The sequence below is a fragment of the Amblyomma maculatum genome, chromosome 2, assembly GCF_055883805.1.
Source record: "Amblyomma maculatum isolate TAMU_Amacu chromosome 2, ASM5588380v1, whole genome shotgun sequence".
NCBI lineage: Eukaryota > Metazoa > Arthropoda > Arachnida > Ixodida > Ixodidae > Amblyomma > Amblyomma maculatum.
In genome coordinates this window covers 188,459,044-188,531,132 of record NC_139345.1, presented here as the reverse complement: position 1 = coordinate 188,531,132, position 72,089 = coordinate 188,459,044, and the positions used below count along the sequence as shown (strand labels likewise).

Sequence of the window (72,089 nt, the reverse complement as noted above, 5' to 3'; positions counted from 1 at the left end):
CAGGCATAGAACCACCAAGTGGTCAAGAATTTTCCGCCGCTTCCATTTGAAGCCTGTCTCTGAGTCCACAGCTTTGCATAAGTGCGTAAAACACACCACTAATTGGAAAGTTCATTCTGCAGCCTCCGGACAATCTTCTTTATAGTGTACTGCTAAGTGCTTTATTTTATGGAACAGGCACATCGTACTCAATTACATCATGCTGTTGGCGTGGTACGTGATTGCTCCGCTGCTGCCCGACGCTTACCTGAAAACCACACCACGCCTGCCCAACGACCACTACATGTCGATCGGAAATGAAAAGTTTCTTCCTTCTTGCGTAAAGCTGGCCGAGAAGTTTTGCCCAACAGGGATGACTGTCGCATTGCTGTGAGTAGAGAGCCATTCTTGCACTCAGCCGTTTCCAGAAGTTCACACTGTTTAAACAATGAACACTTTTTGTGTAAGAACTGTGACTCTGCAACTTATGTTTTGGCTGACTCAATTGATTAGTATAATTCACTATGTTACCTTTGTCGAATTGATGGTAGCATTATCTCGCCACTGCCTAACAGTACAACAAGACAAAAGTGCTACGCTAGGGCGTGACTGCTCCTATCGTGCATGTAGAGCTGTGAAAAGAACCATGTGAGCATATTCCGCTACATAAAACGCACAAACTGTGTTTATTATTTACAGTATCAAACATCCGGTCATCCGCCCCGTTAAACGTGCATATAGCTTTGAGGTCAAGCCAATTTAATATCCATAAAATGATCCACCGAACGTGTCTGCACCACTGGGTGTGCTCGAACTCAAGGCTTCCTTGAACTTTGTCAGAGATTTTAAATGTTGTTTTAGACGAAAACATTAATAGGCTATGTTTTCTTGTCTAAAACTGAGCCAAAAATGTCTAGGTAAAAACTTAAGCCAATATATGTTTGTGGTACTTGTTGTGATAACATAATGATGAAAATGAAACACAAGTAGTGAAAACATTATTTGTTATAATGAATTACTGAAATGAATCCGTGATACGGAACATAGTGATAAGGATCTTATGCATAATTAAATCAGTGACAAGAAAACTAGGGATGAGAAAATCAGGAATAAAGAAATCAGTGACAAGAGAATGACAACAAATTTAGTTAAAAGAAAAACAATGATAAAAAATTAGTGATGAGTAAATTAATGGCAACAAAATTAGGGATAAGGGTGACACGGAAATTATTGATAAAAATTCTTCGGCATTTTTGTAATGCGCGTTAGCGCAGTGATGTTTTTTCCCTTTTCAGCTTATTTCAAGCAGGCCATTTGTTTACCAAGCGTTACGTGCATAATTCTAAATAGTATTATCAAATATTCTGGAAATACCTCTTCATTAAACGTGCATCCAAGCCCCGCAGAAAAACAATTCGAGATTGATGTTCGCATGCAGTCGCATGATTTACAGAAATCATACAGGGAATCTTTTATATTAGTCATACAAAACACTCGGGGGGGGGGGGGGGGGGGGAGGGAATTTGCAGAGCCATCCACTACGGACCCTCATAGCCTGAGTCGCTTTGGGACGCCAAATCCCCATAACCGAAACCTAACAGCCATGTGCAACAAGTCATAAGATTGAAAAGCGGAAATAATGAAACTTAATAAAATATTAAACGATGCGCTGCTGCGTGTGGACAAGATTACTGGAAAAAGGACCCTGCAACCAAACTGGCTTCATGAAATGCGAAGAATAATTAACGCATTAGGAGAGCATCAAAGCGAAAGTTAACACATTCGTTTTTTTTTGTGTATGAGTATTAGAATTTCTAGTTCGCAGCTATGAATGTCTGCTCTAGTTTATTTAGAGTTATCCCCAAGGCCTGCGCTTGCTCTAATCGTCAGTCGTTTCGGAAAATAGGCAGGGGAGGGGGGACTGTTCTAGTATTGTATTGATTGATGGCACTCCGCGCGCATCCAAAACCGTTGTTGTTGCCTCTGTGCGATCTGAAGGCTGATATGAACAAAAGGGTGTTGTACATCTCTTCGTGACGCCGTTGTGCACGCAATTTCTCGACGGTACTAAAAGGTCACCCGTGCGGATTGTGCGCGCAACATTTCCGTGCGGAAATGCTGCGTTCACTGCTCGGTTGATTTCCAGTCACCCCGCAGGAAATACCGGCGTCTTATTTTTATCAATGACTAAAACATCCCTAAACTAAAACAATTCGTCAGTAATTCAGGTAAACCTTGGTTGTTCATGAACAGTAAGGGACAGTGTGAAAGCGTTCTCTAGAAAGGGGGGCTGTGACCACTTAAATATTTTACTTATTTAAATTACAGTAAAAATAGCAGCATAAATCATGCTCAAGGCCACAGATTTGAGGTATGTTACAAAGATTGGGGGCGTATACTAACCGTCTAATTCCTTTCCTTTCCTCACAGGAACGTTTCTCCATTTTTCATTCCTGAAGGATTAAGTTTTATTTTTTCTTATGATGTCAACTTATGGCCTCCTTATGAGAGGTATATTGTACAAGCAGATTACTAGTTCACGCTCGTTGCACAATCTTTAAGTGCTGTTGGTGTCAGCTAAGTCTGTGCGCGCTAATCTCAATAATTTATAATAGACCCGTGTTAATAAACACTACTGCGCATTAAAGTGCCAAGCAGCTAACTTTATTTTAATGTTATCTTAGCTTTCCAAAGGAGTACGTGTAAACTCCACTTTACTAAATAAAACACTTCTGTACTAGACAAGGGTGTCTCGGTCGACAGACTTTATTTCACGCTGCACGGCAGAGTTCAATTATTTATCACTGCTGCTTCTGTTCACGTGCTGATCCTGTTTATTAGACCGGAACTCTGCACTATTTATGACGTGATGCACCTCCTTGCTCTATAGTCTACATATAGTGAACGAAATGTTGCCATCTAAACTTGTGTTTTCAGTCTCTACACCGCGTGATATGCATCATATAGTATCTTCCGCCATAAAACCAATATACGTGCCCGACGTTTAGTGTCAAATTAAAAGCCCCCTCGTTAGGACGTACAGTTCGCCTCATGAAGAAGCATGTATGCTACAAACGTGCTGAAAATATTCGAAATAATTATGCCGTCTCATATATTGCAACTTAAATAATCGGTAATCATACCATGTATTCTTGTAATACAAAGCAGGAGGAAGCTTCTCGCAATTTTGCTGCAATCATCGCTCCAAATTCTTGTTACAGCACCAAGGTAATGAAGTTCAAAGACTTCACTTCAGCTTCCAACTGGGTAAGTTGAAGCGCCAAAGCTGATTATTTTTTTTAATAGTCGACAGTCTTGGACATTCGGTTTTCTTAACTAGAGTCACTTGAAAGCTGCTGCCCAAATTAAAGTCGTATACACAATTTTCTTACTAAACACTTTGAAATAGTAGCAGCTACGTTTGACTGCATGTATGCCTCTATTTTATTACAGGCAGCATCCTTTAAAAGAGTTAAATTTTAGGACGAGTGCTCTGCTCATTATGCAAATTGTTTGACTCTTTATTTTACCAACTCTACCTATACTATATACGTGGATAGCACACTGTATACCCGCTACAAATACATGAATGATCCAATCAGATCAGTGCTGGCTAAGCTTGGTGCCAAAAGAACCTTCTTAAATTAATCTAAAAAACGAATTTTATGGTGTTTCATTTAGATCGTAGACAACCCCTTAACATTGCTCCGTTTTTTTTTTTTTGTATTTCAACACACTGCATGCCTGGAAGTTAATTTGCTAGTAGAGAAAATTTAAAATTTACCAAAACGCAAATTTACCAAATGTAAATTTAACAAACCAAGCTCTAGCATTGGAGCAATTAAACAGGACATTTCACTTCAACCATTAGAACTTCATCGAAAACTAGCCCTTTTATGCCTCTTTAAGAAATACTTTTACGGGGTGAATGAAGCGTTCACGCAGGACGGGGTTGCGCCAGTCGTCGGAAGATCTTGGTCCCGTTCAGCGCAGCATTTCCACTTCTTTCCCCACGCACACCTCCGTCCTCCTCCCACTACTTTGTCTTCGTTCCTCCGTGACGATGTCCCCCTGCACAGCCGAATTCCTCCGGGCGAGTTATGTCGTCTCCCGAGAGTGGCATGCCTTCATGCGAGCGACGTGCGACAGTTCAGTTTTCGCGGAACGGCGACCAGTTGGGGTTACACGCGCGCAATTTCATAGGCGATATGACTAATTCTGGCCACGATCACATAAGGGCAATCACAGCGGGCGAGTAGCTTTTGATGCAAGCCACGGCCCCGGACTGGCCGCCAAAGCCAAACCATATTGCCCGGAGCGTAGGTAACTTGCCGGCAGCGGCCATCGCAGCGGTCCTTGGAACGCTCTTTTGGTGCAATCGATCGCAAGTGGGCAATCCAATGAGCTTCTTTAGCCAAAGACAGTATCTCGGTGACATCCCGATTTTCACTGGTAGAAAACGGTATCATTGCGTCGAGGGTGTAGCGTGGCGGACGAGCGTACAAAAGCTAGAATGGAGAGTATCTGGTAGTTTCATGAGTTGCAGTATTGAAAGCGTATGTGATGTACGGCAGTATGGTGCTGGTGGCAGTATGGCAATGATTACAGGCTGGTGACGTTCCGAATTAGTCCAAACCTGAAAAAGGAACGCAACAGATTAGTAAGAAAGAAGTCTATTAACGAATTAGCGGTGAGGGGGAGGGCAGAAGAGTCCAGGATCTCACTACAGAATAAATATATTGAGTTCTAACTGAGGATGGCGACATTACTCTAGAAGGAATAATAATTCCAGAGATATCGTTACTGAGTGCGCTGTAGAAGTAGGCGGTAGGATAGTTAGAGAGGATACCGGTAAGCTGTTTAAGGAGACGAAAGATTTGATTAAGAAACGCCAGAGCATGAAAGCTTCCAATCCAACAGACCAGACAGAATTGTCAGAGATATCAAAGCTAATCAATAAGCGCAAAGTGGCCGATATAAGGAAGTATAACATGGAGAAAATTGAGCATTCTGTTAAGAACGAGGATGCAAAGAACGGGGGAGGCCTTAAAGCGGTGAAGAAATTGGGCATAGGCAAAAATTAGATGTATGCGCAAAGGTACAAGGCGGGTAACGTCATCACGAATATGGACAAGATAGTCTAAGCAGCCAAAAAGTTCTATACTGATCTCTACAGTAGCCAAAGTAGTCAGGACCGTAATGATATTGGCGGTAGGGAAAAAGGGTCTGACGTTCCACCAGTGACGAAAGACGACGTTAAGAAAGTAATAGAAAAATGGGGACAGCAGCTGGAGAGGATCAGATAACTAGATTTTATGAAGGAAGGGGGGGGGGGGGGGATATCGTACTAGAAAAACTGGCCAGCTTGTACATGCAATGCCTGCAGTCATCGAAGGTACCGAAACCATGAGAGAACGCAAACATTATCCTCATTCATAGGAAAAGGGACGATAAGGACCTTAAAAATTACAGACCAATCAGCTTACTGTCTGTTACGTATAAGTTATTTTCTAAGGTAATCGCTAATAAAATCAAGACAACCTTAGACTTTAATCAAGCAAAGGTTGGTTGGTTTGTGGGGTTTAACGTCCGAAAGCGACTTAGGCTATGAGAGACGCCGTAGTTGAGGACTCCGGAAATTTCGACCGCCTGGGGTTCGATCAAGCAAGGTTTTGGAAGCGGTACTCCACTATCGATCATATCCATACCATCAACCAGGTGATAGAAACATACTCGGAATATAATCAGCCTTTATACATAGCATTCATTGACTACGAAAAAAGCATTCGACTCGGTAGAAACCTCGGCGGTGATGCAGGCATTGCGAAATCAGTGCATTGCTGGAAGATATATATATATATATAATAGCTGCACAGCAAAAATAGTTCTGCATAAAGAAACAAAAATAAATAAAAGTGCCATAAAGAAAGGTGTTAGATGCAAGGAGACACAGCCTCCCAAGTACTATTCACAGCTTGCTTAGAGGAAGTATTCAGAGACACGGAATGGGAGCAGGTAGGGATAAGGGTAGAAGGAGAATACCTCAGTAATCTGCGGATTGCTGATGAAATTGCCTTGCTATGTAACTCGGGGGATGAATTGCAAAGAAGGATTGATGACCTAGGCAGGAAAAGTAGAAAGGTAAGCTTGAAAATCAGTATGCAGAAGACTAAGGTAATGTTCAACAGCCTCTTGAAGGAACAACAGTTTACGTTAGGTAGCGAAGCAATGGAAGAAGTAGGCGAATATGTCTACTTAGGACAGGTAGTAACCGCAGATCCGGACCATAGAAAGAAAATAGCAAGAATAATAAGATTGGGATGGAGCGCATTTGGCAAGCACTCACTGAATGTGACTAGCAGCTTACCGGTATCGCTCAAGAGGAAAGTATACAACAGTTGCATCTTACCTGTACTCACTTATGGGGCTGAAACGTGGAGGCTAACCAAGGGTTCTACTTAAGTTGAGGATAACGCAAAGGGCTATGGAACGAAAAATGGTAGTGGTAGCATTAAGAGATAGGAAAAGGGCAGAGTGGGTCAGATAAATAACTCGCTGACTTTCTAGTGGAAATCAAGAAAAAGAAATGGGCAAGGGCAGGACGCGTAGTGCGTAGAGAGGATAACCGATGATCGCCTAGCGTAACAAACTGGATTCCAGGGGAAGGAAAGCGTAGCAAGGGGCGGCAGAAAGTTAGGCGGGTGGATGAGGTTAAGAAGTTCGCAGGGGTCCAGTGGATGCAGCTAGCGGAAAACCGGGTTAATTGGAGAAATATGGGAAATGCCTTCGCTCTGCTGCTGCTGCTGCTGCTGCTGATGATGATTATGGTGCTGGTCAGTGTCCTGTTTATGCTTTCACTTAAATCGTTTTTCTGTGGGTGATACGGTGTTGAGTGACTGTAGATGACTGCATAGACGTAGCAACTCATCAATGATATCGGCAGTAAATTGGGGCCTCAGTCACCGATCACTACTCGTGGAGGTCTATGCCGCAACAGGACCGAGTTCAAAAGTAACAGTGGCACATGATGCGCGGTGTCCAATGGTAGAGCTCCTGTTCCACAATAGCGAGTAAGGTAGTCTTTCCATATCACGATCCACCGATTGCCGTTTGAAAATTTGGGGAAGGGTCCCAGCAGATCAATTCCAACCTGCTCGAAAGGACTGCTGGGAGGCGCCACAGGGTGAAGTAGGCCAGGTGGAGTGGGGGTAGGGCGTTTATGATGCTGACGCTATGTGCAGCTGGCCAAGTATTGTTCTGTAATGGATTGCATTCTCGCCCAGTAAAACCGCTCTTGAGCTAGACGGAGTCCGTATGCGGAGTCCAGATGTCCGTATGCGTAGTCGTCCTGCATTACACGTAAAATAGAGGACACGTAGCCTTTATAACAACAAGCAGGTATCGTGGGCCTGCAGTAGAGTTAGTTCCTTTTCTCATAACAGACCGTCTTTTTCATTACCTCGTTGTATTTTAGCTTTGTATAATCTATCTTGCCGTAGCTTGTAATTATTTTTGTGTTTCACTGTTCATGTGCCCCCCTTAACGCAATGCTCCTCCTAAGGATGCTGTAAAGTATGTTGAATAAATAAATAAATAAATAAATAAATAAATAAATAAATAAATAAATAAATAAATAAATAAATAAATAAATAAATAAATAAATAAATAAATAAATAAATAAATAAATAAATAAATGATCACAATGTAAGGAAGCTCCTTCTGGTTAGAACAAAACAGCGCGAAACCACGGGATGACAGGAAAGAAGCGCAGACACGAGGAGGTATTTTCTTCTAAGTCATGAACCAACTATCCCAACAATATTTTCCTTCTGGTGTTCGGATACTTTTTCGGACACTTCATTACGCTTGGTAAGTTGATCCTTGGGCATTTTAGCATGTGTTGACACTGACTTAACAATATAGATTATCTCCTTGGGGGAATACGTGTTTCATTTACTTCACAAGCATTCGCTGTTTAGCAAAAGGTGCATTTCGAATAATTATTTTTTCCCTTTTCAATGTCTCTGCTCCTCACTGTGCCGAAACTTCATATATGCTTCTTTTATTCAGCCTATTCCGCCGAAAATTACGCTCTCGAATAATGTTCCTAACGGGTACATTGTAATTACTGCATATTATTAACTTTCTCTCACAACAGTAATCTGTCTAGGTTTTCCCAGAATGTCAATTTGCGACTTCCAAGTTCACATTAATTCCGCAAAACAAACTTTTGTTTTCTTCCGTAACTTCATGGGCCTCATTTCTTTCGTTTGTTAAGTTTAGTCACCCAGGGGTCACATTAGTCACCTTCAAACAGTTGTCATTAGCGAATTAACGACCATGCTATTTTTTATCTTTCCCTTTTATTTTATTTACGTGCTGTATGCTTTTGTTGCGCTTTGATTTTACATATTTATAACGTATTTCTGCCATTTAGCGCATTTTTTACACATTTTATTACAGGATGTCCCCATGACACCGGTGCTTTTGAGGCCTCCTCCTCCATAAATTTAACGAAAGCAGATTTTTGTGATACATATCTCTCAATAAAACGAACTGACTACTGAACTAGTAGCCCAGTCGCTGCGTATTCGCCTAGGTCATGTCTCTTGTCCGACTAATTTGCCTCAGTTCTAATGCTCCGAACGGCGGTTAGTGAAGCATGGGTATTGCTTTCTGTCTGAAGGTCTAAAAGGTGATCTAAAAACCGCAATTTTGTAATGAGCGGTGCCTGTGAGGGGTTTGATGCCTGTTTTAGGACACTTAGCCGCATAAAGGCTGAATTAAATACACGTATGGTGAGAGAAGAGCAATTATGATGTTAAAGACCCGCGTTAATATATCATTTTGTGTTCAATGTCCAACACAGGTATGAGAGCGGTTTACACTACAGCAACGCAATAAATAGTAGGTCCCGGAAATGGAATATTTGCCTACTGGGCGTGAACCAGGATGGGAAACGTCGAGCTAAGTATAGTTTAACACGAGTGCAAAATGAAGAAGCCAGGTAGAAACACCATTTTGCTGCGGCAGTCGATATAGGTTAGAGCGATTGGCCAGCACCTTCTTTAGAAGAATATTGTCATAGAAAGAAGTCATGTTACTTGTAATAAATACCCTATGTCTAGAAAGAAGGCGGCTATATTATGGGACCTTGCTTTAATAAAGAAGTGTGCTGAAGGAATTGGAATGTCGGCAAGGTAGAGAATTAGAGAATGCAACATGTGTTCTGCTGCGGTATAAATTTTATTAGCAGGATGCTTCTCCGATATATTGCCTATGAAGCAGCCTTTTGCGTTAATATTGACGGCTTTTAAGACTGAAGCAATCATTCTACAACTGAACGGCAGGCTTATCATTTTCCGCCTTAGGCGACGGGATTAACGGGCAGGCTATTAACTCAAAAAAGAAAAAAAAAATTAAGGAACAAGCAACGCGGGCGGCGCTTATGAAGTAACCACATTTATTATGCGCGTAATACCTTCTCAACTATGCAAATAATGGTGTTTAATTTTCCTTGCTGAAAATCGCGTTTTTAAACGGTTGCCGCTTTCTGGTTTCAGGGAGCTGCTCTAGTGGACATATATCGAAAGTACATGAAGATATTCATTGAAGGCATAGATACCGTGATACCTGGACCAGCTGCTAAAAGTGATTATTTCAAGACCTACGTGGTGACAAAATACGTAAGCTGACACCCTCTTGGGAGCCTGTTGAATACCTCAACAAGTAAAATGACTGCTACCACTTACTGCTTGGTAGCGGCCACGAGATAGGACGGTTCCTAATTACCCAATACTTCAAGAGGCAACAGAAAGATCTGTGCGTAAAACACAAAAGCAAACGCGCGAGAGAGAATGAGACACGAGGTATACAGTTAATAGAACTAACAGTTGATAGCTTATTGAAGCAATAATTACGCCCAAGCCGCCACAGTCAAGGAAATCTTCCCCCTGTGAGGGAAGAACGTTCGTGGTGGAGTCTAGGTTTTTATTTACGCGCTTAACGCAAACTGTATTAGCTCTTTCGCCGATATAAGCCCCTAAGGCTCGCTGAAACATCTGTAGCTACACTGTTGGTAACTAATTTTCAGTTATTTTGGGAACGCTGCCTTTTTTTAAGAACTAACGTGAGCACATATGTATTCTGCAGTGAACAGCTGTGTGGCCAGAAATGAGATTTTCACTGTTGGCCAGTGCTCATATAGACCATCATCAAACAGTTGTTTGTACAACAAAGAAGCGAATCTTTTCCAGCAGTATTTAATCAATAAACGTACGCAACTCTATACAGCACCGTACCAGTTATTTTCCAGTGTTTTTAGCTGCGGAAGTGATGACATAGGTAACTTTACTCAGACACGTAAGCAAATAACTGTGCTCTGGTGCAAACTTCTCGCCTCCTTGGCGGTATGGTACTGACTTCCTATTGCTTTTTCGCTTAGCTGCATTCAATTATTCTAGATACTACGCCTACGTAAGTGGCTCGTAACTACTTCGATGCAGTTTACGGAAAACACCGAACTTACCCGCCACTAATTTCTAAGCAGAACGTTATAAACGAAGAACTCCGTCAAACAGCTATCGGTGAGAAGGAAAAAAATAAGAAGGACGCCCTAACTTTGCATATGATAACTGCAAGAATGATAGCTGGCACATTAGCATACAGAAAAAGAGGAGACAGGGTCAAGAATGAAACCACGTTAAATAAATCCTTGCCAAGATATGGAAAAAGACCTTTCTATGGACAAAAAATGTAAATTCAAGATAGAGAATTCCCACATTTCCATTGCTTGATTTGATGCAAGTAAGGAATACAAATTATGCCCCCAATACCCTATAAGTAACGAATAACAGAGTTAAGCTGTTTTCGAAGTGGTAGAAGTATGCACCAAAAATCCAATCTGCAAATACCGGGGCTGGCAAACATCTTTTCCTTCCTTTTGTGTACACAATAAATAACCACTACCACCACCACCACCACCACCACCCGAGTTCCGGAACAGTGGAAAGCTCCCCAAAATGTCGCACAATATATGGAGAACCAACGCTCCGACATAATCTTCCAAGGTTATTGAATATTCTTAAAAAAAGGCAATGATTTATTCAAAAACTATTTCTGAGCTATGTACAAATGTTTTGCTGCCCATTCTCCTCCCTGAGAAGGTAGATTACCATTATTCTCCATTTAGCTCTGTAGTAAGTGGCATCGTGACATATACGTACATTGTTTTCTAGAGAGAGTCAAACACAATTCTTTTTCTCATTTTTATTTACCCCGTTTCTATTGTCTGATGCACCCCATATAGTCTTTTCGCATTGCAAAAAAAAAAAAGAATTAAATGTCCCACTCTGCTGCTGCCTGCGCCTTTACAACGTCGAGGACTTCTCAAGACGCAGGTACACGGCTTTCCCCTCTTCCTCCTTCCACCTCTTCGTGAAAAAATAAAGCATGTGGATGTGTTTATGTGTAAATAATTGCCAAACGAATTGCGGCCCAATGAAGGTATGTCGAACATTCACCACGATTGGTGGCGCTTGCACGGGGTCATCGTATCAAGGCACATAACAACGAAACGCTTATTTATAGCTTCTCATTTCAGTCTTTCGGAGTACACCTTTCAGTCCGTCTTTAAGAACTATCACTCATTCACTCGAGTTTCTAATTCTGTTCCAGGGAGGACGGGCGATGCATGTCGGCATTTTGCCAAAGTACAGGGACCCTGTTGCAAATATGAAGTGCAACGTAAGTACACCAGCGTCAATCTCTGTATTTAATTCCTAAAAAGGCAGAGAAAATTGAAATTACTTTCTTGATTTCTTTTCGTGCTAAGGGGGAGAGAACGAGCTCAGCGCGCTGAAATACAGAGTGAATGGTGGACGTCGCACGCTTCTATACATAGCCCGCATTGTGTGGAGTCCGCTTCCGAAGCAGCAGACAGACGCATCAGTGGCCGCCACGCAAAAGCCGTTTTTGACAGGAAGCGTCGCATTTTGATAGATAACGTTCCGCGCTGCTCAAGCATGCGTAATTGACAGTGCCCTCATATCAGACGACATGGCGAATACCGAACACTTTCACTATGCCTCTTCCACACATCTCAGACAACAAGCAATGCTACAAAATTTGAGGCGCAAGACAGTATCCGGCACCAGGCAGCATTTTAACTGCATTCTTTCCCCAAGCCACTCTAACTTGCAACGTACACACCCTTCTGTTCGTGCTCCTAGATGATGCCTAGTACTCGCACCCGACATCATGCGCTTCATCAGAGCCGCCTTTCCTCGATTACGGGCCGTTTACGTGGTATGGATTGTGGGTACGTACATAGGGAGGAGCAGGATGCTTTGGTGTTACTTTATCTGCTACCTAAGCCCCGGCTGTAAGCTTTGGAACCATCATTTTGTTGTGCAGCGTGTTGCAGCGGTGAGTCGTTATTACCCCAAAATATCTTGCAATCGAAACTTCTTTCTTTATGTACAATACATATATTCGAGTTAAATATGGAATCTGGACACAACCTGCGAGTGACCTATGCTTTAGTCCCTGTATTCTAGTATCTTCTGATATTGCTATTTAAAATTGTGTTTAAATGTTGTTTTTATGCAGGCATCAATACGAACGCCATCTAGTAGCACTGAAGACGACGTCGTCCTGATGTATTTTATTAATTCTTTAAAAAGAACATCCAATGAAATGTGGGATGCTCGCTTCAGCAGTCCAACCTCATATGAGTAAGTAAACATGTTGGCACAGCATTTCTCTTTTTACTCAAGCGGGGTAAAAAATTCAATCATTTAAAGCACATCTCCTTTCAGGATGGGTAAAATTTTCACAACTTGCGTGACAGGAGTGCACGGTGAAAACGGTAGCTATAATAAATACTTTTCTTGCCACATTGTCGAAACTACCAATTTACAGGCTTTTACTGACAACGATATTAGTCAACGGAGAGCAGTGGGAGCGTGGACTCACTGCAAAGCGTGTACACGGCTAAGGGGAAATTATCATGCGCAGGGTTCCAATCCCATTCTTATTCGTTTGCGTCTACACAGGAGAAGAGGAAAAAAGGCTAGTTTACTGTACGGATAGGGTTTATGGAATTTAACGTCCCATATCGACTCAGGCTACGAGAGAAGCCCTAGTGGAGGACTCTATTTTGACCATCTGGTTTTTTTTAACGTGCACTGACATCGCACAGCACACGAGTGCCAGGCTTCTGGCCTCTATCGAAAAGCGGCCGGCGGGGCCGGGATTCGGGCCTGCATACTTGCGATAGAAGTCGAGTGCCCTAACCACTGCAGCACCGCGGCGGGGCTAAATGCATTAATAGTCGGCGCCAATAACGGGATATTATCGGAGAGAAATGACTGTGCAGCTATCCCTAAATTAAGCAGGCAGATGACCGGAATCGTCAATACATTATCCTGGCCGTATTTGTAATCATTTAGGGCGGAACGGGGGCTCGTTTTAGAAAAAGATTTTATTTATTGTACATAATAGGAGTGGATATCGTCATACAACCTATTGTGAGAGCAGAAACCAAAAGCCCGCAGGGCTTGTTTAACTGAGAGAAATTGAGATAAACCACTTGACTGTAGCATTCGTGACGTTACCACGTAACGTAATGTTAGTGAGGCCAAGGGTCAGTGCACTGGAGCACCCGCTTCACACACTTACGTTTTCGCACCCGGCCTTCAACACTGTATACCTCATGTTTTTCATCTAGACTGAACATTTGTTTCCCCTTTTTTGGAAACGAATCTCTCTGTGCGAGCCAATTTTTGTCAGGAGAATGCCACTTCGATTATGTTCTTCAGTTATGTCGAAGTGATGCGCCTCTTTGCCGCACTGCACCACAACATGACAGCAGTAACGAAAGTGCATTTACTGAAGGGAGGCGTCAAAGATTTTAGCGATGTGAGTAGAAGTTTGAATTTTGTGCCAAAATATATATCCGTATCAACGTACAACAGCAGTCCTAAAACTACCATTTATGTTTCAAAGTAATGACGGAATCGGCTTCTTACGATCAGGAAAGGCAGTTGAGCTAGTTGGTGCGTTTTAGGAAATCAGAGTTGAAGTCTAGCGTGCTGTCCAGTCGTTACCTTATTTTCGCTGTCCTTAGTCTTTTTGCACACTAGTTGCAATGTCGCAGTAATTTATTGCTTCTTACCGCCAACCGAAGGGCTAAAGATAGGCTTATTCTTTTTTAGAGCGCAGCTCTTTGGAGCCCGTTCCTGCGTTTCGCGTCGTCGTCGGCGTCGGCGTCGCAGGTGTTGTCCCTTGTCCGCAGCCGGGGCAGCGCGCGCTCCTGCCACCGCTGGCCGCTACGTGTGCTCCCTCCTCCCACCCGCCCTCCCAATCTTTCGTGTTCTCCGGTTGCTGCGCGCGCTCCTCCCGCCACCGGTCGTTGCAGGACACTTCACGCATGGCTTAAACGGCATGTCATTATATTGAATACATTTGCGATCCAGTTCTTCCATATTCAAGAACGTCTAGCCTTTTTATTTATGGCTGCCAATGTGGCCCTTCCTCAGAAGTAAAACCCACATCTCCTGTTTCTCAAGACATTTAGATTCTTTTTTTAGCATGCTCTTGCCTTCCTGACGGGCGAGAAAAAGAGCGTTTCTAACTTTCTAAATGCTTCTCACAGAACGGCACATAAGTTAACCACTCGGACTCTGAACGTTTTGTAAATTTTGGGTTCGATCCAAATAAGAGTGCGTTACAGTATATTGCTATGAGCACCGAGAGTTATTGTTGTGTTTGGAGTTGCTTCAGCGCCATCAACACGACTTATCTTTGGTTTACCAATTACCAAATGGAGTGAGTTATTGTCAGCGTGAAAGCTATTCACGCCTGGATTGTGCTTAATATTTGAAGTTAAAGTAGGCGTTAATCAGCTTTTAAAGAGCTTTCACGAGGTTTAATGGCGGTCGTTGAGAACGTTCATCCTCTTCTCGAGAGGGATGGCACCCATGCGACATTTTAAGTCTCATCATGATGTCTTCCGAGCGGGCGCGCTGTTCTTTCTTGTACCGCCCTTCAATGTTTGAATGACCCGCGTTTGTCCGAATGAAAATCCCTGTTCGCTACATAACGTTTGTGATTCCGAAACCTTTATTGTTTTCGCTACCTGTGAGACTGGATTGATGCTTTGGATCAGCTGCGCAATCAAAATGGCACCTGGCTTCAGATATTCGCACCTGCATTTAAATAATTCACACACGCAGAAATCGATGAATGAATGCACCACTTCGAGCATAGGGCTTTGCAGAACCTTATGAAGTCTTTACTTCGAAAGGAACCGTATGGATGAACGGCCAAATGCATGATATTTTTCAGAAGCACAGCAGAGCTTCGTGAAGCAAACGAAGAGGACGCCACTAGCGTTTTGTAAAAGCACAAGGCAGAACGCAGACACACCGCGCGCCATTTGCCGTAGCTTGGTTCGTGACGACGGAGGAGCCAGAAGATGCATACGGCACGAGGCCGCCAAGTGAAACACATGTAGGCTCCAACGAAGTCTAGAGTTGCCTCAGGCCTGGGAAAAATACTGTGAACGATACACGTGCGGCAAGTGCTTACAATTGTCTGCCCTATATTAGAGCTGTCGAGTTTTTGCGGTACCTTATTGCAGACAGCGTTCGGGGAATTCATGGTGTGTACTCACTTTGGACATAATAGAGAGAGTTAGCTTACCGTGATCCGCGATCCGCCACCGTGACCCTCTACCACGCGTGGGAGGGGCACACAAGCTGATTGGTCTCGACGCAGCAGTTCTATGTGCCGTCATCCAGTATGTGGCGCCATCTATCGGCGTCAAGGGGGTCTGGGAATGCGCAGTGGAACGCGCGGTAGGAATCACGGTAAGCTAAATCTCTCTATTACCAATGGCAAAAAGGAAGGAAAGCACCAGGCTCTTTCCTTGGGTTTACTACAATTTCGCTGCCACTTATATGCGTAGATAGCTGCTGCTACCAATACCACCGCAAGTTTATCTGGTACAAAAGGAAATAAAAAATCTAACTTCATTTCTCTCCTTGTCTAAAATCACTTTCAAGTTAACGAAAGCCTTTCTAATGGCTCTTACATATTTTGTTGAACATTAGGGATAGCGATTTTCGAAAGGCATATGCTATCATTAAAATGCTTCCTGTTTCCAGGCCGGACATAACCAATTTGGAATTCAAGGTGCACTTTGGGAAGAACTTCATCTGTAAGCAAACGCGTTCTTTAGTCGAAACGCTACGTCTCAGATCCGTTTGTTGCTTTTGATACAGTGCGTTGTTTGTTGCAGTCATCCCGCTGGTCTATGCTGCGCCGATTATACTGTACCCGATATTCAGGTAAGAATGAAAACTGCCACATGCTCTAGAGCAATAAAAAGTACGGCGAGAACAATCAAATAAAAAACCCGAGAAAAATTTAGCTGCAAGAAAAAAACCTTTCTCACTTATTTTGTCTGATCCATGCTTTAATAGCAGATAATAGTAATAACGATGACGAGAATTTCAAAAAATACGATTTTCGTGACCACTGCACAACAAGAATATTTGGGGCCTCTCTGGGATAAAGCACGAGGTCAAAAGCCGAGACCAAAAAGAAGTTCCCTATGTAGTGCCACCATCATAAAACGCATAACCGTGGCCAGAATAGTTTTTTTTTCTCGCTATGTTAAAAATGAGCAAGGTTTGGACTGACTTTTAAAAACTGCTTTGTATAATATAGCTTTACAAAACGTTTAAGTTTTTTTTTTAAGTTTTGAAACACTTTTCAGTCATTGTTTCGGGTATAAGGAGTTGATGTAGGACGATTGTGAACCATGCTTTCGAGGAGACGCTTTTTTGAGTTTCGTCTTAAAATGTCTATTTGGAGTGACACTTCAGATTGCAGTTGCAATATCTAGGGATTAAAAGTAAAACGCCTTCGTAACAAGCAGCCGCTTCCGCTTTCATGCATTGCGATGCGTTATATGCAAAGTAAAGCTCCAAAAAGATCGTGTGTGTGAGCAAACGCGCGGTGTTGAACTTGCGCTTGCAAATTTCATGGAGTGTTTTTCCTTCCACAATGAGAGCTAAGCGTGAGCTATGGACTGCAATGCATGTGAGCGAAAACATACCTGAGCAAACAGAACACTTTCATTCGCTAATTTTCTTGCAGGAACAGCTGGACAAGTGGTTCAGCATCTCGGGTAAACCATCGTTCCGGTTAGAACAAAAGCCACTGCTCTATGCACAGCATTCTCAATTGTCATTTATGAAAGAGCTCACGACAAATAAAGTTAGCCGTAAACGGACATGCGGGCCCACTTTAACGTTTGTCGTGCGCAGCGCTGGCCATCCAGCATAAGCCAGCCATGGCACTGCAATCAAATTCGTCAGCGTTTTTTAAATATTGTGTTCACCTTCTTGTGACACAGTAAAATCCCGACATGTTTCCAGGCAATCGGGAACAGGGCAGAAGCATGTCTGCTCGGCTGAAGCAATGCAAGGGAAGTTCGTAACAATCACAGCGCTAGCTGGCCATAAGGTAGCAACAGAGAAGGAGCCTGACACCTATATGAGGTTACAGTAGATAAACGATGCAAATGTACAACAAGAAATGCTCCAGATGCAACGATATTGGCGTAATTACATCAGCTACTCTACAGGAGGCGCTGCTTAACTGCACGTCGCCATCTTCGAACGATTTATGTTACCAGGTTAAAATCTTGTTGATCAGGCAGATTTAGCAAGCAAAAATCATCTGGCAACCATCAAACGGTTCGATGATGGCGAAAAACATGCGTTCACCACTGGAATGGATCGTCTGAATGGACATCTTTCCCTCTAGAGTCTGTGTATTAGTTGTGTGGGTTAAGGTAGCGATAGCCAGGCCCAAGAGCGCGCGTCGCATGGTCTCTCTTCGCAGAGGTCACGTGGGATATGCGCGGGGGCGACAAAAATACAGGGCCAACGCCTTACATTACTTTCTTCAACTTGTAGCGTGGGTAACCTTAATTTCTAGTCGCCGCTACAGCGCGCGAAATGTTACGGCCTCATTCGAGCGAAATCCTAACATGCCTCGCGTTGTAGTGGCGACGAGAATGACATTTCAGAAATTATAAAATATAGGGGAGGAGAGAAGGCAGGGATGTTAACCATATAGATTTCTGACTGGCTAGACTGCAAGAAATTGAAAAAGACTTATATTCACTTATAGCAAGCTGCAGGTCTCTCATAGGATAACAATATTAACTAAAAAGTCCCTTATTCAGAATTTGATAACCTGCTAGTTTGAACACATTAAGTGTATCGTGTTGCACTATACCGCTGAAAAAGCAGTGCTGAAGAAAGCACTCTTCTAACTGAGCCCAACTTAAAAAATAATTTTCGTTCTTGACCGAGACGGCCTGTATATTGTCACGTATTGGTGACAAGGCCGTAGACACCAAAAGAAGACACAGGCTTGATGGTACTGAAATAAACTCATTATTGGGCTGACTTGTGCCCGAAAAAGAACTAAGCAACTCGGCGGCGGCGATAGCAACAAACTTGCTCGTCGACCGTCGAACAAAGAATTTCCCGTCACACTCGTCAACTCTCAACTTAAAGGCTGCTCAGAACAATCGCAAACTGCTTGTAGCAAAACCTGGAACATTGTAGAAATATACCCGAGTGATCGAAATCTTCGAGACAGATCTCGGCGCATCGTTCGCGACAAAGAAAACAACGCGTCGTATCGCGACAACGCGCCTGAACAAACACGGGATACATAATTGATAAGCGCGCCAGAATCGCAACGATAAGGTCACATGCCAGCGGTTGTCGAACGGGAACAAATAAAGATTTAAACAGTTCGCGGCAATATCGAAATCTAGTGAATTCATGATGAATCACGAGCCCCCGTAACAATTCTGTTTTCACTGATTTTCCGATAAAGCGATAATATTAAAATTGCGTATGAACCCTAGCTAAAATGTGGTAGAAAGGAGGTGGCTAGGGAGGTAAGCATATTTCTTTATTGTCACAAACAAATGCCTAAATGAAATCATTTTCAACATCAGCCCCCAACGAGCATAGTAGGGAAAAAGCAGCTTAATGTTCTCTCGATAATATACCCGACGCTAATATGAGAAGTGTTGTTGGCTTTCGTCTTGTTGATTTTCCCTACGTCCAACATTGCCGAATGCATTGCTCGTTCTGTTTTAAGTGTCTATGCAAACATTGCACAATTTAATGCAGCCGGGATGTCTTTGGGAACGATGTGAAGTATATGTCTATTTCAGGGAGACCTACGTTACTATGTCATTGGGAGATTTCCTGAAGGCTTTCTTCAGAGCTCTGTTTTATGAAGGTGAGTTTTCCCGAGCACTTACAAGGAAATGTCTGCTCTTTTCGTTCGCTGTTAATGTAAGCAACGAAACTGCATTAAGAGCACAAAAAGCGCCTTGGATTTATTATTTGTGTGTCAACACTCAGAAAGCACGAACTTATATAAAAGTATATTTTATTTAAGCAGAAAGTCTGGGCACCAGACAGGTAGTTCTGAAATGCCTCGAAATACCTCATCTTGAGACACTTTTCCGCTGTATGCGTGAATACCTGGTCTCCCACAAGCATAATACGAGTGTCAGACCTATCACAAAATATGCACTAGTGCAATGTCTTCGACATCCAGACCACTAAAGTCGGTACGTAAGAACAACTTGCAAATTCTATGCTTCACTGATAAACGAGGGTGAAAGCCAAGCCCCTGACGAACAAAGTGACCGAATGTCGTGTAAAATGTAGTGCTTATTGTCATATCTGCACCTGAGAGCGGCGATATACGACGTCGAGAGTAGCGAAGAGTTTTAGGCAGCAGTTGTATGATGAAAAAACGTTATGGATGCGCCGCGTAACATTGTCCAGATATCAGCAATAAGAGCCTCTGTATTAAACTTTCGTCATAAAGAGTGATAATAGGCAAGTAAAATGTTTGGCCGTTAAAATTTAAGCGCACTATCACTTCCACAAGATACCTCTTAAAAATTCAGAAGCCAAACGTATTGAAAAGAAGCGTGCAAAGTATGCAAAAGTAAATCTCAGGAATGATGCCTTCAGAACTACCGAAACGAAGAGGCGTCCATGTGCTGTGCGATGCCAGCGCACGTGGAAGATCCACAGGAGGTCGAAATCACTCCGTAGTCCTCTACTACGGCTCTTCTTTCTCTCTTTCTACTTGCACTCCCACCTTGCTCCCTTCTCTTACGGCGCGGTTCAGGTGTCCACATGAACAAGTGTGACAGATACTGCGCCTTTCCCTTCCTGTGAACCGATTATTATTATTATCGGAAGGTGGGATTGAAAGTGGAAAGAGAGAAAGGGGTGCCATAGTGGGGGGCTCCGGAGTAATTTCGACCACATGGGGATCTTTAACGTGCGCTGACATCGCACAACACACGGACGCCTCTTCGTTTCGCCTCCATCGAAACGCAGCCGCCGCGGTCGGGTTCGAACCCGGGTACTCCGGCATAGTAGTCGTGCGTCTTACCATTGCACCATCCCGGCGGCACGACGCTAATGGTTTCGTTTTATGTATCGACTTGCACCATCACGACGAAGAATGTAAAATGGGCAGAGTAACAAGCACATGCAGGTCTTTCAGCTACGAGGACAGAACACTGTAGTAAAAATATCTCAAAGCACGCTTGGGAAAAACGGTAGTTAAATATATCACCAAACCGGCGAACAAGCACCACACTTCTCATGATGCAGCAGGGAAATTATTCACGCTTTCGACTAGCCAAAAGTATATCATTGTCTATGAAAACGATCATTTTTAGCAATGAACAAATTAAATCTCCCCTAGCACCCCTGCGGTGAATAAGGAAAGAAACAAGACCCACCACCAAAGAGATATATTGTGATGGGACGGATAAAATAGCAACAAAAATAAAGCTGTTGAAGTCTGGCAGTAAAAGAGACTCCTTGAAAAAGCATGTTTTGTCCGCAATGCCGTTCTTAGACTTACATCGAGTATTGGAATATTTTAAGAAGCTTTGATATATATATATATATATATATATATAAACAGATTCCAGCTTTGGGAGCACTGTCTTAGTTATGAAAGAATACAGATGATGTGGGGCAGATCTCATGATGACCGGCTAGAACTGGTGCTGAGATCACGAAGCGTTGCGTTGCGTTTGGCGAATATTATCGTGCCCTGCCGTCTCTGATCCTAATCCTTGATAAGATTTATTTTTCTTTATTACCTAATCCTTGATAAGAGGCCGCACGCTTGCGCCCAGAAACTATATTAGGACCTCTCCTTTACAGCTTCGCTTGACTGCCTATTAAAGTTGACAATTTGCGAGAGTAGCTCACCCGGGAAAATTAAGCAGCGGGAACATAGTAAATCGCATCTATACGTGTTGTTATGATGGATTCCTATGCAGCAGTTGCCGCGTATACGTCGTACTTCCCCTCCTCGATGACAACGCCGTGCCTACATTCAGAGAAAGTGAGCGCAAGTGTTGTCCGATTATCGCCGCCCGTAGAGAAGAATGGCAGACTATGGCTGCAAGCGGATTTGGCAAGCGTACGATATTTTGCTAACATCGTTAGTCAAACCATGAAAGCTCGTGTTTCGCGAATCGGAAGCTCGACACCGTGCGGTGTGGCCCCTCCGTACGACTCCACCCTAACGAAAGAAGTAATGCGCGTAGTACTGCTCGTCCTGTATGTATATCTGTTCCTCTGATTTATAGCGCACGCTCAGTAGAACAGTGTTTACAAATTCCATAATGTGAATATGCTAATATGTGTTGTGCCTTTTCAAACTTAGCAAAGCGGCTGCGAAATAATTTTTCAAGCAGTTTAGAAAATACAAGGAGGACTGTTCAGTTCAGTCGTTCAGTCGTGTCCGACTCTTCGTGACCCTATGGACCATGTCACGCCACGCTTTCCGGTCTCTCACTATCTTTTTAACATCACATAACGTCATCTGCAGTGCCTCGAGGATGCCATCTAACCATCGCGTTCGCTTCCTACCCCTTCTCCGGCGACCCTTAACCTTTCCCAACATCAAATCTTTCTCCAGCGACTCCTCTCTTCTCATCAGATGACCAAAGTAGCTGAGCTTTAACTTTAGAATTTGACCCTCCAATGAGCAGTCAGGGTTTATGGTCGACAATATCGACTGATTTGATCTTCTGGCAGTCCAAGGAACTCTCAAGAGTCTTCGCCAGCACCACAATTCAAACGCGTCAATTCTTCGGCGGTCAGCCTTTTTCACAGTCCAACTCTCGAATCCATACATCACAACTGGAAAGACCATAACACGAGTTATACGGATCTTGGTTGGCAGACTAATGTCTCTGCTCTTTACTAGGCGGTCAAGGCTAACCATTGCTCTCTTTCCCAGAAGCAGGCGTCTCCTAATTTCATGGCTGCAGTCTCCTTCCGAGGTAACCTTGGAGCCTAAGAAGAGAAAATCTGTCACAGCTTCCACTTCTTGTCCATTGATGCTCCAAGACTTGATAGGGCAAGACGCCATGATCTTTGTCTTTTTAATGTTCAGTTTAAGCCCAAACTTCCCACTCTCTACTTGTACACGCATCAGAAGTCTCTTGAGTTCCACTTCACTTTCTGCCATTAAAGTGGTATCATCCGCATATCTAAGGTTGTTGATACGTTTTCCAGCAATCTTCACTCCAGCTGAAGACTCGTCCAGACCGGCCTTCCTCATGATGCACTCTGCATATAGGTTAAATAGGCAGGGCGACAGTATGCAGCCTTGCCTCACTCCTTTCTCAATCGGAAACCAATCAGTATGACCATGCCCAGTTCTGACTGTGGCCTCTTGCCCTTCATACAGGTTCCTGAGGAGACAGATGAGGTGAATTGGAACTCCCATCTCTTGGAGAGCTTGCCACAATCTGCTGTGATCTACGCAGTCAAACGCTTTCGCATAATCAATAAAGCAGAAGTAGATGGGTTTCTGGAACTCTCTTGCTTTTTCCATGATCCAGCGAAGGTTGGCAAATTGGTCTCTAGTTCCTCTGCCCTTGCGAAACCCAGCTTGCACGTCCGGAAGCTCCCGATCCACATACTGCTGCAGCCTACCTTGGAGGATTTTCAACATCACCTTGCTAGCATGCGAAATAAGTGCGATTGTGCGGTAGTTGGAACAATCTTTGGCACTGCCTTTCTCTGGACTGGGAATGTAAACTGACCTCCTCCAATCCTGTGGCCACTTCAGGTTTGTCCAAATCTTCTGACATAATGTATGCAGAATGTTAACAGCGTCATGGTTGAGGTTTTGAAGCAACTCAGCTGGAATGCCATCACTTCCGCTAGCTTTGTTCTTAGCAAGGCTGGCTAAGGCCCATTCAACTTCACTCTTCAGGATGCCCGGCTCGAGATCAGTAATCACAACCGTTTCATGTTGGGTTTGCACATTCGGGTCCTTCTTGTACAGTTCTTCGGTATTCCTGCCACCTCTTCTTTATCTCTGAGGCTTTAGTGAGGTCCTTGCCTCGTTTATCTTTTATCACGCCCAGCTTAGCACAGAAGCTTCCTTTGATATCTTTGATTGTCTTATACAGAGCTGTTTTGTTCCTTAATTGGCGGATGTCCTCAACTGCTTCGCACTGTATGTTTAGGAAGGCATTCTTATCTCTCCTTGCTATTTTCTGAAAAATCCGCATTGACAACCTTGTATCTTTCTCTTTCCCCCATAACTTTTGCCATCCTCCTTTCCTAAGCTATTTGCAAAGCCTCTTCAGATAACCAGTTTGCTTTCTTTCATTTTTTTTTACAGGCCTGTAATTGCCTAGGTCATTTTTTTTTGCCTTTATTATATGTCATGGATACACGAGCAAGCAACATTTAAGAATGGAAGACAGCATCAGCAATGCATAGATTAAAATATGTGTAAGGAAGATATCCAGGGCAAATTTAATAGGTTTCTAACTGCACTCCATCACTGTGTACACTTGTGGTATTATTAAGCTCTTGAAGCGCGCTTTGCACTTCATGTTCTTCGATGGGGCCCAGAAATGTGGTTTCAATGCTCATAGAGATTTTACTGAGAGGTTAGGAAGGTTAAGGAAATCTTTATTGAATTAGTTTATAATTGTTATAATATTTTAACTCCATTTAGGCTGATAATGATAATGTCGTTATGATTATTGTAGACAGAAAAAAATATATTTTTTCTTTCACATAACATCTATTTGACCTGCAGTAGAGATAAGCTGGTTTGCATAAACTGGTCCGTCGTTACTCGATCAAGTTCTTTGTTTAAGTGATTGCGGTATATTTTAAATCTCTTTATATTATTGCGTTCTTTCGGTTTGATAAATATATGATATAATTCATGCTTTTCAGTAATTTTACTCATAAGGTGACGAGCAGCCCATGGTTTCCATGTAGACGGGTTAGCTTTGCTACGTTTATGGGACAAATTATATATAAGTTTACTGATGCCTAAATACAACTCATATCCTTTCTTAGGGTTTGTTTCGTGAAAATTACTGGTCCAGACAACATTTTCTAGAGGGCTTCTGAACTTTAGGAGAGTTTCATCATTAATTACCTAAAGGTGGTCTTTTAAATTATGAAGCCTAATTTTACGGTTCCTAACACAAAGGACAACAGGCAAGTGGTCACTAATATCATAATAATGTTGCCAGATGTAAGTCAGCGAGCTTCAAAATTTGTTATGAAATCATCTAGCAAGGACGAGCAGGAAGCTGGGACGCGTGTTGGTGAATTAATTACATTCGAGAGAACATGCGTCTTCAATACAACGTGTAGATATTTAACGTGTGTATCTCAGACTAAAAATTTAATGTTTATATCACAACCAAACACCAACTTTGAACAGCTGTCATGAATATACCAAAACAAAGAAAATGAAGAAAATTGGTAATGCCACCATGAGGGGTACGAGAACACACAACAAAAATTTTGTTGCGGAGACAAATGGGCAGAATTTCAAAATCACTTGTGGATGTAGTTAACATAGGCAGCAAGTCGGGCTGGAATAATTTTTTAAACAAAACGCGACCACTGCCACCGCTACCAGTTACACGGTTTAAAAAGAACGTTTGATAACTATCTAACCGAGGAATATCTATTTAACTGGGGCACCATGCTTCCGAGATCATAATGATATCATAATATTTGTTACAGGGCTAAGCATTAAAATAAAAAATGAAATAAAATAAATGAAATGAAGAAAATAATACTAAGCGGTAAAATGAAGACAGTTAAAGCTCTTTGGAAATCTTAAACCGATACGGCTTTTTAATTCGCTAGAATGAACGTATGGGGTAAAAAGTCAAGCTTCAATAGTCCCGTAATCACAATGTAGCTTTTAGGAACTTTAGGAGAGTTTCATCATTAATTACCTAAAGGTGGTCTTTTAAATTATGAAGCCTAATTTTACGGTTCCTAACACAAAGGACAACAGGTAAGTGGTCACTAATATCATAAGTAATGTTGTCACATGCTTTGCTTACGTGAATTGCTTACATTACATCAGACTTTCTTAAAAGTATTTTGCCGTTCGAGTGTCACACATACTTCTCATTGTGTGGCATTCTCCAGCGGCAAGACCGGTGCGTGTGGTCATTACTTCTTGTTTCCGCTATGCTTCAGCGTGGTACCGCTGCACCTGGAAATCGACTGAATAAATATAAGTCAAGCAGATTGTAAGCGCACAAACATCCGTGTAAGGAGTTATTTTTCACTGCCTTTCTGCAGAGGACTCATCCTCTGGGCAGATCACACGAGGAGAGGTAGTAAAGTCCTATGTCCAGGTATTCGCCCAGGACCTATGGAATGAATTCGCAGACTTTGCTGCTGTCAATCGAACGACAGGCGCAAGCCCTGATGCAGTGAGTACACAAAGACGGAGGCAGGATCACCGTTCGTTTCTTCCGTCTTAGTTTGATCGTACTGGGCCCTACTGTCGGAAGTAAATAATTTAAGGTTTGTGGACTGATGCTGCTCTCGTATAGCCCAGCTTACTGTCGCTGTCTTCTGTGCGAAGCGAAAACATTGCCAAATCGAAAACCTCGCAGCATGTAGCGGCATTCGTACAGTATTTGTGCAATTCGTTTTCCATAAATGGGATGTAAGCTGAGCTGGTATAACCTTCAGGAGATAAGAAACGTAAGCGGCGTCAGCATGCCTTAGATGTACTGCTTGGTTAATCCAATTTCGATAAATGCTCTCCCACATCACGTACCGACGTAGCGGTCCAGATGCCATCACTTTTAGGCCCCAACATGTTTTGTCACTAGATACGGTGCAGCCTGCTGGCTAGGCTTTATCATCCCAAAGTTACACATAGGTCCTAATGGGAGGCGCAGTGGAAGTCACCGCGATACTTAGGCCACCCGGAGGTGTTAAGTATGCACTTACATTAGGCAGCGGACATCTGCTCTTGCATATCACCCCCGTCGAAATTCAGCAGCCAGATCAAGACTCGCGCCCGCGTTGTGGTGCCCAGCATCTGAACAGCGTATGCATAACTGCGGGCACACATGCGCGAGGAGCGATTCACTGCAGCGCGCCGATGTGACGTCATTGCAACCTCCGATTGCTGCTCGACGCCTGCTTCTAAACTGTTTCGTATCAACAGATGTAAAGTGAAAATGGCCCGCGTGCAGGAAATGCACCGGCAGGCGAGCGGCGGCAGCAAATGCGAGCAACTCTTTCCTAGGCCCCGCTTTCTAGCGCTGCCAGCGCACATGGAATTAGTCGACCGGCTATGTGCGAAAAATGCGTTAGTATTGTTTCTTCGCCTTGATTACCAGCGCACGGATACAGAGCTCTCAATAAGGAATAAATTTTGCAGATACTTAGTAAATAGTAAGGAGTTTACAGTGGTCATAACTAAGTGCCGCGTTTTTTCAGTCACTTTGCTCCTGCTGCTGCGACTCGCTTGGCGTCTGCTAGCTAAGCTACCGAAGGCCTCGCGCAACCCATGATTGTGAATTGCGCTCTAGTGAGGCAGTGATGAATTTCGAATCTTTTATCTGTCCATCGCGAAGCATGGTCCGCTGCCGATAAAATGCGAAACCTGGGCCTTGGGCAGCAGCGCTGTTCTTTGCCTATAGCGCATCGCGGCCGCGAACTCCGCACTTGTTTAGGCTGTGGAAAGAGTATACCAGCCAGTCCTTCTAGCTGCTTACACAAACGTGAAATGCGACGTGAAGCGCTGAGACATAGCTGCGCGTTGATACGACTCTGGGCACCGCTGAAGTGTGCTTACTTGCACTGGCGTTCAGCTCACAAGCTGCGAACGGTGCGGGTAAAGCTTTCGCAAGTCAGTCCCCCTGGCTGCAAGCCCCTGCGTAATGTTATGTCACTGTGTATACATCATTCATCTGTGGCAGAGTGTTGCCATAACATATATTCCTATTGAGAAACAATCGTAGACCCCTAATGCGCCCCGGAACAATAGTTACATTCCCCTGCAAAGCGTGGATTCATTATCCCATAACATCTTTATATCGATTGTGAGGGCTAGTTATGTAAACCCTAATGCTTCCTTCACTACCGAAAAGCGCTGTAGAACGGTTGCTGTCGCCACTCTTCAGCGCGGCTTCAATATCAATGCGCCCTGGATGATGACCTTATTGTAAGCATCGGTCCATCTTTTTTCCTTTTTGGTATATTGTTTTTCCTTTTAAAAATAGCCATTACACATTTGTTGTAAGATCATGAAATATGCTCGCAAAATAAAAAGTCTGTTTCCTGTCTCGTAGGAACACCTCTGGCTTCTGGGGGAACTGCTTGTGGCCAAATACATGTTCCGCCTTCTTTTCCCGGTAAGAGCACCAGTAACAAATGTTTTCGCTTCATGCGTCCGTAATCTTTCAAATACTGTACTAAAATTATTGGAATTTGTTGTCGCTTGAATAGTTTTTATCGGTCTATATTTTTTGCTTGGGTAACGAGACACGTTTATCTACAAAGGAAGCCAATATAGTTAATTATGTGGTGAAGTGGAAGCAGCATGGCACCGTACACAAAACGCGTGGCCTATAAATCGGATTTACCTGGCCCTGAAAGGTAGAGACATTTTAATAGCGGGGAGCGTGCCGCAATATGCTTCCCCAAGATGCGTGATGTAAAATCTGACAAAATGTATACACATTATATACATGGCGGAATGCTTCCTTTGTCTATACATACTTCTTTGTGTTGTGTGCTGTACCTGATCTGTGGCAAAGTAAGGGACACCATTCATATGAATGGAACCGCTTTTTAGGCAGGAGCACATATTTTCTGAAGGTTCCAACAAGAACACAGTTCTAGAATACATATTCGTCTTTATTTGTAAATAGAGCCTACTGACCAAATAGAATATAACTGACTCCATAAGCACAACGCCATATATTTTCCATGCTCGGTGATTACCTCCGATGCGGCCGTTCAAGATTACTCGTTCTTTAAGTTGAAACTGCATTTCTTTAAAGCTGTGCCGAGGTAAGCCCAGCAAAACTGCGCTAATATTGCCACGTTGTGACCGTGCCATGGACAACAGAAGAACAAACTGACGGGGCACTCAAATTTGTTTATTGGGTTCGCTTACATCAACAAACAAGTAAGCGAATTGGTGGCGGCGATAAGAACAAACATATCATGCCAGGTGTTAATAAATGAACAAAATGCCTCTTGCTTTCGGCCTTGTCTAATTTATAGTGGCGAAGGAACTTCTAGACCAGAATCCAAAAGCATCTGTGTCAATCCGAGAAATGTGCAAACATATAAGCGCATCGCTGGCTCCTTTCGAGAAAAATGTGCTTGCACGTGTTTCGTCAAAGTCACAAATCCATGCAAGCCGCTGTGAAAGTCAGCAAAGCACAAAGCTTCGCGGTAATATTGGGGACCACAATCGCCTTAATAATGGTTATAGTTACGGAACAAAACTCGCTCCTAGAAGGCATTTCACTCTATGTAGATTCATGTTTATAAAGCGCTTGTTAGGAACTCGATATATTTAGTTGAAAGCGGCTGTCATTTCTTAGCGCCTGTTTGCATTACTGCAGGAAATAATTTGGCATTCCATCTGTTCCTGCGCCTTGCACTGAAATTTAACTATTCCGTTGCGAACGTGAAAACTACGAGCGTAACTAGCAATTAAAATGTGTTATGAATTCCACCTGCTTTTGAGAAATTTTTCTAGTCTTTTCTCTCACATCGTCCACAAATAGGGTTAATTATATTCGCGGTATTCGAATGGAGCCGGATGACGCAGCTTATGAGCGCTATTAGCATAGGGTCGTGTTCGTGCATTCCTTTTAGAGTGTAATTACCCGATAGGTGAAGAACAGAGAATGGGAACCTATCTTCCCCTTCTGTGTACTTCCCAGGCACGACTCGCACTGAGGCTTCTTTACAAGCGCTTTTTGAACATTCTTAGCTGAACATTATTTTTAAGCGAAGAGGCAGTTACAGACTTTGATGGCGTGCTTCGTTGAGTTCTGTGTTGCATGAAACACAGCAAGTGTACAGCGAAAAAAGGCATTCAGCATATTTGCAATCCGCACACACAACCAGCTTCACAAAAATAGGACTTTCGCAAATAACTAAGTTAATTTAGCCAATTTTTCACTCATTGCTATTCTTCTCCACGTTAACAAATAAAACATAGAATACGGAATGTAGAAAGTGATACGCGGTGTCTTCTCACAAGGAAATGTTTCACGCAATTCACTTTCGCATTGTAATGCTTAGTTTGGTCACGGTGATGCCATAGCCCTCAGAATTCTCACATTGACACACAAAGGAGAAAAAAACATTATCAGCCAACTTTATGGCACATATTCGCAGACGTATGCTATATAAGAGCACGCTGTCCGAAATAAGCTCTCTCTAGGTTTGTTGATGAATTTGAACGTTTGTCTCATGAAAAGTTTTCCCTTATATTAAGTGTTAGGATGGTACCGCGTATACAGTTTATTTATTTATTTTACCTTCAGGGCCGGAGGGCTATAACGCTGCAAACATTTTTAGAGATGAGAGAAGACGGTACATATTGCTCGGGTATGCTGAAGCACGTTTGTAATATTCAATATTCTATTACACTATCTTTGCAGATGTTTGGCCAAATCCCGGAGACGATTTCCAATGGCCTTCCACCAGAGTACAAGCGCACGATGAAGTACATTCTTTTCGCTGAGGTGAGTCCTGCAAAGTGAATTCACACAGCGTTCAATCCAGTGGTTGGAGCTCTTCACTGATGGCTACTCAGCTGGTAGACGCCAGTTAGACCCCGGCCTCACCGGCTGCTTTTCGGTACAGGCGAACCAGAAAGTGTCCTGTACTGCCATGAAAGGTTATGTGCAAAAAGGCACGAAAAACCAAGAAACGAAAGGAGGAGTGTTCGTCCTTTCACTTGTCTTTTCGTGTCTTCTTTGTGCCTTCTTTTTTGCACATACATTTTTTATGGCAGTATAAGATTCAAGCCAAGTAACTTGACAACAACTGTTGAGAAAGTGTCCGTGTAATCTGTGAGCGCAGCGCCCGTTATTGAACTCCATCCACTTGAAAATTTCCCCAGCTGTCGCAATTCGCGTCTGGGTCTGCGTGCCAAGGCGCCGGGCACACCTGATGAGGTGAACAAAAAGAGACATCACTGTCATTGTGCAACACAACAATGTTGGCATTCTGTTGTGCGCCCAAATTGGCAAGCAGTACTACACTGGACGGATGCTCTGGACGGGCTCTCTCTCCCAGCTGCAGCGCTTCTATATACAACAGGAAATCATTGCCCCACAAACTATCCAATCCGCTAGCAGCACTTGGCGGTAGTCTTAGAGGTCCAATCAGCTAGCGCACTGGTCACCCATTTCGAATCTGCCGAGGTGCAATGGGGATAGAAGGGGGCCCGCCGTCGAGGCGAAGATGTCTTCCGGCTTGCCCGTCAGCGAGGCTACTTTGTTGTACGTCGCTTCCCTGCCGCGCAGAACCGGGACATGTCATGGGGTGACAAGTGGCAAGTTTGGCGTCCCGCGTTCTCCGCCTCCCGTTTGGAGCCTGTCGTTGAGCTCTGCAGGAGCCGTATGAACCACAGCTGTAACACTGATCATGACACAGCACTCTACTGCGGCGTCAGTCATAACCTCCTCAGGTACAATTTTGTCGCTGGGAATTTACTGGTTCCTACCGGTATGTACTGCAACCACAAAGAAACCTATATGTTTTTAAAGGTTTCTACTGGAATTATGAAGAAGCCTACTGGCTTTCTACAGGAACCATCAAGAAACCTACTGGTTTTCTACTGGCCTTACTACCAGGAGGGTGCCTACTGGGTTTCTTGGTCATAGCTACTGGCCCGGTTAACTAATGGTTCCAATAAGCACGGTACTGGTCCCAGCAGACAGCCTAATGATTTTCAGCTGGCCATTTTTCAACACGTTACCTACTGGGACCAGTTGCGCTACTAGTCCCAATGAATAACTTCTTGGTATTTTGCAAAAAAGCTCTAATTATCAAAACCCAAAGTTTACCTTTGCCAGGACTTTGCTGCTTATAGTTAAGAGCTTCTTGCCATTTAGGGTATCCATGATTGGAACAATTTGGTTATGGTAATTTTCTATCTGGTTTGTACGGCGTGCGTCTGATTTGATACGCACTAAGACGATCTCACATTCTGGGCTATGTGCAAGGAGAAGCACCGGGATATATTCGGCAAGCCGATCGGACGCAAGCTCGGTGCTAAAAAGCACCTAGCACCCCGAACCCAGTCCTGGACCGAATCGTATGTGTCGTATATTCAAGACGGTTCTAGTCCTATGTCACATAGTGGACAGCGCCATCTGCGAGTGCGACAAGGTGGCCACATATTAAAGGGAATCGCAGACGATGCGTTTAATCTCCTGCTGTGGAAATACTGTACGACCCTCGACTCAGTCCTCTAAGTTTGCCAGCAGTTTGAGCAAGCAGAACACTGCCATATTGCTGCCCGCCTCGACCGCTTGCCAAACACAGCATCAGCCGTCCCATCCGGCTAACGTGACGAGGATTGGTCGCCAAGAGCTAGAAGCTATGACACCCATTGCGGTTATTCCTAAGCCAGCAGATGATACTATAGCCATAATCCAAGCCATCGTTCGCCAAAAGTTCGCAAATGTTGGCCTCCACGTGAAAATGGGCGTCAATTCTGATCAGTCTTACGCACAGCCATTGCTTCAACCTAATGTTCCAGTCATAGCTGCTGCTACTCTTGCGGCCTTCCCGACCGCTACCACTACTGTCACCCGGCAAATGACGCACCACAGATGACCGCCCTATCTGTTTTATGTGCCGCTCTGGCGGTCAGATTTCTTGCTATTGCAGAAACCATGTGGTATCGCTACGTGAAGCTCGCTACTATCATGACCGCAGCGACGATTGCGTCTTTCATCGCAACATTCTGCATGACACGCGGTGCCGTAACTTTAAATCTGTGGCTCCGCGCATCTCTAGCCGCTCGCCATATACCCACATTCGCCGACCACCCTTGCCCCAAACTCGCCGTTCACCATCTCCCCGTTGCTCTTGCTCTCTTTCGAAACACTGACCAATGCAGGGCCCGGAGGTAACGCTGAATTCACACGCGGCCTCAATTCCTCTGATGACCCTTGCTCATCACCGCAACCATTTAGATATCTGTGTGGATGCTGTGCCTGTTATTGTCCTCGTTGACAATGGTGGTCAGATTTCTGTCCTCAGCTTTTCATTTCGCCGCCATCTGAGGAAGGTTATCACACCCCCAGCTTCGTCAGCCGTTTGTGTCGCTGATGGTAATGTCGCTGCCGTCGCGGGACTGTGCACTGCCTGTGGGACCATTTGTGGTCGCACTACCCCAGTGCTAATCACTAACATCGATCGCTGCCCTCAAGTTGTGATCCTAGGCATCGACGTTTTAACTGCCCATACTACCCACATTTATTGCTCCACTGGCCTTTTTCGCTTAGACACCCTTCTGCACCGAAAACACCAGCATCGAGCCCCGTCCCCCATCCGTCGAATTTGTTCCTCTGCTGGCCGAAGCTGCTATGTTCCGTTGACCCCGTTCCCTGCTCATCCTGACGGCACATACATCACTTGCCCAATCTCCGATGTTGTCCTTCATCACATCATACAACCTCATACCTTCGTGACTCTCACCACTAACCGCACATATCTCCCCGTTGGTAATATCAGCCGATCGACCCAAGGTGTACCCCATGAAATAGCACTCGCTGACCTGTTTCCTAACGCCTGTGCATCTGTCGGCGCAGCATGTATTGGCTTCATCGCACTCAAACCTCTTCTCTGGCATATTCACCGATTTGCCATAGGATCAAGCCAGAGCTTCCTCCGACCTTTTGCTGTTGTAAAGTGATATATTGATTTCGGAGATAGCCCATTGGGCCAAACATCCGTTGTAACCCATCGCATCAATACGGGTGACGCCAGCCCTACTCACAGTCGGTTTTATCGTGTCTCCCTTGGTGAGCTGCACGTCATACAAAAGGAAGTTAAGAAGATGCTGGCAAACAACATTATTGAGCTTTTCTGCAGTCCCTGGGCGTCCCCTGTTTTATTAGGTAAAAACAAAGACCAAACTTGGATATATTGTGTCGACTATCGCCACCTTAATTAGATAACAAGGATGTTTATTCTCTTCCGAGACTTGTAGCCACTGAATCATGGTGATTGCAACGCTCTCTGATGTGTTACCCGGACGATCAACACCGACCTCTACACCGAATAAATCCCACTTGCGGTTTTCGAATTCCTCACATATTGAACATGTGTCATAACTGTCTACACCAAATCCACTTGAACGTCATATACAAACTACTTCTTACATAAAACAGTGATAGCGAGCAGCCCTCTGTGCTCTACATGTGATGAACCTTTCGTAACCTCCTCTCGGCAGTTTACAGCACATCGCAGGACACTGCGTAATAATTTAAGCTTAGCTAAAGACAAAGCCTTGCGCCTTGGACATGTCCTGGGTTATTGGTGCGACGGAGCGTCGGCTGCGCGAGCTGCAAAGGCCTTATTAACTTTCCCCAAGGACACAGGGTCGATTGAGACCCTTTGAAACTCATCTGTCTGTGATTATGTGCATGTAAAATGTAAAAGTGTGTGACACTGATTAGTTTTTTTTTCATTCATTTCCCCTTCCCCTCCCACACTTTGTCACCCGCATCCCTCAACCATCATCAGGAGTAGTATGCTAGGCTCATCACCAGGCAGACATCTCCTGTTGCCAATTAAATATCTCTCTCTCTTCCGAGAATTGACGACGCACTTGACTGCTTGCATGGTGCCAGCTATTTTTCTTCCATCGAGATGCGTTTCGGCTCCTGCCAAATTGCTGTCGACGAACGGGATAGTGAGAAAACCGCACTTGTCACCGCCGACGGACTATATCAATTTAAGGTAATGCCATTTGTCCTCCGTGATGTTCCTGTGACATTCGAGCCCATGATGGACTCGCTCCTCCATTACCTCAAATGGACAAAGTGTTTATGCTACTTAGATTACGTCTTTTCTTTCCGATGTTCGAAATCCACCTTGATTGACTTTCTTCCATCCTGGCTATTTTTCGCCGTGCCTGTTTTCAACTGAACGCCAAAAAATACAGCTTCGGCCGCCGCCAAATCAGTGCTGGGTGATTTGGTTGATGAGACTGGTATGCAGCCGGACGCTAACCAAATTTGAGCCATACGTGAGTTTTCTACCCTGCATAACTCAAATGACCTGTGAAGCTTCTTCAGACTTTGCCCCTATTTCAGCCGCTTCATTAGAAACTTCAGACATTGCTCGTCCCCTTACCTCTCTCTACAGAAAAACGTACCTTTCTCGTGGGTCCGTGACGAAACCCATCCCTTAACAACCCTTATTTCGACCCTCACTGCTTCGTGTGTCCTAGCTTACCTCGATCCTTCTGCTCCTAAAGAACTCTGCACCGACGCTAGCGGCCATGATATTGGCGCTATTCTTGCCCAGTATCAGTATGGCTACTCCCGCGTAATTGCTTATGCCAGCAACCTTGAGCGCAATTATTCAATAACCGAGCGGCGATGCCTTGCACTTGTTTAGGTGTTGGCTAAAATTTGCCATTATTTGTTTGGGAGCTCCTGCTGCGTAGTGACACACCATCCTGGTTTGTGTTGGCAGTCCTTCCTTAATGACCCCACTGGCCGCTTAGGTCGCTGGGCCTTGCGTATACAAGAGTATGCGTTTACTGTGGTTTAAAAATCAGCTATTTACACCAAGACGCTGACAGCTTGAACTTCCATCCTTCCTCCAGCATATTTGTGCTTTATAACGAGCCATACCGATGCAATATGCAGCGAGATGACGCGGGCCATTTACTGGTCGCTCCGGCTAATTTGTGCTCTACTGCTCTCGCCAAATTTCATGGTGCCCCTACAACAAGATATCTTGGAGTGTCATGCCCCTACGACATTGTTTGACAACAATTTTTGTTACCTGGTCTCTACCGTTCTATCCGTCATTACGTCGCTGCTTGTGAGCTCTATCAGCGCCGTAAGATAGCCTCACTTCAACCCAATGGGCCCTTGCAAACAATTGCAGTGGAGACTGAGCCATTGTCTTCTGCGGGCCTTGATCTTCTTTGACCTTTCCCGGTATCAATTTCAGGGAACAAATAGATTACAATTGGTGACTGATTACAGCACCCTGTATGCTATAACCAGATCTGTCCCCATTAGTTACGCCACCGGCGTTGTAGACTTTCTTATGCATGACGTCATCTTGATTCTCCTCTCTCAGTAGTTCATGACCTTCTCCGGTCATGTTCTAGACGTCACCAGTTCACAACGGCCTACCATTCACGAGTGCTCTTACTGAGCTCCTTAATGGCACAATGACTGACATGCTGTCAGTGCATGTGCCCGACCACTATGGTGATAGGGACGTATCTTTAGCTTTCGTAACGTTTTTCTATAACTCCTCACGCATGGTACCGCCAGATATTTTCCCTTCTATTTATTTTTCGGCCGCTAACTTTCGACACCTTGCTGCCTCTTGACGACTATTTCTGCAGTTACGCTATGCCATCGCACGCGCTGATGACACCTGCCACATTGTTTGAGACCGGCTTGGCGCATCTCAGCGCTCTCAGAAGCGTCGTTACGACCTTCATCACCATGACGTCCACTACCCTCTGGACTCCCTCGTACTCCTTTGGCTCCCGGCCCGCTTTGTGGGCATTTGCGAGACACGTCTGCCTCGCTACGTGGTGGGCCCTTACCATGTCTGGCTGCAGCTCGCCGATGTGGCCTATGAGATCACCCCTCTGAAGTCCAACTATACTTCCACAATCGCTCACCCAAACGTCGTGCATATCGCTCGTCTGAAACTGTATTATTTGAGTTCCCCTGTGTAGTATGTACCGAGACGGTGCTTCTTCTGTGAGGGGGTACTGGTACGGTGTGCAGTATCAAGACGACGAAGTCGTTCTGGTGTGTAGGAGAAGACGACATTGAAGCTAGGCAGAGTTATATCTGGCGGTGTGTCCGTGACAGTGAACTGTTGCGGTTACCTGCGTGTACTTTCCCCTGACAATTTTTTCAAACAAGCTAAGTATTTCGTCTTGTAGTAGTAACACTGAACTAGCTGCCGCTATGCGGTACTGGAATTGTCACGGATGCGAAAAACTATTTTTTTTTTGCCGCAGCATAAAGTTCGAGTCTTCGATCCCTGCGTCTGCTCTCCGCTAGCGCGAAGCAGACGATTTCAACGACGCGCCTTCGGAAGATCGGCTAAAACGCTCGAAGCTGGAGATGAGGGGCATGGGTGTAATGAGTTAGTATTTTGCGGTTTTAAGATGGCTTAAACGTCATCGACAGTATGAATGATTTTAGGGCATTACTTCTGAAGTATCTGCGTAAATTTGAACAGACTTGTCGCTCTCACAATTTTTGGCAAGATTACAAAACGTAAAGCGACGTCTACAAGGCCTAGACGGGTGATGTTAAGCAAGTAAATATAGTCGCTTCTTTTGTGATCCTCCAGTTGGGTAAAGTGTGGTGAGGTTGGATGCAAATCCGGCAGATCTGTGGGAACTAAGTTTATTTTAAGATACAGGCAGAGAGCCATAACGCAGGGAGGAATGGGTAATTGGCAGTGATGACCACCGCTTATCAAAATATAGCGAACTATCTAAATGATGTCAGTTTTGCGGGTCCGAAATTTGAAACGGACCATAATATTCCCCCCAGGTATGTTTGGCTTTACATGTGGCCCTTAAAAGCCTATCTTCGTCCTGATAGCGTTTCCTCGGACATATAACCGCATGCAGGAGATCACGGTATGTGCTATCGTACCGCGATCCCGTGAAGTGCCGGTAGTGGCGTTTAAAGCTAAAAAGCTAGGCCAAAAATATGTAAACAAGTAAAAAATCGGTCGCTAAAGTGGTTTAAATTGATGGTAACATCTCATTGGTCACCTTCTGTGAATCTACAACCATGCATGGCAGAAACCTGCACGGTTTCCTGATCTACTCATCACTGCCTGCTTCGAGATGCACTGTAGAAGCCATGTCTTGGACATGGTCATGGTGCCTGTGATGTCACGTGAAGCCAATGTACAAATCGCCACAACAGACATTTGGTCACCATGCATTGATGCCAGCCGTCTTCTAATGTGTTTTATAAAAATATTTGTGGCATGCAACGTGAAGCAGAATTATTTTGGTGCAATTGAGTAGAGCAGTAGCACTTGCGTAGTAAGTGGGACTGCTCTCAAAGCAAATAACTGCAATCCTTTCAACTTTGCTGCGGTGGCATCAAGTTACCTATTTCATCACGTGGTTGCTGACAACTGCATTTAGCTCTCAACACAAACACAAGTACAGTGGCTTTGAATGTCAGTTTTATTGGAGGTCTTGCTACTCTGGATACTGGCATCGCATACAAGACAAAAGCTTGCGTCATTTAGCAGCGATGTGGGGCTAGCACCAATGTTACCTGCAGCTTCTCTAGTAATAGCAGCAGTGACGAGGCCCGATATTACGTCCATGCACTAACACTGTTCCTAGGAATTGAAGCCCCATTTCTGAATGAGAGAGAGAAAATCGAATAAATAGGCGTGGAGGTTAACCAGGTGTGGCTCAGTGTTGCCTACACTCCACCAGGTGTTGCCTACACTTATAAAGTTGAAACTCTACCCCGAGTCCTTTCAAAACTTAAGGAGCGCCTTCATTGATTTCCGTTGGGATGAGTCATCCAAGAGCGCAGAATCATGGCTTCAGTAAGATCGCGAGAGTACAAGCGGCGGCGTGCAGCAGCTGGGAAGGCACGCTGACGCTCGAACTGAGGGCAGTGAAAAGCATGTGTGCAATAGTTTCAACGCACCCGCACTGCTCACACGTTGGAGAGTCTGCCGTGCCGATGAGATGGAAATCGTCATTTGTAAACGCCACTCCTAGCCACAGGCGACACAACAATGTGCCATCACAGCGGGGGAGGTCGAATGGTACCTGCAGTTGAAGTAAGCGGTCAAAGTGGCGCGAGAGGGATGTCCAGCCTCCATGCCTAGACCATAATTGTCTAGTCACGTTTCGAGCGATCAGTCGAAGATGCCTTGCAGCATCAGCTCTTGTCAGTGGTACCTCGACAACGTTGATCGCATCGTAAGCTGTTCGAGCACCATCGGCAGCTATGTTGTTACCAACAATTCGACTGTAGCCTGGTATATCAACCGGTAGACTATTTAGTGACCCTCTTGTAATGCCTGGTGGTGCAGATGTCGACTATCCGCTACACGTTGCTCATGGTCGCCATGGCTTAAGATCGATTGAAGTCATTTTAGGGGAGGTTTGTAATCACAGAACACCGCCCACTTTTGACGAGCTTGTTCACAGATATACTTCACAGTAGCACGAATTGCGGCCAGTTCTGCTCCAGTAGAGGTAGTCTTATGCGAAATTAGGTGGTAAATATTTGCTTGTCTCGCAGGAACGACGACGGCGGATGCATAACTAGTAGAGGTTACAGAGCTGTCTGTATAGACGTGAATATGTACCAATAGTCATTGTGTAGCATGAACAGTGTCAGTTGCTGAAGGGTTGGCGTTGATAAGCTCCATGTCTTCGTAACGCCGGAATAGCATGGCGCTTACATGGGAGTTGCAGACAACACATTGACGACGGAGGTTGTGCTGCCGGAGTGAACTGATTTTAAATGGAATATTGGTGCGTTGCTATGATTTTCACAAATGCAGAATGTGGTCTCTGCAGAGGCATTTGAACAAGGTAATGGTGTGGAACCCTTAAAATATGTCGTATGGGCATTCGCAGAGTGTAGAGCAGTATACGTTGAAAGCGGGTGGTCTGTGGCGAATGTAATACTTCCCAGTGTTGATGCGCTCCGAGGGAAGCCCAGTTTATGTGCGAACGGCCTAATCCTGTACTGCCTGGAGGGTACACAAATAAGTATTGCACTTATTTGAAACCACGGCCATACTGCACCACACGAATCCTAAATATAATACTTTGTACAACTGCAACTTAGACTGTACCGACGAGAAACATGATTTTCCGCTAAGTGGAGTAAGTGAGCAATCGATGTTAGCTTTTTTCAATGGGATGCAATGCGGGCTATATGATAGATTGCTGTCTGTCTCGATCCCTAAAAAAACCATTAGTTTCATCGTAAGAAATGTTACAACCGTCGATACATACCAGATATTTATTCATAAATTTGCGTGCAATGCCACTAGCGCGCACCTTTCCGGTGAAACGCTGAGAGCTTGCACCTGAAGATAAGACAAGGTTATTGTTTCTGTTCATTGAAGTCTTGCATGCACCTGGCGAGGTGTCACTGAGAAGGCCTAAATGCAGATGTCATCAATGTACAATGATATCTGGACGGTGGAAAGGAGGTTCTCTGGGATGGCGATAAGTGTTAGATTAAACAAAGAAGGGCTGAGCACACCACCCTGGAGCACACCACGGTGGGCACAATACTCGGGAGTCGAGCCACCGTCACACTGAATAAAAAATGATCTCCTTGTCAGATAACTCTCTATCCACGCAAACATCCGACTACCGATGCCCACAGTTTCCAGCGCATGAAAGATGGCTTCATGAGCCAAGTTGTCGTAGGCACCTTTGGTATCAAGCAACAGCGCCATGGACAGATGATTCTGATCGTTTCTGCTGTTAAACCGTGGCCACGAGGTCAATGACGCAGTCAATAGAGGCGCGATCCCGCCGAAAGCCAGTCCTTGCTTTGGGGTATATTGTATAGTGCTCGCGGTACAACTCAAGGTGCGTGAAAACCATACTTTCTGTGACCTTCCCACACAACTGGCTGAAGCAGTTGGATTGTAGGATGTCAGCTCCAGTGGAGATTTCCTTGGTTTTAGCAGGGGTACTAGACGACTAGATTTCCATTCCTCTGTAACAGCACCGTTGAGGCAAGAGTGGTTATAATGTTTGAGGAGCTCTTCTTGCGCATCATTGTCAATACGGGACAGCGCAGCGTATGTAATTCCATCTGGCCCTAGTGAAGACGAATGCCTACATCTTGCAAGAGCATGGTCGAGTTTTCCTCAAGAAATCTCGAGAAAAAATGACATAAATTGCCGATTCCCGTGAGGCAGGTGGCAGAGGCTGGAAACCCGAGGTAGTCTTTGCACCCGCAATATTCTTACAGACTGCAACAGGGTGGCCATGCGGGCTAGTTGGTTTGAATCAAGCATAATGCAACCAGCGAACAAAATGGAACACAAGAAGAAGGAAAACACAGGACAGCGCTGTCCTGTGTACTCCTTCTTCTTGTGTTCCGTTTTGGTTCGCTGGTTGCTTTATTCTTACAGACGTCAGTTGCTACCTCAATCTGTTTACGATCTTGATATTCAGCCAAAGCACAAAATGGCTTTCTTTGCTGTGGATATGTACGAAGGCCCCGCACATTCTGCCAGATGAAGGACATGATTTTATGGGGTCCAATGGCTGGCACAAAATTTTCAGCGCATGTCCGCCAGTGTATCCATTCTTCACTTGATCTTTTTCTGTATATGTCTAGCCGCTTTCAGATAAGTTAAGGTACTGGTAAGCCTGTATCGTCTTTCCGCTCGCCGCCAAAGAGCGCATAAAAATTCTAATTCGATGTCAAATTCACTGCGTATTTTAGATGATGAGATGTAATTACTAGTAAGGCATAGCATTTGCTATAGTTTCCTCCAACCTGTAAGTGAAGGCTTTTTTGCATGCCTCCTCCATATGCTTTTGAAATACTGTCCAGTCGATCTGCATGTACTTAGCTGGGGCGGACGTACAAGTCCATTATCTTGAAGTACGTAGGATGTGGTCACCAGTAATGATCTAAACAGCCTGGGGTTTCTCCATGATGGGTTTTGCCTTTCGCAGTCCAATTCTGAGGAGCGAGACACATATTCTGTAAAATCAGTGTGAAATGTAACGCTTTTCCCTTCACCATGAAACATGCGTACTGATTTTCATTGTGAGGTGGGACTGGGAAGCAAACTACGCCATGTTAGTGTGGATGTATACCAGGACTTTGCTGCGCTATCCGCATGTTCGAGCAAAAAACGATTCCTATCCGCAGATCCTGTCTGCTTTAGTTTAGTTAGTTCCGCCGATGACCAATATCGGGAAGTAATTGGTGAAAACATTTTGCCGAAAACTTGCAATTTGCAACCTCAGGCCTCTTGCGTTCCACTGCAACAGCGTGACGCCTCTGACGTCTTCCCAGAACGTGAGATGTTTGCCAGCCATTGAAGGTTAAAGGTAGAGCAGTTGGGGATCACATAGCCTGTAAAGCCGCCGAATGAAGTTGACCACCGTTCTTTAGATCACAAGGGTTTTGCGATCTATATTCGGGAGCCCGTCCTTAGTGATGTATGTTCTCGACGATGGGAACTGACGTCGTGCTGCCTCAGGAGGATTTAATGGTGGAAGTACTGGCCAAGAATCCGACCCTGAGGCCACATGGTCTACGTGGTCTTTATTGTCCATAGTACGCGGACGTTTCACAGTGGGACCAGGTGGAACCGGAGAAGGGTGAAGAGGAAGCAGCAGCTGCGCGTTTGCGTGGCTGTCGTTGGCAGTGGCCTTTCTGGAATTTCTCTTGCGTCGAATACGTTTTCCGCGAATAACTGCAGCGGCCTCGTGGTGCGTTGAACTGTCTTACACCACTTGAACATGGCCAAGTTTCATACATTTCTGATATTTTAGAGGCTTTAATTTGAATGACTCTGCAGCATGACAACATGTGTGACGGCAGGCTGTCGCCTTTGAAGATAATCTTCACACAGGAAGAATGTCCAAGACGTGACATCTGAAGAATCACGGGGCCTTTTTTTGCTGGCTTTACGAGTATGGGCAGACCAGCTCTCGTGAAAGCCTCGTCGGTGTCATAGATGACGTCGGAAGAAGACTCCTTGCATGGCAAGATAACTACGCACTGGTATGCATCCGAGTTCAGTGATGAATCGCAATGGTTCGAGTGCAGACGCGTGATTGAAATCAACTGCAACGATTCTTGCACGTGTTCACCCGAACTTTAATTTCGTTAGACATGAGGGATACAAGTTTCAGCGACAACTTGCCTGTCAAACCGCCCCATGTTGTCAGATAGACGCACAGGCAGGCTGAGGATTGCGTTCTTCTGTTCTGAATGAATGAAACATAGATGGATTATGTGGGCTTTGCAGCAAAGCCCACGTCCTCCAGCTATGTTTTATTCACGGCGCAAGGCAGATGCTGCACCGAGATTGCCACAGGTCAACAGGCCTACCAGAAAGAAAGCACCCAAACCCCACTTTCGGCAGCCTTCGGCGAAACCCAGCCTCCGTCTGGTTCAGTGATGACGGGGAATATACTAATAAACCAGAGTACTGAACCAGTACTATTCCAGCAGAAAACCAGTAGGACATTTTCAGCTGGGTCTGAGTCGCTTTAACGCAGATGTTGGGTCTCACAAAAATAACCATCAAGCCCGGCAGCGAAGCCGAATGAAAATATTGTAGCAGGACGGCAAGCCGGAGAACAGAGATGGCTGATGACAGTGAGATGACTTCTTAATAAAAGCGGTGGGGCAAGCACTCCTGCCCGCCCCACTGTCAGCTTCTTCATGGTGTGTAATATTACCCAGGGCCACAGAGCGACCGCTGCTGTAGTGGACGACAAAGTTTCACGATAGCGATGGAATCCATGGCATGACAATGAACGTGACTGCATGGGTGAAGGTAGAAAAGAAACAACGGAAGAAGACAAGAGCTGGCCTCCACGATGATCATCGGATGATGCCTGGTCAGGACGCGTTCGGAACAATGATAGCCGAGATCCAATGGCCGAGGCCCAGACAGGCACCACATGGCATGGGCTGGGGTGATGTCCTCATGTGTGGTGATGTCTTGGGTCGTTGGGGTCGCATCTCGGGTCAATGCGGTATTTGGTTGATGGGGTGTTTTGTGGTGTCCTGTGGTCGTTTTGGGGGCTTGTCGGATCCGTGGGGTCATTTGGCTGCATCTCTCCTTCATCGTGTCTTGTTGTCAGAGCGGGGGGCCTGCTGCCGACAGTGAAGCAGACGCGATGTACCGAGGCTCCAGGCCAGCACCTCCGCCAAAATGTAACTGGGCGCTAAGCCGGAGAACTAAGATAGGCGATGACAGTGAGATGACTTTTTCAGAAAAGCGGCGGGCCGAGAGCGAGCATTGCTGCCCGCGCCACTGCCCGATTCTTCTTTGTCTGTAACAATATAATTGTACCTTAGTAGATGCGATACCAAGAAGTAACAAAAATAAACAAGAATGAAGCAGCGGAATATCTCAACAGGGCGTACAGCATAGTCTATGCCCCAACAAAATAAAGATCACGCGTGCTGCGCATACAGAATGAACACTTCACTGCTATGAGTCTGATGGTTAAGGACACAATGTATTATTTCGCTGTAAATAATTAAAGTTCTAGTACACGTTGCACTGGGATCCTCTTCTATACATTCATGTAGCTTTGCACCACCGAATAAAATCTTTTCAATTCAAGGTGGACGATGAATAGACTGCGAGGGATTTTGCTTTTCAACAAGCTGCTTTTATCACCGTCACCATGAGACAGACTATACCCACTGCAGGACGAAGTTCTACCCTGTATTCTTCCAACTAATCCGGTCCTGTGCTAGCTGCGTCCTCTTGCCCCCTGCAAACTTCTTAACCTCATACGCCCACCTAACTTTCGGCCGCCACCTGCTACGCTTTACTTTACTTGGAATCTAATTCATTACCCCAAGTGACCTTCGATTATCCATTCTGCCCGGGCCCCAGATCGTAGTCTTTATTTTTACTAGAATATAACTCCTGTTATTTCTCTGACCCACTACGCACGATTCCTATCTCTTAACAATAGACATAGCATTTTTCGTTTCATAGCTTCGTAGACTGTCATCAAAGTAAGTATAACCCTTTCAGTTAGCCTACACGCTTCAGCCCAATAGGTGAGTGCCGGTAGGATGGAACTGTTACACTCCTTCTTGAGCGAAACCGGTAACCTGCGAGTCATAATCTGAGCTATTGCCAAATGCGTTCCGTCACAATCTATTCTCCTTCTTATTTTGATTTCACCGGCGCGGACATGCACTTACTGCTTGTTATAACTCCACATTTTCGCCTACCACTTCCTAATCTTGAAATGTGAAATTTGCGGCAGGCATTCATGTTGGGCTTAAATATATTTGCTTTTGTTCTTATTGTGGTCACCAATTTCAATTTAAGTGACACCAGATTTGTAACATATCTCGAAAGGCGCTCTATTTAGTTACGAGATGGTTTAACTGCGTTTCGACCTTTGGCTCTCTTGATTTAGAAGAACATTTTGTTAGTCACCGGACAGCAGAAATCACCATCGGCTCGCTCGCATCTCCATCTTTCAAACTCAGAAGCATTGGCGCCCCACAGGGTTCTGTCCTCTCTCCACTGCTTTTGAATATTACCCTTATCCCCATGCACACGCCCTCAACCAAATCCCTGCCCTGTCCCACTCCTTATACGCCGATGATATTACACTGTGGGCCACCACAGGTAACATTGGCGCCATGGAAGATACATTACAGGTCGGAGCAGACATTGTAGTATCTTTTGCCGCAAATGTCGGCTTGGCTTGTTCCCCTACCAAATCGGAGCTTATCGTACTCCGACCTCCTAGGTGTCGTACAGACAAAGGCCCTCCTCCTCATCCCCCCCCCCCCCCCCATCTTCTTGATAGTTGACAACATCCGGATAACGGAAGTGGACAAAATTCGGATTCTCGGTATACTGATACAAAACAATGGCAAGAATACCGCAACCATCAATGAGCTGATGATGATGGTTCATCAAACAATCAGCCTCATTCGCCGCATAGCCAACCGCCATCGTGGCATGCGCGAGTATGACCTCAGACGCCTGGTACAGGCATTTGTCCTGAGCTGTGTTGTGTACTCGCTCCCCTACTTCTTCCTCACGCGGGCGGAGGAAGACAAGGTTAACGCCCTTATCCGACAGGCGTACAAGGCCGCCTTCAACTTACCCGCTACACCTCTCATGAGCGCCTTCTTCACATGGGCATCCATAACTCCCTGGCTGAGTTCGCGGAGGGCCACCGCTCAGCCCAGTTGGAGCAACTATCATCTACCCTCACCGGCTGGAACATCCTTCCTCGCATCCATCTCTCACCTCCCGGTCACTGCTCTACACAACATACACTTCCCCCTGCGATACACCGCGTTCTTAAGGTGCACCTCCTGCTAAACAATATGCACCCAGAGCACCGTGTCGCTCACAGCAAAGCACGGGCAGAAGCTCTTCACAAACACTATGGCTTCCAGCCAGTGACCATTTACGTAGACACTGCCTCATACCACTCCCGCCCTGCGTTCGCCCTCAGTCCTCTCTCCAACTCTGCAACCGGTCGCAGCCGGTACAACTTTTGCCTCCACTTTCCTGGAGGCGGAGGAGGCGGCGGTTGCCCTCGCCATAGCTACTACTCGAGCCACCACCATCTTGAGCGACTCTAAATCCGCCGTACGGAACTTCGCTCGCGGCCAGATCTCTGGCCCAGCCTTCCGGTTCCTCACCTCCCTCCTCCCACCCGAACACCCTATTCAATTAATATGCGTGCCGCTCCCACGGGTCACCCAGGCAACGAAGCAGCTCCCTCTTTTGCTCGAGGATACGTCAGCCGAACAGGGACTGCCACTTCCTGGGGAGGTGCTCGCGAGCGCATGGTATCCTATCACGAAATTTCTCTCCTTACCGTGATCAACGAACCATCTACCCTCCTCCTCATAAATCTCTGACTAAGCTACAACAGGTGGCGTGGCGCCACTTCAGTCCCGTACATTCCCATCCCCTGCTTTCTTAGCTTTGATCCATCCAGGACGGTTCTGGCCGCAGTGCACCCTGTGTGGGGCACCTAAAGCTAATTTTGAACACATCATGATCAAATGTTCGGAATTCCACCCTCCAGCCACTTGGCAACTCTCCGACCTCGAGCGATGGGAGGCTGCGGTGTCCAGCTCTGACCCTGCCGTTCAAAAACTGCTGATGGACTGTGCATTGGGCAGGGACTCCGGAATATTTTTTCGAGGGGGGGGGGGGGCAAATTTTCTCAGGTCATAATTGTTATTTTTCAGGTAATTTTATTCCTTTTTTATTTTATATTTGTTTTATTATTTTATTATTTTATCTAAATGTTTTATTTAAATTCGGCCCCAAATTTAACACTTCGTAAATTTAGTTTTACGCAATTCGAAAGCATGTTTTACCCCTAAAAAAGAACGAGGCCATAAATATTTCGCAAATATGGCCTTCTAAAACACTATTACACTTCATACTTTCAAAATACTCGTTACTAGCTCACTCAAAATTACCAACATGATTCAAGCTCAAGCAATCAAAAAGCGGGTGAGCCAACAAAAGGTTGTTTAAGGGTCCCAATAAGTTGCCTTGAGATTCTTTGCAAGAAGAAATTGTTATGTTGGCTCCAGGGTGACCTGTTCTTGCAATCTGTCAATTTTCACCTCCACTGAACATGCCAGGGCAAAAGATGACCTTGTTTAGAGGAACTGCTTATACCATCGCATAGCAAGCCCAGGTAGACAAGAGTGTTGTGCGCTGGAACGCCGTCCGAGAAGGTTTTATATATTTCTTTGAGATATTCCACAGTCGTTTTGTCGCTGTTACGAGTGCGCCAAACCTCATTCTACAACTAAATGTTTCATCTTGCTATTCACCCCATTATTGTTGGGAACGTCACAGCCAGCGCTGGCCATTAGTGAAAGGATCGATCTGTCCTCACCACGACCTAGCAGGTACGTGTCGTCGTGGTTGTTCCGGCCAGGTTGTGTGAAAGTTGTCCTCGCTGATGAGGGTGCACACCGCTCCGGTTCAGAGTCCATTTCGAACTGCATCAAATAGTGGTTTATGATCAAGTGAGCTGTTACTTAGACCGTGTTCAGAGGTTAGCAGCAGTGTCAAGGTCATACAGCATTGACGAAGCTGACACTCTGTTGCGTCCCAAACTGTGTAATTAAAGCATGTGCTTCAATTACACGCTTACTCCTGTGGTTTCTTCCTTTCACCCCCTTTGCTCGCGCTGTATTTTGGATAAAGCATCTGTGCTGTGGCTACGTACAATAGCTGCTTTAACGTGCTTCTTTATAGTGACGCAAGCCTTTTCTAGGTGTCCACGCCTGTAGCAATTAAAAGTTGCACGTAACTTCTTGAAACCGCCATGTCTGTGTATTTTGTTCGTCACAGCTATCGTCAACAGCGGCGAAGTTTTGCAAGTTTTTCCAAACTTACCTTCGTGTTGTGGCTCAGGCTGTGCGAACGGCTCGTCTGGTGCACTGTCTTGATGGGTCGCCACACGCTTTCTAGAATGCGAGGTCCTTTCCAACGAACTGGCGCCCTTCTAAGGCTTTGTCAGGAAGCATGACCACCAATGGGGACATAGGCGAGTTAACAAACGATAGTGACGACACTGCTTTGGCTGACTATTCAGTGGCTGCTGTCTTTGTATAGGCATTGTTCCAAAGTTGCAGTCGGCTGCCAGTTTACAGTTCTCCCTCCAACTAGCCTCGTCATTGGAAGCGAGCCGGCTGCTGACTTCAGATGGCCGCGGGTTTAAACGCTTCTTCAGTGCAGCTACGATGGTGTAGTACTCTAGCAGACCACGGCAGTTGGCATGCTTGGCTGGACCACGGCACTGACAGCGTCGTTCGTCACCTCCCCGCACAGCTTGAGCAAGTGCGGGTTCTTTTCTGGGCACTCTCCGTGACACCGAAGCCGAAGTAAAGCCGTTGAATTCAGGTATCCGTCCGGGAAAAGCGAGCGTATCCAAGGTGCTGCACGGGCATAGCTAAAAGCTATACTGAAGAACTATCCAAGAATATTGAGAAAGCAGCACAACCGCATTCTTAAGACACGATTACACTAATACAGACACATAATTAGGATTAGTTTTGAGCCGATGGCCGTATTTTCGACGTTTTCTGACTTCTGAGCGGCCGCTGGGTCAGAGGCAGCGCGCTCCCGACTGTGAGCCGACGGGTGTGACGTCACATTTACCTTCACCAACGTCGTGGCCCCGCGATCCCGCCGCCCCCGCAACCGAAGTTGATTGACCGGCTAAGCTACACGCAGTGTCGGTTCCTCCGTGTCGCGCCGTGCACAGTGCTGAGAAGTGTGGAATGCTGTATACAACGGAGGTCGAGGGGGACGCTACAATTGTTTGCTCGCTGGGAGGGAACGATGAAATGTGCGCACGAACACGAGAAGCAAAAAAAAAAAAGACAACACGTCCATCCGTGCGTTTTGTGAGTGCCACGGGGGAAAGGAAAAATGAACAAGTGCGACCGCTCGCGATGGCGTTGGCTAGGGAGGCATGATGGAGGCAGGTAAATGTGCCGTGTTACCCGGTTTTGTCAGAGCTTTCGCAGAAGCCTTCTAGGTGCGGCGATTTGAGAACTATTCATTAAAATGCTTACTTTCCGTTCATTTCTGTTCAGAAAGTGGATTGTTTTGTTCACTCCCAATGCGATAGTTACCATCTGCGCTGGAAATCACGGTGGCATTTTTTTAATCAGTATACCTATAACGCTGCACTGGGATCTGCTTCCTCGTCACTGCTGTTATATCAGCCATTGACTTTGCAGCAGCCGTTTTGTTTTTCGGACGCGAGAAAACTATTTATTTACACTCGTCTAGACGCCACATGTTTCGTGCACAGCCGTTACTGGGTCAGCCGCGTGAATCCCCCGCATATTCTAGGCTCCAACTGAATTATTGTAACGTTGGGAGATATTTTTAGAACGTTGGGAGATAAGGTGCGCCGGGAGCGGTACTAAGAGAAAACAATTGCACCGGTAGAAGTAGATCTGTTGAAGATTTACTGACAATACAAAACTGAATACAAAATTTTGAAAGAGACAAAAATTAAGAGGTGCGGAGTAAAGAAAGAGCCTATAGTTTTACACACACAAAAAAAATGTGTGTTGTATTTTGCTACTGCGCATGACGTTAAATGCGGAGGGAGTAACTACATCACTTTATTCTGATAACAGCACATGAAATATTGAGTAAATTTATTAGCTTGACCAGCCATCCTCTGGAATATGTGGGACTAGCCTTCATTATCCTTTCTCGCCTTATCGCGACGTTGAAGTGAAAGAAAAAAATTCTTTCATTCTGAACACTATTATTTTCATCGCTGTTCAAATACGACTTATTTCACATCCGTTGAGGGACGCTTTCGGTACTTAAAGGGACACTGCAGCACTTTTTGAAAAAGTTGGGCTTTCAGCGGGAAGCCATAGTTTTTCATGCTGCGAACTCGAATATCAGATTAAAATTAGGCAGAAGAAAGCACAAATAGCCTTTTTTTTCAGCAGAGATGCGCAGCCCGCGCGACGGGGCTCACCGCGGGTCGCGCCGACGCCCGTGATTGGCCAAGACGTCGCGTGACGACATTCTGAGGACTGGGGAAGCTGCCGATGCGGCTCCTTCGCTGCGCTGGGTTGATCGCAGCTCTCTGCGGCTTTGCGAATGTCATTATGGCATGCAATTTCCACGCGAATCACCATCGGGATTTTTACCGCATGTATCCGTACATGATACGCCCACAAACGTATCAGCGCTTCCGTTGTGAGAAGCATAGATTTGGCATGAAAACTTGCTTTGGTTACAGTGAGACATTTTGAAAAATTCTGTGTGCCATTATTAGCAGAACCTACATGCCCTCAGCGAAACCTCGGCCCGCATATTCCTGGGAAGGAAGGGCAGCGAACAATGCTCTAGCCCACTACCTCCCCCTCAGGCCTTTCGCCCCGCCCGAAAGGTCATTGTTGTGAAAAATAGACCCAAAGCTTGGTGTACCATATCCTGCTTTGAATGCCAGTTGTGGTACATTGGGGAAACGAAGAAAGGGTGAAGCAGTACCCAGCTGTCACCTGACAAATCAACAATAAGAGAAGCGCGGTTGCGGCGCTCTGCAATGCATACGAGGCATTCACGGAGCCATTGTGCTGGAGACCAAGTCAAATGCGCGCAGAATGCTGCTTGAGTCATACGACATTTAGCAGACGTTGAAAGCCTTCCCTTTTTATACTGTCACAATGCACAATTAGTGAATTGACGGCTGACGCATGTTGAAAGCCAAGTTGCAGCTCCTCCGCACCCATACCTTCATGAGAAAGCCGTGTTTCGAAATGTTTTTTCTTACAAGAGCTTCGTCGTTTTCATTTCCAACTTAATATGCATACAAAAACAAGACAGGGCTATGTAAAATTACGAAGCAGCAACGGGTGCAAAATCACAAGACAATGTATGAGCAACTTCGATGATTGATTGCTTGGACGCACCGAAGGAAACCTTGCTCTTTGCGCTCCTTACCTAAATGCGCCCAGCGGAGCGGTACGCTCCTTATCTTCTAATAATGCTTCCTAAGGGTTCCACGAACATATCAAGCACGTGCCGTGCTAGAGAAGATCTCGCAGTCTTCACTACCTAGCTTCGACACAGCAGTGGGCTCTTCTTAATTATCTGCTAGTTCGCAAAAATCATCAGCGCGTGCTACTGATGAGTCATCCATGTTTAGCACAGGAGGCGTTGCGCGAAGCTTTTGCGAAAAACAAAACGAGACACGCGCATACAACCATACGCCGATGCTGTCTGACCATCCCTTCAGGAAATTGCAGTCCATGAACGTATTCGTTGATGACTGTCCCGACTGTTTTGTACAAGGAAACAAAGAACCGCACCATGGTTCAACCATGACTTTTTGTCAAATGCCTATAAAAATCGCATTAGGAAGAAACTGCATGTAGTCACAGTTATGAAAATGCTTCGAGTAGAATGTTTCCTTTGGTCGGCTTGCGGCTTTGGCAACGCCGCATTGCGCCGCGAACTTTTAATACAATGGAAGATTACATCGTCGCGTCCACAGCTGTTTTGTGCATCCGAAAACATGCAGAGCAGTGTTGTGTCAGAACAGCGCATGCCGAAAACCCCCTCCGTTGGCTCTGAATGCCTCTGGCTCCTCAAGGTGACGTCACGACGGAAGGAGAAGCGAGGTTTCTCCCTCCGCTTTCCTCCTCTGTAGCAGACGCGCGGGGCGCGGGAAATTTGAATTGCGCGCTTTCAGTCGACGATTGCTCAGGTGCTTTATGCATAATTGAAAAAATAACTTCGCAGGCATGATCAACAAATAATCTACTTCAAAAGCCTATAGTATCGGTACATTTGAAAACCACTGCAGTGTCCCTTTAAAAATCCCTGCCGCCTTCGACGCATGCGTTTATTGTGCTCCCAAACACTAGCAGGCAGGCCAATTTGAATGGACACTTGTCGGCTGTTAGAGCCACCCACCTGTACACAAGGCTGCACAGAAACAAAGCTCGGCGTCGCGGCTTACAACATCGAGTACCGATAAACGGGCACTCGTGGTCTTAGCTGCCAATGTGCGAACATGCTGCGTAATGTGGGTTCAATAAAGATTCCTACACAATCATTTACTGCGTCCTCACGTCAACGCTCGCAAAAAGAATGTGGAAGAAAATATATTTTCCCCGTTTTTGCTGGGCTGTTGCCTCAGTCCACAGCCTGTACTCCATTGCCCTAACGCGCCCCTCATCTCCAATCGCGAAAAAAAAAAACGACTACAAGCTCGTTGTCAAGACGCCGTGTGGGTGGGAAGGGGATAGGACGCTGACCCCTGCCGAACATCTTGCCACTGCAGACAAGAAGGGTGGGGTAAGAGTGTATTGTGAGCAGGGGGAGCCTGTACACGAGAAAATGCATGCGTGGCTCTTCACGTGATTTCAGCACTGCTAGGAGATGACACATTGTACCCGAGACGCGGAAACCGCCATCAGGGAAAGCGTGCTACATGCTATGCTAACGGTTGTCGGAGCGATTCTAAAGCATCTACCCTAATTTCTATGGTGGTCAAATGCGGAGGCGGAGACAGGAACAAGGGGTGACGGATGGGGTGCCCGCGGTACGGAGAGGAGAAAAGCGCATTCCCCAAGCTGTTTAGGGCCGTTGTACGGTTACGGATAAGGGCGCGCGTGTACAAACTCAACACATCACCTCCACCTTCTCTGCACCCCTCCACCTGCGCCCTGGTCCTGCCAACCAAGCCAGCTGCCGACATGAGAAGGCAGTGCAAGACATTTGAGAGGCGAGCATTTCAATAGGCTGCTACAGGAGAAAGTGTGCACCATGCACGGCCACGCTAGTTGCACGGGGGGCAAGCTTTAGTGCCAGCTGTGATAGGTGCACCGCAGCAGCCTCCGCTCTTCGAAAGCACTAACGACCCCGGCACTTTAGTGCCCAGGCTCGGGATTCGAGATGTCTCTGGTGAAGACTCACAATGCGCGAACTGCAGCCTTCGGGGGAATGCGCTTTCCTCGATCCTCTCCATATCGCGGAGCCATTGCCCTTCTCCTCCTTCCCACCTCCCTTGTCCCTGTTTGCACGCCGCCAGCCCTCTTCTTTGGATATTTATAATTTCCTTGTGTCAGCGAATGCCTTGTTTTATGTCAACGGCGGACATAACAAAGAGTACATTGTTATTGGCAGACGCTCCTTATGTTTCATATTCCGAGGCTATAGTTGAAGTAAAGATATTTTGAAATTCGATGCGTCGAAAGAACGGCTTACTCGCACCCGTGACATGTGGTCTAGCTCAGGGCCTCATTTTTTATTCCTTGGCCTTTCATTGTTCTGCCAAACGGAAAAGTCGATGAAGAATGTTTATCGCCGAACAAATTCATGCACTACTTAAGACATCGCTTCTCTACCCTGCTGGATCAGGAAAGCGGCCGACGACTTCGTTACAGGTAGAGAAGGTAGGCAGATGACGATGAGCAGCCTTCAGAAGTAGCAAAATTATTTAGTTATTTATTTATTTGCTTCTTTTACACTTCAAAAAGATTAGATAATATGTGAGAGCACGTAATAGATCACGGAAACCAAAATTAGAAATATTGCCACCTGACGGTTCGAGGTAGCGCTTGAACGAAGAAGAAGTTAGAGACTCTCGCGCGCTTCGGCTAGCTAGGACTGTGGACTCTTGAGCTTGTGTCTTCGTGTTACCGTTTCCCAGGAACCTCTGTATTGACTGTGTGTATCTGCCCCTGTTGCCGATACCCATAAATCCCTGTCTTCGTGACAGTTTTGGTGGAGCCGCTGGGTAATTATCCTCTCAATGTCGCACACCCCTCCGCGAACCAACGACACCGAGCTTTTGCCTGTGGACACGCCAGTTCATCGCGTCAGCCGGAGGAACCTGGGCCTTCCTCCCGAACAAGGGCCCTTGGAGTCCACTTCAACAACGAGCCTCCGGCCAGCCACGCAAAGCACTACGTCGGTCATGCAAGGTACTCCTGTTTACCTTCAAAACCCCCGAGTGCCGAAATCGTTCCATGGCACTGCGCATGAAGACGTTGAGGATTGGCTAACTCAGTTCGAACAAGTCGCATCCTTTAATCAGTGGAACGACAACTTAAAGCTACGGAACGCCATTTTCTGCCTGGAAGACCATGCCTTGACATGGTATGAGAACCGAGCAGGCACAATAACATCATGGCCTCAGTTCCGCCGTCTTATCGTAGAGGCGTATGTCAGCCTGGATAGGCGCGAACGAGCAGAACGTGCTCTACAATCTCGGAAGCAGATGCCAAACGAGTCCGTCATGATGTATGTTGAGGACATGACGAAACTATTTCGACGTGCGGATCCCAACATGTCGGAAGAGAGAAAGCTGCGCCACCTGATGCATGGGGTTAAAGAACAGCTTTTTGCTGGTCTTGTACGTAGCCCACCAACTACAGTTACCTCATTTTTAACAGAGGCGGTCACCATGGAAAAGATCCTACACCAGCGCCGCTCGGCGGTCTACGACAGCCTAATCCTCGCTACGACTGCTGCCGAGACTCTTACAGCTGCTGCAAGCAATACTGAACACCTCCGAGATCTTATTCGTGCAATTGTACGCGAGGAACTGCAGAAGGTTTGTGGCACGTTCCAACCCAAGGGTGATTCTCTCACACATATGATCCGCGAAGAGATTCAGCAAGTCACGCAGCCATCTCTGCATGTTGTTGAAGCTCAAAGTACCCCTGTGCCTGATTTTTCTCGTCCGACTTACGCTGACGTTCTCCGACGCCCAGTTTCCGTCCAAGCTCCGTTGTCTACTTTACCACCAACCCAGTGCATGCCCGTCCAGCAGCCAACGCAATACATTCCTGTACAGCAGCCAACGCGGTACGTGCGGCCACCGCGGTCAAACATTCAACGAACGGACGTCTGGCGGGCCCCTCGGAGCCGCCCCCTTTGCTACCACTGCGGGGAACCTGGTCACATTTTCCGGTCGGGCCCTTATCGGGAACTCGGACCGGAAGGTTTTTACACCAACGCACCTAGACGCGCGTTCGGACAACTACCTCGTGACATTGGAGACAATCTCGCACAAGAGAGCCTCCGGATGGCGCGCCGACAATCCAGGTCTCCATCCCCACGTCGGCAAACCCCTTCAACAACTGGTGACTTCCCGCGAGCACCGCCTGGTCGCTCGCCAAGCCCCCACCGGGAAAACTGAGTAGAGCGACCTCCGGGGGCGGGGCCGCTAAATGTCAGCACAAAGAAGTCCCCCCAATGAGAACAGATATGGATTTTGGAGCAGAAACGACAGCATTTGGTTCACGAGACCGGCTATCGCTGGACTTCCCTGTGTGCATCGATGGTCATAATGTCAGCGCTTTAGTGGATACCGGAGCAGACATTTCGATTTTGAGTGGGAAACTGGCAGCGAGCCTTAGGAAGGTTATGACGCCATGGTGTAGCACGCAAATACGCACGGCTGGGGGGCATGTAATTACTCCTATTGGACAGTGCACGGCTAGATTCTAGATTCGTAATCAACGTTCGTTGTCACCTGCGTCGTTCTCCGGGAATGTTCTCGTGATTTGATTCTCGGTGTGGATTTCCTGGGGGAATATGGCGCCATCATCGATCTCCGACAGCCAACGGTCTCGTTCTCAACGGAGAAAGCGGCTGGCAGCCCCACCGATGGCCAACGTACGTGCGCCCTACGGGTTTCAGCCGAGTGTGTTTCAGTGCCTCCCCGCTCCAGCGTGTTTGTGAGTGTTGTGTGCGACGGGCTTCGTGACGGGCCGATAATAGCTGAAGGCAAACGTTCGCTTTTATTTTCTCATGGCATCTGTGCAGCTCGAAGCTTAATTATTCTCAGCAATGGTCACTCTGAGGGTCTCGTCACGAACTTCACGAATGAATCTCGCCACCTCTATCGCTCTACTGCCATCGCTTTCGGCGAACTGTTAAAGGAAGTTTCTGAATGTTTTGCGTCTGACATTATTGATACTCCCAGTGTTCTAGACCACATCGATGTTAGCAGTGACCTTTCTTTCGGTCAACACCGCGCCCTACGTGCCTTACTGCTGAAGTACGCCCCGTGCTTTGCCTCATCATCGAAAGTCCGGCAAACTTCTATCACCAAGCATCGCATCTTAACGTCTGACGATGCCCGACCTATTCGACAGCAGCCGTACCGTATTTCGGCCAAAGAACGTGAGGCAATTCGGACACAAGTCCAGGAAATGCTTAATGATGACGTTATTCAGCCGTCTAAAAGTCCGTGGTCGTCGCCAGTCGTGTTGGTTAAGAAAAAGGATGGCACGCTGCGTTTTTCCGTTGATTACAGGAAACTGAATGACATCACAAAAAAGATGTATATCCGTTGCCCCGTATCGACGATTCACTCGATCGACTTCGCAACGCCAAGTTCTTTTCCTCCATTGATAAGTAGTTATTGGCAGATAGAAGTGGATGAGCGCGATCGGGAAAAGACTGCCTTTGTGACACCCGATGGCTTATATGAATTTAAAGTATTGCCTTTCGGTCTGTGTTCAGCGCCAGCGACGTTCCAGAGAATGATGGACACCGTACTTGCTGGTCTTAAATGGCAAACATGTTTGGTTTATTTGGACGACGTCATCGTGTTTTCAGAAACGTTTGACCAACATCTTAAGCGGCTGCGAACGGTATTGGACGCTCTTCGCTCGGCCGATTTGACACTCAAACCGGAAAAATGTCACTTTGGATATCAGAAGCTAAAATTTCTCGGTCATGTGGTTAGCGCTGACGGTGTCCGGCCTGATCCTGATAAAACAGCCGCTGTAGCCAATTTTCCCATCCCTACCACGAAGAAAGCAGTCCGACGTTTCTTGGGCCTGTGCGCGTGCTATCGCCGTTTCATTGCCGATTTTGCCAAGATTGCAGAACCTTTGACGCGCCTGACACGTGATGACGTCCCGTATGTCTGGTCTTCCGAGCAGCAGGAGGCATTCACCGAGCTGCGCCAACGGCTGCACAATCCTCCAGTTCTTGCACACTTCGATGAGGACGCTGCGACCGAAATTCACACCGACGCCAGCAATGTTGGTCTGGGTGCTGTTCTGATCCAGCATCAGCAAGGCGAGGAAAAAGTGATCGCTTATGCCAGCCGCACCCTTTCTCGGGCAGAATCAAACTATTCAACTTCTGAAAAGGAGTGTCTCGCCGTCGTTTGGGCCACAATGAAATTCCGACCTTACCTCTACGGCCGTAAATTTAAAGTTGTGACAGACCATCATGCTTTGTGTTGGCTAGCTAGTCTTCGAGATCCATCAGGACGTCTTGCACGGTGGAGCCTTCGTATGCAGGAGTTTGATTACTCTATAGTTTATAAATCCGGACGTAAACATGAAGATGCTGACACACTGTCTCGACCACCCGTGGAGTTGGCCCATGACAGTACGGATGAAGACGCCCATTTTCTTGGCATTATCAGTTCCTCTGATTTAAAGGCCCGGCAACGGGCTGATCCAGACCTCAGAACTGTGATCGATCATCTGGAGGGTTTCGATTCTACAGTATCTCGACTGTTTGCTAAGAACTTGTCATCCTTCTGTACGCGCGACGGAATCCTCTACAAGAAAAGCGCCGGCACCAGTGACCGAGCCTATCTTCTAGTCATCCCTGCAGATCTCCGCGATGAAATCCTTCATGCTTGCCATGATGAACCCACCGCTGGACACTTGGGCTTTGCACGCACTCTTACCAGAGTGCGCCAGGCCTACTACTGGCCCAAACTTGCCGCCACCGTTCATCGATACGTTAGAGGTTGCCGTGAGTGCCAGCGACGCAAGACACCGCCATTGAAGCCAGCGAGTTTCCTGCAGCCTATTCCCCCCCCCCCCCCCCCCCCGCTAGTACCATTCGACCAAATTGGTATGGACTTTCTTGGCCCTTTTCCTCTATCGTCAGCTGGCAATAAGTGGATTATCGTGGCTACAGATTATCTGACACGTTACGCGGAAACTATGGCGGTGCCACGTGCAACATCCTCCGAAGTGGCACAATTTTTCATGACGCAGATTGTCCTTCGCCATGGCGCCCCTTCATACGTCATCACTGATCGTGGCAAGGCATTTACAGCGCGTCTTCTTGAAGAACTTTTCCAACTAAGCCAGACACATCATCGAAAGACTACTGCTTACCATCCTCAGTCTAATGGCCTTACTGAGCGACTAAACAAAACAATAGCGGACATGCTCGCCATGTATGTCGATGTCCGGCATAAAACATGGGACGAGATATTGCCTTATGTCACATTTGCATATAACACGGCCGTCCAAGAAACAACTCGATTCACTCCGTTTCGCCTAGTATACGGACGCGATGTACACACCATGCTCGACGCTATGCTGCCATGTGCGGCTGACGACCAGCTGCTTACCGCTGACGCAGAAGAATTCACCAACTGCGCTGAGGAAGCTCGTCAACTCGCCCGTAATCACATTACAAAACAGCAAGCAACAGATGCACGTCGATATAACGACCGCCATCGCTATGTCGTGTTCCAGCCTGGTGACAAAGTCCGGGTGTGGACACCTGTCCGGCGCCCAGGCCTGTCAGAAAAACTTCTCAATCGTTACTTCGGACCCTACAGAGTGTTGCTTCGCCTCTCAGAAGTTACGTACGAGGTTATTCCAGACGGAACTGTACCGAGTTCTAGTCGTCAGTGCTTGTCTGACCTGGTGCATGTGCTTCGCATGAAGCCGTATTTTACCCGCTGAAAGCCGTATTTGCCATCTGGATCAGTTTTTGTTTCTGCGAGCTTGTGTTTTTTCTTTTTTCGAGGGGGGGAATAATGCCACCTGACGGTTCGAGCTAGCGCTTGAACGAAGAAGAAGTTAGAGACTCTCGCGCGCTTCGGCTAGCTAGGACTGTGGACTCTTGAGCTTGTGTCTTCGTGTTACCGTTTCCCGGGAACCTCTGTATTGGCTGTGTGTATCTGCCCCTGTTGCCGATACCCATAAATCCCTGTCTTCGTGGCAATATAAAGCGCACTATAAACCAGCAGTTAGCGATGGTCCCCAAGTGTATATAGCTACGTAAGCTAACTACTTGACTAGCCACCAACACCCCCCCCCCCCCCTCCACCTTTCTCCAGATGACTACAGACACATTTAGGCACACAAGAGAAGGAATATTGGTGCTTTGCAGTCGCGAGCTGTTTTGTTTTGTGACAGCGCCGTAGGTCCAGGCTGAAATGGTTCTCTACATTCATGTGGAAAATGCTGTAGTGGGAAAGAAGTGGTCTGACGTGCCGTTGTGTAATTTTTCAAATCGGACAGAAAATTGTTTTTCTCTATCGCCGCTTCGTTCAGCCGATCAAGGGCAAGCGGCCGGTGTCTTCCGCGCCATATCGCTGCCGTCGCTTGGGTGAATTATCAATTGACTCTCTCGGGAGCATAGCATCACTGGTATTAGCGTTGCCGTTCTTATACCAGGCGTTGAGTTCTCAAGACGTAAGATCATAACAGCCGAAGGTGACCGGCGTGCGGGTACCTGTATTTGCTAAGTTTAACTACAGATTTGCCATTTATTTCTCTTTTTCTTTTTGCAATGAGGAAAAGACGTAGTGTAGGTATACATCACATCGAGATGGCTATCACAGTTGGCATATATGATTTCCCAGGAAGAAATGTACAGCGAAATTAAAAAAAAATGTCTGATTTGAATAGTTAATCAAATTAGAAGTAGGTGCATAGCACCGCTTATCCCCGCTATACCTTTCATGCATTTCCACACACATCTGCGATTTACAATCTCTCCAATACCTTCCCTCAGCTCACGCAAGCGGTGGGCAGCAGTCACAATGACAAACACCGCCGATGGTTGCGTTTCTAATATAACAACACACAAACCTAAGGCCCAAACATTCGGATTGCTGCCCTTGGTCGGTTGCGCGCGGCCGGTGTTTCAAAGGGACGTATGTCCAGGCGTCTTCCCGAGAAGACACCGATAGCAGCTCCCTCTGCCGCGCATTCTCCCCAGCCCGTGTTTCGCCGCGATTTATGGCCTCCGCTCCCTTTCCCCTCAAACCGAGAGACAGAGCAGTTAGCGCCGAACCCACAACCACTGAGCTTCTGCTGTGCTTTTTAACTGCTGTGGTTTGCCTCCTTCGCGGCACGGTCGAAGCGCCACTTTTCCGGGAATCGTAACGGAGCGAACCGACGGCGTCGCCCGTTTCCTTGTGTTGCAATACCACTTCCAAAGAGCGGCCGCCTGTGCGGCCGTCACAAATAAACTCGCGTCAACCAGCCACTTGACCTTGGCCGCCCCTTCTAAATCCCCTCCCCCGCGACAGTGGACCCGCGGTGAACTCTTCGCATCTGGGAGAAGCCCGCAAACTTAACTGCCCCTTGAAATGGGAATTCTTCGGAGCCGACGAAGGTGATCTATGCTCGGTCGCTGTCAGCTCGCTGACAGCCTTGCGTGACCTTGATCATCGAAGCGGCCGCGTCTCCACTGACTGTCGATTTGTGGGCCTCCGGCTTTCCGTTTCTGCCTTCCTAATCATTGTACGTCGAGCACAACGAACCTGCACTGCAGTGCCAGACGGCCCGGCTTTATGAATTGCTACGTAAAGAAAGCTCACATGCTTGTGCAACACTGCCCACCGACTGCCGCCATGTCCGCAACTGACACGCCCCTCTCTCACTGTCTTACTCTCTAAATGGGCGCATCATGCTGTCGCTCGGCCCCCTCAGTGTTAAGTCTCGCGATGCGGGCGTCGCCACTTTCCCTTCCTCCTCTTCAAGTTCGGGGAGAGATACATGGACAGAGAGGGAGAGTGGGACTTCTACTACAGCTCTGCGGCCTCTCTACCTCCTCAATGCAGAGCCGCGAGACGCGCGCGTAGCCACCTTCTCTTTATTCACTTCAAGTTCATGAAGGGAGAGAGGGGCTTCGGACAGACATCGGCGAAATTCGTCATTGCGGCTAGTAGTGCTACGCACTAAAACTTACAGCTCACCTAAATTAAAATGTGGGTAACACAATGATGAATTAAACAGAAATTATTAAAAATGCGGATGCTATTTTTCTTGTCGTTCGTTGTGACTGACGTTTCCACTTTTTATTCTATTAGCTTACACTAAAGAAACTCGAAACTTACTAAGACAATCTTAGTAATACAAAATAAATTCTTCAACGAACGTATTCTTACCAGTATGCAAAATGCGGGGTATAAAAACCGCACGATATTTTAAACTATACTAATCGCCAGCGAACGAAACTTGGGCAAAGAAATGAAAAAGGGCTTTATTTGGTGTGCAATATATAAAAAACCTTAGTTCAAAGAAGTATACGCGCGAACAATATACACTTCAGTTACGAAAGTTCGCGCACGACCTGCGTAAATCCCCTGATTCTTGCTCATCAACTGTGGTCAGTCAATCAATACTTGTTTTCTTTTTTTTTTTTTAGAGTATTCACGCTAAGAAAAAGTTTTCAAAACGGTGGCAGTCCATGCTAACTCATTTAGAACACAGTTTACATTTTCACGTCAGAGAATTTGAGCGCTCGTAGAAGTGAATTTAATGTGAGCGGTCGGAAAGGGGAAAGGTGGGGGACGGGGGTGCCGGCCCCACGAAACAAAAGTTGGAGGGGCGACCGCCCCCCCCCCCCCCCCCCAGCGGTAGCCCATTCTCATCTTCAAATGCAAAAAAAAAGAAAAAATCTAATACCGAATGCTTCCGCGGACAGATCTTGTTTAATCGTTCCTTGCAGGATGTCCCAGAAGAAAAATGCTTCCAAACAGTCTAAAAAAAAAGTGTTAGATAGTTTCTGGCTTGCGGCATATGAAGCAGTTATTTAACCAATGTACAAAAAAGCCCTTCATTTCTAATGAAGTCTTAACTTCTAGCGTATTACTATGTAGCTTGAAAAAGAAAACTTTTACTCCCCCTGATACAACCATATTTTTCACTCGTTTAAGGACAGAATTTTATGGATCTACACAGAACAAAATGTGCGTTGGGATCGGGAGAATGAAATCTCATATGTCCTTAAAAAGGTTCTGTTGCGATACAGGTCAAATATTCAAAAGAAACTCCGGCTTGCGAGACATGACATACCATGTACACTTTTATAAGGATTCCGTAAATTCTCTCTTGCATGCGGGCCCAACTTACAACTAAATTTTGCAAAATTCTGCTGAACCAAACCTTACACATAGTTAGTGAAAATGGGCCATTCGTATCACGAAATAACATACAACGGTTATCACCTGGCTTAAATTTAAAATGCACCATACCAACTCCTCCAGAGCGGACGCAATAGAACAAGCTGTGTCGGCGCGTGCGCTCCCAAGTACTTCTTCACACAAAAAAGCGAATACACGGTGCATTCTCTGCACATTAACTAGGGAACAATGCTGTAAATTACAAATCGTTAAAATAAGTTACAATCATTAAATTTCATTTATTGGAAATAAACTGCCATCGTAGCTTGTGCGAAAATAGACCAACCCAATCCTTTTAGTCTCTCGGTTTTCTCATGTACGTACATCCAAAACCTAGTGCTTCCAATATCGCTCGCTGTCTCGCATATTTTCCAGCGGCACTCCTAAATGTTTCATTGGAGTTGTTACCCAAGGTACGTTCACGACATTCGTTGGGGCTGTGGGCCACATTCCATGCCAGAACCCCAGTCACCTACTTATCCCAGTTCACAGCACTGCCGCTCGCAGAACAAAAGTCCACTAATTGGACAACATTGCGAATGCCTTCATAGTCGGCGCAGAAGACGGCAATGTAATCGGCATACGAGAGTATGTGAACCTCTGCTACATGCAAACAAAAACCTCAGAAAATGTTGCCTTCGTTAAGGTTGAAGGAGAATTGTTCAATATACAAGCAGAAAAGCAATGGTGACAGGGGGCAGTCCTGACGTACAGAGCGTTGCACTTGAATGCGCTAACCCACCCTAATTTTTACTATCAGCCGCATCGTTCACCCCTGTACGCTACGCCAGGCATCGCGAAACGCACATAATTCTTTTCGTCTACCCTGAGGAAGATAGTTAAAAATAAAAAAGTAAACCCTGTCGCCCCCGAGAATCGAACCACCATCTATTGCATTCCCAGCCGAGGGCTGTAACCGACTGCGCCACGCCCGGTTTTTCTTCCCTGTTTTGCCGGTCAGCAAAGTACATGCAGGCATAAAAACGGCTACCCTACCTTTGGAGAAAACGATATATTAAAACGTTTTCATGTTGACCAAACCATCCATCACAGCCATCCAATGAGGTTGCTCAAGCTGACTACGGAGAACGCCTCTGAGAGATATTATATTTTCAAGAAGTTATCCCTGACAGATCTGCGTGCCTAAATATCCTACGCCATTTTCCAAACCTGTGGAGGCCACGCATCACAATCATGTCGCACGGGACCTCGTCACTTTTGTACATGTAGAAACCGGATGCTGTAAAAATTAATGGGTAGTTCTTTCTCTAAAGTTCTTTGTAATATATGCCAGTGAAAAACAGGATCGTGAAACACACAAAATTCTCTTCGTCTATCGCGAGGATAATAGTAGCGATGACAATGACTGTAATTAGCGATAATGACAATGATAACATTAGCTATAATGATGACGTTGCATTTAGTCGATAATGATAATGAGAGCGAACGTGATGCACCGCGTGCACCAGCAAACGCTTAGGCGTTCAAGGTTCTGAGTGCTGACTCCACAGTGCTCTCGAAATGTTTTGTTTCCGTGTAGGTTTGCTCGTTTCCGTGAGACCGTTTCGTAGACAACAGAAACAAATGGAAAGTGTTAGTAGCTAAAATATTAAACTGGAAACTTTACGCTGAATCAGGACGTATATTATTGTTGTTCCCCCAAGATGCGTGCGTTGGAAGTCGTATTCTGGATCACGGCCACTACTTAAAGTGCTATTGGGGCGAACTGAACATTTGAAGAATGAACTGTGCTGTTTTTTACTCTAACTTACCAATAATGTTTTTGGGTTCGCAGGCTGCCTGCCGTAATTACAAGGAAATTCCACTGACCATGGAAACATTATATTACTATGGGCTTCCACCAAGGAGCGAGTAAGCTGTAAACCTCACTCGCGTATGCTGCTGCGAATCACGGATAAGGCTTTCTCGCTGATTGGCGAGTAGGCGTTAAAAACTGCAATAGCGAATGACATAGACGTTTGGCCGCCCCTTGAAATTCATGACATCTCCAAGTGATTCAATACAACTGGACGGTTCATACGCAAGAATGATTCAGTACTTACTAGGCACTCAAATAGGCGTAGCTTATATAAAGAAGGAAAACACCGGTACAAAGGAGAGTACGGCATGTATTCTGCCTTCCAGCTGTGTGAACAACTCAGCCATGTGGCCAAGGAAAGGAGTCGAGATCGCGGAAGGGGAAGAGACAGTGTTTCCAGATGGATGGCGGCGATGCGCGTATAGCTAAGGATCGGGAACTACATCGCCGGATTAGTAGGAGTGAAGGTGCCCTGTAACCGTAAGGTGTGCCGTTGCTGCTCCGGCGAGAAATCTCTCTCCAACGCACATATGCTCAGATTGCGGTATTTCTGACAATCACATGACTCGAGGTCAAGGAGGTGACGTCAATTCTGTAAACGACGCAAGATCGGAATATGGATCCTGTTCTCTGCCCCTTCCATGTCCTCTGTTTATTGATATCAGCGGAACGTCGGCACCACCAGAGAGACCGAATTACTGGGATTAGAGAAAGGGGTTGCAATAAAATGGATGCTTTGTAATAGATTCCTATTTACAAGTTGTGGGTGCCCTCTTCTCAATTTCGTTTAGAATGTGGCCATTCTATGTTTATAGCAAAAATTAACAGAATGGCAAACGGCGAAAAGGTGTCATGTGACTAGGACTAAAAAAAAGCCTGCCAAGTTTCAACTTCTGCAAGTTCTCCACACACTGACCTGGTCAAAATAATGAATTCTTAATATTTAAAGGCGCGAATAACACGGAACAAGCGCAGTGAAGACGACGGAACGAAGCGCAACTTCAAACTAGTTTATTGAAGGCTGGAAACATACATATATAGGTTCTATCGCCACCTGCGCAATCACGTCCCCTAATATCAAAGTTATCGGGATAACCGACACTCAAGAAATTTCTGTTTCGTCGTGTACAAATCAATTGAAGTGTCACTGACGCACGAGCTGGCTTTCTTTTCGATATAAAATGCTTCGTAAATTTCTCTAGCTTACGTGTCTCTACTTTTACCAAGAGTGCTCACATAAGAATAATAAGGCTGACAAGCACAGTAAGAGCCCTCTGACATTTTCTTCGGCAAATGCGTGCCTTCTTTAATTTGTTCCCACTTTCGTTCATGCTCTGGTTGGAAGCGGCGCTTTGTCCCGTCGTCTTCCCTCTGTTTGTCCAGTGTTATTCGCGCCTTTAAATAATAAGAATGGTATCTAACCAATTCGCCCATGAACAAATTTTCTCAAAGAATCAATATATGCCTAAAAGTTTGTAGTAGACACAGAATGTATGCATCTCGAAGCTATTGTATCTGAAAGAGATGCTTGGCGAAGCCTTGTATCCTAATACGTACAAAGGCATCTGATCATTGTAGATTTAGGCGACCTTTTGCCTTAACAGCTAAAATGATGCTATTCAATTATTGGCGAAAAACGGGGGAGTTCCAGGAGCTAATCTTGTATCTTCAGTAGATGTTGCAGAGCACTTGCTTTATTACTTTTTTCAAACAAAGCTCTTGGAGTAAACTGGCGTGCTGAAGGTTAGAGAAGAATTGATTTGGAAACGCTACTTGGTCCATTGCACACAGGTTTGTAGCTTTATTTGGGTTCGATCTCCTCTATTTTTATAAGCTTTAGCACATGTTCTACATTCAAAAGCTAATGTGCATAGGCTCTCGCATAGATCCTATACTTAGCGAGATGTTTTCAGCTTCGTCTCAGAAACAGCGAGCATAAAAAAAAACATACTTAATGTTTATATAAGTGGATAATTTTATGGCGTTTGTGAACGCTGGTATTAGAAGCGACAGACCCCAGGTGGTTTGAATGGGTGTATATATTTTCGGCAGTTGTTCAGGCAAAGTCAGGTTTACGCATTAACTACCGTTCAATGAGAGTGTGCAGTTTCAAAAAGCACGGGGGTTCGTTGCTAGAGGGCATATTACCTTGGTCGCCTTACTGGCGTATTGGTTAGGGCGCTCGACTACTGTGGCCAAAGATGCGGGATTGAGTCCCGACAGCGGCGGCCGCTTTTCGATGGAGGTGAAAAGCAAAGTCACCGTGTGCCCTGCAGCGTCATCATCATCATCAGCCTGATTATACCCACTGCAGGGCGAAGACCTCTCCCATATTTCTCCACTTAACCCGGTTCTGTGCTAGCTGCATCCACTTGACCCCTGCGAACTTCTTAATCTCATCCGCCCACCTAACTTTCTGCCTCCCCCTGCTACGCTTTCCTTCCCTTGGAATCCAGTTTGTTACCCTAAGCGACCATCGGTTATCCTCTCTTCGCACTACATGTCCTGCCCATGTCCATTTCTTCTTCTTAATTTCCACTAGAATGTCGGTAACTTGAGTTATTTCTCTGACCCACTCTGCACGCTTTCTATCTCTTAATGTTACCCCTACCATTTTTCGTTCCATAGCCCTCTGGGTTGTCCTCAACTTAAGTAGAACTCTCTTGGTTAGCCTCCACGTTTCAGCCCCATAGGTGAGTACAGGCAAGATGCAACTGTTGTATACTTTCCTCTTGAGCGATACCGGTAAGCTGCTAGTCATAATCTGCGAGTGCTTGCCAAATGCGCTCCATCCCAATCTTATTCTTCTTGATATTTCCTTTTCATGGTCCGGATCTGCGGTTACTATCTGTCCTAAGTAGACATATTCGCCTACTATTTCCAGTATTTCGCTACCTAATGTAAACTGCTGTTCCTTCCCGAGACTGTTGAACATTACCTTAGTCTTCTGCATATTAATTTTCAAGCCTACCTTTCTACTTTTTCTGTCTAGGTCATCAATCATTATTTGCAGTTCATCCCCCGAGTTGCTTAGCAAGGCAATGTCATCAGCAAATCGCAGATTACTGAGGTATTCTCCATCTACCCTTATCCCTAACTGCTCCCATTCCAAGTCTCTGAATACTTCCTCTAAACAAGCTGTGAATAGTACTGGGGAGATTGTGTCTCTTTGCCTAACACCTTTCTTTATGGGAATTTTGTTGCTTTCTTTATGTAGAACTATGGTTGCTGTGCAGCCACTATATATATCTTCCAGCACTTTCACGTACGGCTCGTCTACCCCCTGATTTCGCAATGCCTGCATCACCGCCGAGGTTTCAACTGAGTCAAATGCTTTTTCGTAATCAATGAATGCTATGTATAAGGGCTGGTTATATTCCGAGCATTTTTCTATCACCTGATTGATGGTATGGATATGATGGATAGTAGAGTACCGTTTCCGAAACCCTGCTTGATCCTTTGCTTGATTGCAGTCTAAGGTTGTCCTGATTCTATTAGCGATTACCTTAGTAAATACCTTATACGTAACAGACAGTAAGCTGATTGGTCTGTAATTTTTAAGGTCCTTAGAGTCCCCTTTCTTGTGAATGAGGATAATGTTTGCATTCTTCCATGCTTCCGGTACCGTCGATGACACCAGGCACTGCGTATACAGGGTGGCCAGTTTTTCTAGCACGATATCCCCCCCGTCCTTCAGCAAATCTGTAGTTATCTGATCCTCTCCAGCTGATTTCCCCCTTTTCATAGTTTCTAGTGCTTTCTTGACCTCGTCATTCGTCACTGGTGGAACGTCTGACTGTTTTTCCCTACCGCCAATCTCATTACGGTCCTGACTACTTTGGCTACTGTAGAGATCTGTATAGAACTCCTCGGCTACTTTGACTATCTTGTCCATATTAGTGATGACGTTGCCCGCCTTGTCCCTTATCGCATACATCTGGTTTTTGCCTATGCCCAATTTCTTCTTTACCGCTTTAAGGCTTCCCCCGTTCTTTACAGCATGCGCAATTTTCTCCATGTTATACTTCCTTATATCGGCCACCTTGCGCTTATTGATTAGCTTTGATATCTCGGCCAATTCGATCTGGTCTGTTGGATTGGAAGCTTTCATACTCTGCCGTTTCTTAATCAAATCTTTCGTCTCCTTAGACAGCTTACCGGTATCCTCTCTAACTATCCTACCGCCTACTTCTACTGCGCACTCAGTAATGATATCCCTGAAATTATTGTTCATTGCCTCTAGGGTAATGTCGCCATCCTCAGTTAGAGCTGAATACCTATTCTTTAGCGAGATCCTGAACTCTTCTGCCCTCCCCCTCACCGCTAATTCGTTGATGGGTTTCTTTCTTACTAATCTATTGCGTTCCTTCTTCAGATTTAGGCTAATTCGGGACCTCACCATCCTGTGGTCACTACATCGAACTTTCCCGATTACCTCTACATCCTGCACAATGGCGGGGGTTGAACACATTATGAAGTCGATTTCATTTTTAGTCTCTCCGTTAGGACTTTTCCATGTCCATTTCCGGTTCTTCCGTTTGCTGAAGAAGGTATTCATGATTCGTAAGTTATTGCGCTCTGCAAACTCAACCAGTAACTCCCCCCTGTTATTCCTAGAACCAATGCCATAGTCACCTACTGTCTTGTCTCCTGCCTGCTTTTTCCCTACCTTGGCATTGAAGTCGCCCATTAGTACAGTATACTGCGTCTTCACTTTTCGCATTGCCGATTCTACACTTTAAAAAAGCTTTCAACTGCCTGGTCATCATAACTACATGTGGGTGCATAGGCCTGTACAACCTTCAGTTTATACCGCTTATTAAGCCTAATTACGATGCCTGCAACCCTCTCATTAATACTATAGAATTCATCTATATTACCCGCTATATAGTTATTGACAAGGAAACCTACCCCTAGTTGTCGCCTCTCTGGTAAACCTCGATAACACAGTACATGCCCATCCTTCAGTACAGTATATGCCTCATTCGGCCTCCTAACCTCACTAAGCCCTATGACATCCCATTTCATGCCCTCTAGTTCCTCTAACAGCATTGCTAAACTAGCTTCACTAGCAAGGGTTCTAGCATTAAACGTTGCCAGGGTCAGTTTCCAATGGCGGCAGCGTCAGTGGAAGTTAAACCCGAGGAGCCCGAAACTTTCGGAGTTCTCCACTGCAGCGTCTCTGATAGCCTGATCGGCTTTAAAACGTTATGCACCATAAACCAAACCGAGCGTTTATTCAGCGTACGAGCCACGGAAAAAAGGACACTATGGCTTATAGGTCGGCCCATGCAAAATAGAGTAAGCGGGGCATAAGCAAAAGCCATCTACGTGATGCCTCTGAGATGTCGTGCAACTACAAATTCAGACGTGACTAAATATGTTGGCAAAGGCCGATTTATCGCGTTAATTGCAAGGGTTGTAGAACAGGGCTGGTTGGTAATTCATATTTGAAAAAAAATCAGCTCACCATTCGGAAACGAACTGAGCGCTGTATCATCCTATCTTAGTCCGTGTCTAAATGGCGCGCGGTTTTTTGTTTCGAAATATCTCGTAGAACAGCACAAGCAATAGTAGATAGCCTCCTGACAGAAATCATCGCAGATCCGTGCTTTCTGATGGTGCTCAAGACGGCTGCAATAGATTGGCGCGAACAGCCATACCGCGCGTGCACCAGCTATCGAAATGGCCGAACAAAAGCCGGAGGGATGTGACGAGTACACGTGTTTTCACTACACACCCCGAAGGAGTGGTCGGGAGGGAGTAGGGGCGTTGAACAGTGTTAAAGCACTTAGTAATGCACTGAAATCGACCGGCACAGTTAAGGGTAGGAAGGGCGTGAAAGTCGACCTCGGAAACGGTTAGTAGTCGGTGAACAATTTTCCAAGAGCTCACCCGGGAAGTATCCTCTGTAGGATACAAGGCCCTCCAGCACGAGGCGGACATAAGCACGATGTAATGAATGGGATTTAAGCGTTACCCTCGCCCTAAGAGACGCCGATGAAATGTACCTTTCAACATACACTGCCGAGCGAAAACCATGGAAGAGTATCCATCAGTGCGCGCCAGATTAAAGTATGGTCACTTGCCGAGTACCTTGAAGTAGGTATGAACGTTGCGAAATCTGCCTCTCAGTACTTCAACTAGAATCGGGGGGGGGGGGGGGGGGTAACCTCAAAAGCGGCTTTATGTAGGGAACCTGTCTCAGACGCCGGAGACCCGGCAAACGTATTGCGGTGGTGGAATGATCCAAGGGCCGAGGGGCGCATATTAGTTTAAGAACGAGGGCTCTCCCTCTACGGAGGCCCAAATGGGAGCTAGTCTCGAATGGTCTGTCAGTCAAAATCTTACGCTCCCCACATTCCCCTTCAACTTCCCATAACCCTACCCTTATTCCTATTTCCCTTTACCCTACCACCCATCCCTTCCGTTACTTCCCAGGGGAGATACGTGGGGTCTTCCCGGGCGCGCTTCCTCGGCTGTGGGTCGCTTTAGTAGCTTTCCCCTTTTCATTTAATAACTTCAAATCAAAAACATTTGTCCGTTCGGACCTTTCATTGATAACGCTAATTGCGGAACTTTCTCTACCCATTATACATATGTGGCACGGGAGGAGTCTGTCTATGGACTCCAACATACTAACTGTCCCAAAACGCTTGTAAGCATGTGCAAAACCATGGACGAGGAAATGAATCATGCCTATACAATAAGTGGCGAAATGAAAGTTTTACGTTACAAAACTGCCATTATATACTTAACCAGAATCCTGAGGTATTTACATCGAACCGTCGGAACAGTGCCTAAACTATCGGCTAGTGGAGGCCTTGGTTAATTCATTAACGGCTTCTTTATTTGGGAGGTTAAAGGGAGGGAGAGTACCTCATGGCCACAAATTGTGAGCGTTTCGGTGTCGGGCAAGCAGAAATTGATTGTCATATGTGTGCTTGGTTGGACAGGCAGGAGGCCACCACGTGCTGATTGTGCGAGAAGTACCATGTTTGCCGCGAAGGCGATAATCTTTCAGCTCGTTTTTTCTTGCCTTGTTTTTAAAAAAGACGGAGCTGAGGAACAATTTGCCAAGTGTGTATAAGTGACTTTAGCTGCCTGCGGTTCTGTCTAATGTGCGTACGCGCCACAAAAACATATATATATATATATATATATATATATATATATATATATATATATATATATATATATATATATATATATATATTATACACCCAAGGGGAAAGGGCTTTGCTTAATTTAGTCAACTTGAGTACCGATTTTGGATGCGCTTTGGACATACTGTTTTAAAGGAGGCTGATGGGCCTCGTCCTCAATACCCGAAAGCTTTGGACTACAAGATGTGCTAGGAGCGGCCCTAAGAAGCCTACAAACAAATCCCTTGGGTCGTATACTTTTCACGGGGCGGTAACTTTGTAGTAGTAAAAATTGCAGTTCACGATTAGCGTTCCTATGTTTTTCTATTGCTGCGTCCCAGTCTTACGCGCTAGTTGTCTTAACTGCTCATGGGACATCAACTAGATTGAATTTCTTCCTTAGACTGCGCTTGCTCTTTCGCCCCATTCATCGGAGGCTTCCGCGTTGTATACCGCAATGGCAGGCTGCCTGTCTGTCTTGGCGGCCCGTGGATGACGAACATTTCAAATATAGCGACTAAACTCATTTGAAAGATGCCGTAGGCCACAGAGGATGTCATCCTAAGCGCAAAAAGAAAGCACACGCACACGAGAGAAAAGGCGGGACAAGGGACAAGCGCTACTACATCTGGTTTATTTCACTGAAAAGACCTGCAATATATAGGAAAGACCACACATGCGTAGAACAACCAACACACCCCCCTTCACCGAAACCGCTCAAGGAATCGCATTTCTGCCCCCAACAGAGCGACAGACGTGTCATCCAGCCCGTCTAAAAGTTCTTTTAAACCACAGAGGATGTATATCAGAGGCACGCAACTATTCTAGAACCCCGTGGCCGCTTCTTTAATGTAACATATCACACCTCGTCTAGACTGGCCACCATATAGAAATAAAGCTCCATACCCAAGTGGTTGACGACCGTGGCATTCAAAGAGCAAAGCCTAGAAAGCGGTATTTTTCGAGTTTTAAGCGCAGATTGGGAAAAGTTATATTTGGATATTAATGCACTCCACTTATTGTTGTGTTTCTCTTATTTGCAGGGT

At 45.8% G+C, this 72,089-nt stretch overlaps 1 long non-coding RNA gene across 1 annotated transcript; it reads left to right on the top strand.

Moving 5' to 3' along the window:
• The first annotated feature begins 26,617 nt into the window (after positions 1–26,617).
• Positions 26,618–63,955, top strand: LOC146200643 (uncharacterized). Its single transcript, XR_014704680.1, has 4 exons — positions 26,618–26,647; positions 27,734–27,796; positions 30,071–30,154; positions 63,875–63,955. It is a non-coding gene; the product is annotated as an uncharacterized LOC146200643 (long non-coding RNA).
• The last annotated feature ends 8,134 nt before the right edge of the window (positions 63,956–72,089 follow it).